Below are 72,089 nucleotides of genomic sequence, written 5' to 3'. Positions count from 1 at the left end.
ACTGCTCGTCTGGAAAGGTTTCCAAAATATCCTCAACCTCAACTGAGTTTTTAGCTCCCTCAAGTCGTGATAGATGGTCAACAACTTGTTTTTTTGTGCCCTAACGGTCACAAATTTCGAGGTCGAACTCTTGCAGTAACAACACCCAACGAATCAGGCGCGGTTTAGACTCCTTCTTCTCAATCAAGTACCTGAGAGCTGCATGATCAGTGTATACAATTACCTTAGAGCCAACCAGGTATGATCTGAATTTGTCGAAAGCAAACACCACAGCCAACATCTCATTCTCAGTCACAATGTAGTTCATTTGGGCTCCACTCAGCGGTCTACTAGCATAGTAGATTGGATGAATTAGCTTGTCTTTCCTCTATCCTAGCACTGCCCCCACTGTGTAGTCACTAGTATCACACATGGGTTCGAATGGTTGCTCTCAGTCGGGGGCAACAATGATGGGTGCTGTGACCAACCTCATTTTCAGCTCCTCGAATGCTACCCTACAATTATCAGAAAACAAGAAGGGGTGATCTTTTTCTAACAACTTACAGAGAGGGTTGGAAATTTTTGAAAAGTCTCTTATAAACCTCTGATAAAAACCGACATGCCCGAGGAAGCTCCTGACTGCCTTGACTGAAGTTGGAGGTGCCAGCTTTGCTATCACGTCAACTTTAGCATGATCCACCTAGATTCATTTACTCGATACCCGGTGCCCCAAGACTATGCCCTCTTGTACCATGAAATGGAACTTCTCCCAATTAAGAACCAGGTTAGTCTCGATACACTGTTTCAGCATACGAGTCAGATTTATAAGGCACTCATGAAATGAGTTTCCCACCACTGAGAAATCATCCATGAATACCTCCATTATGTCCTCTACCAAGTCAGTGAATATGGCCATCATGCACCTTTGAAATGTGGTGGGTGCATTGCATAGGCCAAATGGTATCCTCCGAAATGCATAAATGTCGTATGGGCAGGTGAAAGAGGTCTTCTCTCTATCCCCTGGTGACCTCCCTGCCAATCTGTCTAGCATCTGATCAATGAAGGGAAGTGGGAAGTGGTCTTTCCGGGTGGCTAGATTTAACTTTCTGTAGTCCATGCAAATTCTCCAGCCCGTGATGGTTCTTGTAGAGATCAGCTCATTGTTATCATTTTTGACCACCGTCATGCCACCCTTCTTAGGCACACATTGCACCGGGCTAACCCAGCTGCTGTCAGAGATTGGGAAAATAATTCCTGCATCTAACCACTTGATCACTTCTTTCTTCACCACTTCCTTCATGTTGGAGTTCAACCTTCTTTGGAATTCCCTGGAAGGTTTATGTCCCTCTTCCAGTAGAATTTTATGCATACAATAGGCGAGGATGATCCCCTTAATGTCTGCCATGGTCCACCCAATAGCAGTCTTACACTCCTTGAGTACCTGCAAGAGTTGTTGTGCCTGCACATCTAACAAACTAGATGAGATAATAACAGGTAATGTGGAGTTAGGTCCAAGGAACTCATACCTGAGATGGGCGGGCAGTGGCTTCAATTCCAGCTTTGGTGGTTCTTTAATGGATGGCTGGCTAGAGGAGTTTCTCTATTTTCTAAGTGCAGGGGCTCAAATTCAAGAGTTCTATCCCAAAACCCTCTGCCCTCTAAAGCCAACACCCATTCTGCCAGTTCTTCTCCATTCACCTCATCTAAATTCACCAAACATGCAGCAAGAGGGTCCTCAATAGTCAGCATCTCATCATCAGCTTCTACGATTACATCCACGGCATCAATAAGAGAGCAATTGGTGAATTCACTTGGTCGCCTCATAGATTTCTGCATATTGAATGTTATCTCTTTATCGTTCAATCTCATTTTGAGTTCCCTGGTCTCACAATCAATGAGAGCTCTCCCAGTGGCCAAGAACGGCCTTCCCAAAATTATGGGAATCTCTTCATCCACCATGCAATGTAGAATCACAAAATCTGTAGGGAATATAAATTTCCCTACTTGAATCAACACGTCATCCAGGATACCAGAGGGTCTTTTTACGGTCCTGTCAGCCAGCTATAACAACATTGAAGTGGGTCTAGCTCTTCCAATCCCCAACTTCTTGTAGATCGCCAGAGGCATAAGATTTATACTAGCCCCCAAATCATAAAGTGCTATGGCGAAAGCAATGTTACCAATAGTGCTGGGAATTGTGAAACTCTCTGGGTCAGACAGCTTCTCAGCAATTGGTCTAGTCACCATTGCACTACAGGTCTGTGTAAGAGTCACCGTGGCCAAGTCTTGGAAATCGAATTTGCGGGACATCAAGTCCTTCATCATTTTTGCATAACCAGGCATCTCCTTCAAAGCATCAATTAATGGAATATTTACCTGGATTTGTTTCAGCATCTCCAAGAATTTCTTGTATTGTTCCTCTTTTTGGTTCTTAGCCAGCCTCTGTGGGAATGGTGCGGGGGGTCTCTTCTTCCCAATGATTTGGGTATTTTCTTTGTCAGCTATCACCTCAACTATTGGTTCCTAGGCTGTCTCGGCTTCTCTCTCAGCCTCAATCTGTGTGTTATGTTCTTTCTGGGCAGGTTGTATTGTCACCTCAGTCAGTTTCGTTGACTCATCCAGCTCAATGGGCACTGGTACAAGTGTCTCAGCCTGTCTGCTTTCCCGAGCCCTCTCTTGCTCCAAGTCTAAGTCTCTGCCATTACATAGACTCACTGCCATCAGCTGCTTCGGGCCTTGATCTTTTGGATTTATTTGAGTGTCTGCGGGTAATGTCCCATGAGGACGATTATTCAAAGACATCGAAATCTGACCCATCTGTAATTCAATATTCTTAATGGCTGAATCATGTGCATTTACTCTTTCACTGATTTTTACATTTGACCCAATAACATGCTGCATCATTGCCTCGACTCTAGCAAACCCATCTTCCTACCATCCATCATGTTGCTGCTGAGGAGGATGATACCCCTGCTGTTGCTGAGGATGATGATACCCCTACTGCTGATTTTGATTATTATATCCATGTGGTCTTGGATAAGGTGCCATATTGTTGTAAGGTCTCATACCTCCCATGTTTCCATTGTTGAGCTGTGGCTGGACTGGTTTGTACGGCTGATTTTGTTGGCCCCAATTTTGACCACCCTATCTCTGGCCTCCATAATTAGCCACATAATTCATGTCCTCAGGGTAGTGATGATGATCGCTTTCTGCATTCCACTGGTTACCAATTAGCCCATTGGTAGTATTTACAATGTGTACCTGCTGCTTCTGCCCTGACTCTTCCACCTTTTTGGTGAGTATACTCATCTGTGTCACTAACGTGGCTATGTTTTCAGCAAGAGTATTAGATGGATCTAAGGGCACTGAGTGAACCACTAGAGTGATAGGTGCATTCCTGGTCGTCCAGCCCGAATTCTGTGCCATCTTGTCAAGCAGACTCTGGCCTTCTCTCCATGTTTTACTCAAAAATGCTCCACCAGCTGAAGCATCAACATTACCCTTCACGCTATCTGACAATCCCATGTAAAACCGTTGTCCTAACATCAGATCTGGAGTAAAGTGGTGCAGACATATAACCAGCATCCCTTTGAATTGTTCCCATGTTTCATGTAGTGTCTCCATTGGTCTCTGTTTGAAACTCAAAATTTCATCAATTTGTTGAGCAGTCTTATTGGGTGGGTGGAACTTGTTTACGAATTGTTTGACTAACTCCTCCCAAGTTATTATGGAATTAATGGGGAGTGAGTTTAGCCAGGTCTAGGCAGCTCCTGTCACTAAGAATGGAAACAACAACAGCTTGATTACTTCCTGAGTTACATTGGGCTGCCTTTGAGGTTTACAGATTAACAGGAAATTCTTCAAGTGATGTTGAGGATCTTCGACTTGTGACCCCGAAAATAGTCCCTTATTTTGCAATAAGTGCAGCATGTTGTTCGTGATTTGAAACGATTCATCCTGTATCTGCGGGACTAAAATCGTTGTGGTCAATTCTCTATTATGGGTTGTGCCCAGTCATATAGCTCAACCTCTGGAACAAGAGGTGCCACTGGTGCTACCGGCGCAACTAGGTCTACTATGTGACCCCCCATGTTTGGTTCGAATTGTTCAGTTATTTATTGTTGTTTGTTTTTCCGATTGGCCCGATTCAAGGCTTTGAAAACTTTCTCGGGATATGATAATGCTTCAAATACTTCACCAGTTCTCGATGAGTTTCTAGGCATGCACCTGTACAACCAAGTCAACAAACGTTAAAATTTCAATGTATAGATTGGGTATAGAGAAAACTGACTACATTAAGAATTTTTGTATTTCTTTCAATTGCAATTGATAAACACCGTTCGATCCCCGGCAACTACGCCAAAATTTGATCACGCCCAACTATGCTTTATAAAAAGGACACGTGGACGTTGCAATAATAATCTGAGTATTTTGCCTTGAGTCGAACCCACAAAGAATTAACCTATCAATTACTCTCGTTAGACTTACAAAATTCTATGTAATCAATTTCTCAAACGTTGTGAATAACAATTGAGGATGTTTCTACTAACTAAGACTGACTGAAAATAAGCAACTGAAGACTAACTATGATTAAGTTGTAAACAATTAAGAGAAGAATCTTAGGTTATGATTTCCCCTATTGATGGAATCCCTTCCGGTTATGTTTCACATAGATTTGCCTAATCGTCTCTATCAATCATGAGCACTCTTATTACAGTAAATCTCTCCTGAGTAATCATGGCAATTTACTAGACGCACTCTTCCGAGTTATGCTAGTTGGCTTTGTTTATTACAGCTCACTTTAGATTGCACCCAAGGCTTCGTTATCCCTAATCCTGCCTTTAAACCCTCGGTTATTGATTCCTCATATACTTTGGGAGTGGTGTTGTTCAACAATTACCTAAATATGCACTCTCTCTCGAGTTATGCACACTAAATAGGCACAGATAATTGAGGATCCTATCAATTAACTATAATAAGAACATAGTTGAGCAAATAAAGATTAAACTGGGCAAACTATATCAACATAACAAGAAGTTCATCCTTCAATAGGTACCATCAAAACCTTAGACTAAATATTTAGCTACTCATACTAGTGTTCATCATAACAGTAGTCAAATTCATCACGAAAAAATAAAACACAAAAGGAAGAAAGGAAGAACTCGATGTTGAATTATCCTCCTTGCCTTGTGCCTCTCCTTTCCTTGAACTAAGCTATGAAAACCTTGATAATGTTCCCTTGGGCGAGTTGGACCTTCTATATGTTAAGTGGATTTACCCCCGAACTTTACCCCTGAAGTTTATTTTTTTGGAACTGGATAGCGCGGTCGCGCTAGTGGACGTGTTAATGACCGCGCATATGGCCTACCATTCTGCCTCAAATTCCTGGGCTAGAGCGGTCCACTAGTGGGTGCTAGTCTGAGTCTTCATTTCAGCTCTTCTTTCTCTCATCTTCCCACATACTCAGCTCCTAGGGGCTTCTCTTACTTCAATTTAGCTCCAATTATAGTTTTAAGTCCTCATGCATGCCACTCACTCCTCATGCATGCCACTCACTCCTTCAATTTATCATTATTTAACTATCTTATAACAATGAAATATAGTCAAGCTGGGGCGTAAACAGTCACCAAATTATATGAATCTAGCCTATTATCACATGTGGGCTTGCGTAAATAGCAGAAAACATCCATTTATGTTGTTCAGGGGTTACCTGGATCAAGTAGTGGACCTCTTATTATGTCATGGCAATTGTATCAACTGTGAGTGTATCCTAGGACCAAAATAGAGTTATACCTCCTACATGTCGTACAACAGGCACTTCTGCCATATGGGTTAATTGGAAATCATCCATAATGTGGTGGTGATCAGTGATATGTGCTTCTACTAGCACGACCAAGGATGGAAGATGATAATCAAGCATGGAGTGGAAGTTACGACTAAAATCAGGAGATTGTGCTCCCCTACAATTCCAAACGATGAAGTTCATCATAGAATTATTGGGTGGTGGTGGTTGTGGAACCTCCATGTTGGACTGGTTCGCTATTGGAGGTAGGAGTGAGGGAGTTATAACTAGGGCATACTTCTACACATCTGGGTTTATAGTTGGCCTTATTCTTATGGAGCAGTGATGCAGGTTTGGAGGACAGTTGAGAATGAACCTTTTTGCGTACTCCTCTTTGAGGATTAAGACTTTGATCCCGCTGAGCCAAACAGGGTTGGGCCTTGTTTCCCTGAAGTTGATCATTACTTGAGTTATCTCCAGGTGGCAGATTTCGTTTTTGCGTTGTGATTGGGAGAGTTTGGAGGAGAGATCTCTGGGGACTATGTGATCAGATCGTGTGGCCCCATTGGAGATGGTGGAATAAAAGGTAGTGGTGGGAGCACATATGTTTGGATCCATGGTATGGGAGGAACTACTGGAGTGGGAGGGTAAAAGGGAAGGTTGATTATGTATGGAAATTGAGGAGGGGTTTCCCATTGTGGGATTGGTGGAGCTATAGGTTGGTAGGGAGCTAAGCTAGTTTATGGCATCATAGACCAGTGGTACTAGCCAAAACGCCAAACTCATCCCTTCCATTCCAATCTGAGCAAGGTCTGATGGATTTTTGAGGAGTATGGTGATTTCTTGGTCGTTCACAATCAGTGTGAATATGAGTTCATGATCTTGGAGGGCTAGTTCTAGATAGGAGTTGGGATTGTTTGGTGCATGTGGAGTTTGGGCTGTGAAGAAGCGTGAGTTGGGGATCATTGGTAGAGGACGAGGTGGTGGAAGACGATGATATGATGGAGGAGTGATTTGGTGAGAGGTTGTTGGTGTGAGTGATGGTCTCAGGCGGGGATTGTGATTTTGTGTAGTTTGGAGTGGTAATTGTGGCATTTTGTACTAGAGAGGGAGTGATAGGTAACGTGCGGGAATGATTTGTGGGAGTTGATGCTGGAGGTGAACTCTGAGGCACTAGATTGGTGGTAATAAATAGTGAGTTTATGAGTGGGCTTTGGGAATTGTTTGGGTGAGAGAGGTCGATATTTGGAATGAAATTTGCATGGGCTTCGGTTTGAGTCGATTGGGGCAAGGCTGTTGAGTGTAAGGTGGATTTTGTAGGGTCATGATTGTTATTGGATTTAGGGAAGTATGCTTGGATTTGGGTCTCTATACTAGACCCTTGAAGTGTCATTGCTGGGGGAGATTTGTTATTAGGTTGAACTAAGAGGGAGTGATTAGTGGCAGTTTGGTGTACGCATTGCATGTGGAGTTCATAAGATGTGGCAGAGGTGTCAGAAGTGAGAGATTGTGCATGGCTTGGGTTACTATGTGGTGTAGGGCTTGGGCTGCTAAGAGGCTTTGGAGAAGTAATAGTGGGCTAGCCCAACAGGTTAGACTCTTCGAGCTGGGCATTAAGGGATCCATTTTTATGAAGGATATCAAACATGTTATTAAGGGGAATAGTATTAGGGGCGGAGAAGTCTTTTCCACTTACACTAGTTGTCTGCAACGAGGGTGGTTTAGGGTTAGAAGACGTACCTGGGGCGTGTGGTAGCTGCTTCCTGCGTGGTGGCTGAGTTCCTGCAAAACTGGATGGTGCACCCTCACTATATTGTCGGTACATGGGCATTTTGGATGAGTATTTTGGTGGGAAAATGACTAATTTCCATTCTTGTTCTGAATTAGGTGGAGAAGGAGTGGTAGTTGGGTTAAGTTGGGGACCGAATAATGGAGGATTAGTGGAAGATGTGCCTGGGATTAGAGGTTTTATTTGGTAGGTGCATTATTTTTTGTTGTGTCCTAAACGACCACAGTTTACGCAGAGCAAGTTAAGGCCCTCGTACAAGATGGTTTGCTTATGGGTTCCAATATAAATGTAGAATTTTAGTGGCTTGTCAAGCAGCACTTCTATGCAGAGGCTTGCATAACGCTCTCTAGTAGTGTCTGAGGTACATGCATCAATCTTAAGGAGCTTACCCACTTTGCTTCCCAATTTCTGAAGAATTTCAATATCATAGAATTCAGTGGGAAGTTCGAGCAATCGAATCCATATGGCAGAGTATGTAAGTTGTGCCTTAGATGCAAGAAATTTCGATTCCCATCTTCTCACAGACAAGAAATGATTTAGAATAAACCATGGCCCATCATGTAGTGCATTTATCATATTTTCTTCCTTTTGGAATTTGAGTAGAAACAAATCAGAGCCTAGGTCTATTAAAGGAACCTCCTCAGTTGGTTTCCATTGCGCAAAGATTTTCTGTTTAAGCAATTGATGTCCCACTTTTAGCCGAAATACCTTAACTATGACCGAGTATTTCCAAGGAGAATAAAGTCTTGTTTTATCACTTAAAGATAATGGAACAAAGTTGTCCAAGTCATAAGTAGTGTTATTCTCATCACTGAGGTCAAGGTCAGTGGTGGCATAATGAGATTGGTGTAGAGAAGGGGGAACGGGTGATGTAGAAAGAAGTTTATGTAAAAAAGAATTTGGTTGGGAATTGGTGTGGGAATCGTCGATTTGCATAGTACTAAGATCGGGTGGTTCATTGATTGGTAAATTGGCTGGGGAGGATTTATTTTCCATGTGATTGTTCATTGCAGAGGTCAATAGTGAGAGGCTGAGTTATTGTAGGTAGAGAGAGGAGAGAGCATTTTTTAGAGAGAAGAAATTTTATTCGTTTTTACTCTATTAACAGAGATTTCACTACCTTTAATGTTCTTTATCATTGTTGTTTTATTTTAATTGAGACTCTATAGAATTTGATTGAGATGTCGGAGGTGGATGGGTGGCCCAAGGGGGAGGCTAGTAAAGCCTTGATTTAAGTCCTTAAAATTTTGATTATGATTTTATTTTATTTTAGACAATATTAAAGTGCAAAAAAAAAAAATACTAAAAGTTTGTAAAAAGAAAGAAAGAAAGAAAGAATGTCTACTCTTTAACAGTAATTTTCTTTAGAATTTTAAATACAACTACTTAAATTTTTATATTAGTAAATATAATTTCTTATAATAATACCAAAGGTAATATATTAAAATACATACCTAACGTCTTATTTATTTAAATTATCGCTTATTAATATAAATAAGAAAATTAATATGTGAAGTTAAAGACTTTATGAGTTAAGTATATTATGGTATAAATAACAAGTATGAAAAAATGGCAATACCAACTTTTTTGCACGTGTGTGTATATATATTTGAATTCTAATATAAAAAAGTGAAAGGCTTTTTATAAAAAAAAATATCCTGTTTTATGCTACTAATTTTATTAAGCCGCAACATCACCACCATGCATCGGCAAGTGCTCAGCTCACCGTAGTATGAACCAAATTAACTAAAAGAATAGTCATTAATTAGAAAGTAAAATGCAAATAAAAGCCGATTAATTAATGAATGAATTAGTGTTCACTCACAGCCTGAACAAGATAATGCTCAGCTTGCACCCTGTAACCAAAAAGTGCACTGAGCAACCTCCCTTAAAGATACTCGCGCATTGAACGTTAATATCTGATTTTCCTCAATTCTACAAATTAAAGTTTAGCTAAACTTAACTTAATCACAATTACTAGCTAGCCTAGCTTGAAACATGAATGCCGAAAACTCAAATTGTTGGAAGTAAGTAAAGTTGAAAGTTTATCGGACACTCGCCAAGAGAGATTGCTTCTAGTTTCATCATGCCTTCAGTGCACAATCGGTCCAAGTCTAGTAGCCTTTCCGCTTCAGTCGGAGCGTAGCGGCTCAGGCACCAGGCCATTCATAATCCATTCGGAAACTTCTACCTCTTCATCCTCTGTGGAGCTCACTGTTTTCAACAATGAGTGGGAATCATAACACTATGATGAAAGTGCATTAGACAAATAAAAGAGGAGGATCTAATTACTTTTAACATTGATAACTTGTTACATTGCCATAAAAATATATATTGCAAAAAGAATAATAAATCTTAACTACAAAATCAACTACAACAAAAAAAACTCCTAGAATTCCAAACAAACAAATGAGACTGCCTTTTTATGTAAATTCATGAGCCGAAGTTTAATGACAACACCAATATTAATCAAGATTGCCTTGAGAATAAATAGAATGCTTCTGAGCCAAGCTGGGTATATCTATAGAAATGAATGAACAACGATGTGTCTACCACCTACATATAACTATAGAAATGAAGAAAATACATATGAGAATGATTGAGTTTAGGGGTTGTGAATTTGTAGGGATAAAAGGATAATTGGTGACAGAAATTTGATTAGCATTGTTTAATGCACAAAAGATAACGACTTGGAAGGTGAAAGCTGAAAAGTTTATGCCTATAATTGTTTATTATATGGATTAGTAATTACAAGATACTTAATCTTTACTTTGGTGATGATCTTCTATTAGACAAAGACATCGACTTTATCAGACATTATTAGAGATTTGGGCTTTAATAGGCAAAGAAAGTGGCTATTTACGTTAGCGTTTCTTTGGGAAATTAGTGAAAAATGGGGAAAACAATTTTTTTTATTTTCATTAGAACTTTAGGATATTATATCAACAACAACAACAACAACAACAACGACCCAGTATAATCCCACAAGTGGGGTCTGGGGAGGGTAATATGTACGCAGACCTTACCCCTACCCCGAAGGGTAGAGAAGCTGTTTCCAGGAGACCCTCGGCTCAAAAAAAGCAACAGGAGCCGATATATTAGTACCATAAAAATGCATAATACAATAACAACAATATAAGAGATATGAAATACAGAATACGAAATACGAAATAAATGGCTGGTATAGTAAAACTAGCAGGTAAAGCCCTGCATCAATAGACGACCAATGACATTCTTAGTCTAACTCCTAACTAGCTACTCTCACTCTATTGTGTTGTAGAAATATTCACAACTTTCCTATAACCTACAACCTTAATGCTCGACCTCCGTAATTCTCTGTCAAGGGTCATGTCCTCAGTAATCCTAAGTCGCGCCATGTCCTGTCTGATCACCTCTCCCCAATACTTCTTAGGTCGCCCTCTACCTCTTCGCGTGCCCACTACAGCCAGTCGCTCACACCTCCTCATCAAGTGTTAGTGATCAAGATAATTAAAACATTCGTACTTGCTATTATTCATAGGGTTTCGACCCAAATAGAAATAAGCATAAAGTCTTGTTTTCACTCTAGGAATATCATGTAAATCATGGAGAGAGATCAAAAGCATACTCTATATTGAACCATTATTACAACAACAACAACCAGTATAATCTCATTTAGTGGGGTCTGGGGAGGGTAGTGTGTACGCAGACCTTACCCCTACCCTAGGGTAGAGAGACTGTTTCCAAAATAGAAACCCCCGGCATCCTTCCCTCCAAGAACTTTCAATTATGTCTTGAGTAGTCAACATCTTTTCTCCGCTTCTGCACTTTGGATTCACTTTTTTTTATTCTTGATTGAGACTTCTTTTTGAGACAAGAGGGGTTGCTCTGATGGTAAGCAACTCCCACTTCCAACCGAGAGGTTGTGAGTTCGAGTCTCCCCAAGAGCAAGGTGGGAAGTTCTTGGAGGGAAGGATGTCGGGGGTCTATTTGGAAACAGTCTCTCTACCTCAGGGTAGGGGTAAGGTCTGCGTACACACTACCCTATCCAGACCCCACTAAGTGGGATTATACTTGGTTGTTGTTGTTGTATTGCGAAAATGAATTCATATTGATGGAGTTGTTTATTCCTTTAGTAAGTATTACAACGGTACTTATGAAATTTGCATTGTAGTGTTTAGTGTTAGAACCAAAGAACTCAGAATTTTAAAGTGAATATAGTACATAAGTTTTCTTTACTAGATAAATTTTGAGTAATGCTATTTTTATGTTGAATGCAACTGTTACCTGGATTCAGCTTGGTTTTGCTTCTTTCAAGCATAATTAATTTTCTATAATTAAAATTACTGCTAATCAAACATACAATGATACAAACTTAAAACTTATTTCTCAATTTCCAAAGCAATTACATGTAGAAGGCCTCTATATATGTATGTAAATATGCACTCACTCAAACAACCCATTAACAACTAATCTTCAACTCATTAGATCTTTTAATGATCACCTAATCAGATTTACAGAACCAAATTTTGTTATTATTTCAAATTCTTCTACTTCGAATACCGTTTGAATCATGTGTTATTCGATTCTCATGTACTATTTCCTTGCAGAATGGATCTTGACGTATTATTCCTATATCTCCTTATCAAATCCAGCTGCATTAAATTACTCGTTAATGATTGATCAAATTTGATAGTTTTGCCCTCGGGAACAAAAAGTTTTGGCCCAGAATGGATAATATCAACTACTTGACGTCCATTTAACGCATCCATTATGGCTATTTCATATTTGTACAAATAGAATAGTCTATTTATACAAAATGGTAAAGGAGCTTCTATGATCATCGAGCATAGAAATAGAAATGAAGCGTTAATTCTTACCACTTGATCGTGTTGCTCCTGGCAATAAATATGCATGAACCATTTTACGAAGTACGTGTCCGGATAAATTTTCTAGCCCAAATTTAAATTTAATCTACTCCTAATGCGGCTAAATATTTAGAATTATCCGTTCTTGTTTTATTATTTATTTTAAAGATTATATCATCTATGAGAGTATTGTTTTAAATTACTACCAGATAAAAGGACTTTTATATATAATTATTTATAATAAATCTAATTTGGTAACTTAATTTTTTGACCCAAAAAAAAAATTCAAAACGTTTTACTCATTTGGTAACTAAATGAGTATTAACTAAACAAAATTAAGTGTAAAAATATACTGATGAGATAAATCAATACACCTAGCTTTCGGTAGTCCAACTTTCGCTTCCTTTTTCGTCGAGCAGAATCGCCGGAGATGAGCATTTCGACCGGAAAAGTCGCCGGAGAGGATTTATTCGCCGAGGCAACTGCAGCTGCCGATGAGCTTTACAGCTTTCGCGACAACTATTTCCCCTTAAGTCCGGAGGAGAGAGTCTCCAAATTGCAAATCCAATCTGATCTCGCACTTCAAATCCTCGATACTATCCCTATAGGTAACTAACTAACTGGATAATTGTATTGTTTGAGCTACTTTTTGGCGAATTATTAGCAAATGCGTTGAACTTATTGTGATTTGTGGTTAAATTTGTGCAGAAAAGAGGAAATTGCCACTTCAACGTGCAACTTATGAGTATTTAAGAGGCAAAGTACTTGATGTAGTTCCTGTATATAAGAAAGAAGCAGAGGATCATTTGTCCAAAGCAGTAAGTAAATAAGATAAATTTAGAATGTTAATTTGATGCCCTAATATGCTCTGCCATTTAGGCTCCTAGGTTTTTGGTTTTGCGGTAACAGTGCGACTTGTGATGCGGTGTGGGTTAGACGTGCGCACGTCACATGTTCGAACCCTGCCACATACAAAAGCCTGATATGGGTAGAGGGGTGAATTCATTATTTACCGAGTTTCAAACCATGTGCCATTGGCCTTGGGGATTTTTTGGCTATTAAAAACTTGAAATATATAGTATATACTTTGCCAGATAGCTTGTAGCATTCTTATTTGAGGTGTTTTTGATTTGTTGCCTTTTAGGTTAAGTTGAATCCGTCTCTTGTTGATGCTTGGCTGTGCCTAGGTAACTGCATTTGGAAGAAAGGAGATTTAAATGCAGCAAAAAATTGCTTTACATTTGCCCTTAGCAAGGTCATTTATGCTGCTATTGCTTTGGTTATAATGATTTCAATAGTAAAGTCTTTTATAAAAGGTCTACAGTTTTTGATAGATATCTTCAATTTGTTATGTTTTCAGGGTCTAAATAAGAATATTCTATGTCAACTATCAATGCTCGAAAGAAAACTGGCTCAAGGTGAATATTGATATATGCTATGTTCTTTTTTTGTGCTTAATGAGCATCATACGTACATATATATGCTAATACTGAATAGTAGATAGGAGGAAATGTAACCATATTAAGGCTTTCTTTTACTGAGTGATCCAATCTAATGAAGTCGAGTACAACCATGAAAAACATTAAACTGAATGACCTACATTGCATTATTTAGCCTTGAATAAATGGTAGACTAGAATTCTCCCTTTCCAAAGATGGTGACAAGTCTTTGTACTAGGAAAATTAAACTCTTAAGTAGAAACTCAAGCTAGTATTGTCAGACTAGTGTAATTCGCCGGGAAACCCACAAATATCACTCACCTGATGACTATAGAAATGAGGCATCCAAGATAATGACGATGTCCTCCAAGCCTTAAATTTGAGTCCTCTATTTGCACTTTTTGAGGTTGTTTTATGGAGGCAAATGGAAACTTGTAAAATTAGTTCGTTGACAGAGTCAAATTGAGAGTAGGTGATGTCAGAAATATCAGTTTGTGGTTTTATAAGTGGCTGGATAATGGAAAACCTAAACAGAATTTTCCAGTTTATTCAATATACTGGTCAGTAAAGACATTACTTTGCAGAATGCTATAATGGAGCTGGTTGAAATGTTGAATCTAGAAAAACTTTGATGACTGGGAGATCTTATTTTCAATATAGCTTATTATATAAAACCCTGTGCGTTCTTCCTTGTATCCTTGATGTTCTTGAATGGCTGTTACAGTATAGTGAAATCAAGTGCCTCTTCATTTAATTGAGGGATGTCTGAAAGAATGATCACAAACAAGGTTTCCCCTTTTATTACAGTGTAATCATTTTCTCTAATTTCAAATGTTATTTGATTATTTAAAACTCACCAAACAATTGTTTCCCTGTTGTGAAAGGGAAGGAAACTATATGGAAACTATGCCTGTTTTTAACTATTAGTTCACTCCTTTATTTTCCCCTTTAGACAAGTAGCTGTACTGATGATTTACAGCCATTGGAAACTTATGTTGTCCTTTCCAATGCATCTTATTCAAGACAAAAATGCTTACTGATGTGTTCGTGGCAACATGGATTGGTCAGATACACTGTGTACAAACTATTGCGTTCTAGTACAAGTAACAGTCTACTTCGTGATTCCTACCTTTTAGAGTATTATCTTAATTTTGAAGAATGTATATTTAAGTTTTCTTTTCTATATTTAAATTATTCGCTTATGAAGAAAAGTTCACATCTCTCCTGACATTCTTTTTCCTGAGAGGCTTATCCTACTCTGCTCATCTGATTTTATGTTTACTTTGCAGATGCTGAAAATCCAGAAGAAGTTGTTGATGAAAGTATTAAACATGCCAGGGAAGCGATCACTTTGGATGTCAAGGATGGATATTCTTGGTGTAAGACTGCAGATGGATTCTAGTTAAAGGAGACACTTCCTCAATTACTTAGCTCTGACATCCCTTGATATGTTGTTTTGAACATTCTTTACTTAATCACTATTTGCTTCGTTATTATCCTTTTACCTAGTGCTGGTCAATGAAATTGAGTCGATGTTTGTCTTTATCTAAAGCATGCTTTAATTTAGAAGTAAAAGATAATTTCTGTAAGCACTCAATGATCAAGGCATAGCAACTAAATAAATTTAGTATCTGTACTATTTGCTTCTTTATTATCCTTTTACCTAGTGGTTGTCAATGAAATTGAGTCAATGTTTGTCTTTATCTAAAGCATGCTTTAATTTAGAAGTAAAAGATAATTTCTGTAAGCACTCAATGATCAAGACATGGCAACTAAATAAATTTAATACTTGTAATTCAGTGCATGCTAAGCTTCACTTTTCACCTACGGTTACTTCAGTATCCTGTGCTGCTAAAGTTCTGCTATACTCATATTCATCTATCTCCTGATAGATGAACCATAACCCACACTTTATGCATCGAAATTCAAATTTCTTCAATGAGTTTTCGTCTTCCTTTTCTTTTTTGACTTGTATTGCTTCCATCTTTTTTGACAGATAACCTAGGAAATGCATTTCTCACTTCTTTTTTTGTGACTGGAGCATGGGATCACAATAAGCTTATACAGTCATTAAAAGCATACCAGAATGCTGTAAGTATGCATTTTTCAATTTGACTTCTGTATAAAGCTTCTCTTAAAATGCGTCTCTTGGAGTCGGCACCTTCCCTCTTATCATCTTTCTCATGACCTTCAGATTTATCAGCAGTGTGTTGATTCTTCCAAGCCTGTTATGTTCCATGTTTTCTTTATAAACTTGAAACCTCTTCTAATTCTGGGACCCTTTTCAGGAAAGAGATGAAAAAATGAAGTCAAACCCTGATCTGTATTACAACTGTGCCACTGTAAGGCTTATAACCAATCCTCCCTTACTGATTTATTCTGTGATATAATAACTTAGTATGAGAGCTTTTGGAGGAGTTCAGTTAGACTTCATAAAGTTGCAAAATAGTCTTTTGTCTCTAGTTTCTTTTTGGTGTACGTATGAGTTGCCTTTTTCTATTAGATGAATTAGTTTCCTTCGTTGAGAACCATATCTTGGTGTAGATTCTCCCTTTTTGGCATACAGCTTGTATACGGGGTTCTCCCCTTCTTTTAATGAAATTATTACCTTATCAAAAAAACTTAGTATGAGATTCTTTGAGAACATCTCAGAAACATTATAGCAAAAATGGCCTTTCTTGACTCACTTGTTTTCTGTTAGAAGTTTGGTTGTGGTTGCCACTGATTGCCTCATGTTTATAATTATATTGTTATTATCATTACTATAATTGGTTCACCAAGAAAAGGAAAACTAAAGAATAAGAAAATTAGATGGGGAAACTGTCCCTTGTCGAGATTGTACAAGTTGAGAAACCTGTATCACTTGGTCAGCTTCAGTCTGCAGAAAATAAGGGATATAATTTCATATATCTCTTTTCTAGATTTTTCTTCATTTTTAATTCTGCTTCTTCCACCTATCAGAAGTACCCCCTTGATTCATTCTAATGGCTGCATCAATGCCTCTCTATGACCATGGTTCTATTTGCATTTGAGATTAATGAGTAGAATGTATACTGAACTGGTTAGGAGAAAAGGAGAAAAATAGAAAGAAAAGAAAGGGTATATATTGATCTCTCAAAATCCAAGGAATGAAATGCCGATTTGGGAGAAGTGTGTGGGAAACTTTACAATAAAGACAGAAGTTGGTTGATGCTGGGAACTTCATGAGCAAAGAGAATTGTCGATTTACAGGACACACTAGAGCTTTGGATTGAAGAATAGTAAAAGTTATCTCATGAGCAAAAACGAATGTGTTTTTTACCTCATTAATCCCTTCTTTTTTTTTCCTTCTTGAAAATCCATCACCTTTTTCACTGTAGGAATCATGTCGGCATTTTAAGGTGAGAATATTTTTGAAAATCTCTTTAAATGATTTTCTCAATGTATGCAGATATCAATGGGTGCGTAATTGATGTAGTTTCAAGATAATCCATCAGAGAGCATAAGTCTGCAGCTTCAAATGCTCACTTTGGTAATAATAATAAATAAATAAAATTGTCAAACGTTGAACTAGTCTGTTTTCCTACTGAATTGGTAGCTATCAACTCTCTCTTCGTGTTTTTTCTTCTTCTCTTTGTGGTTAGAAAATGATTTGTTAAGATCTACCACCTATACAAAGCTTTTCCTGTGCGTATTCTCATCCTATCTTCTTCTTCTTTTGGCTTGAGCATTGTATGCAAGATATGGAGCCTATCTAAAGAAATTTACCTTTTTTCTTTCTTATATCTAAAGTCTGCATACATAATGATGTATTAAATGATGTTTTCATTTTCCTCTCCATATTTTTTACAATAAATGCTTGGATGGATCTGATTTGATTCTTAAAGGTGAACAAATATCTGGAGAATTACGAGAGGGCCCTTACTGGATTTGAAGCTGCTGCATTAATGGATCCTGGTCTTAATGCTATGGAGGATGCAAGAATGATGGTTCTGCTCCTTGATAAATTAGACTATTTGCTTCGGGTAAGATTATTTTGGTTCTAGATTACTTAAAGCATTTGCAAGTGATCTTTTGTTCTTATTTTGGCTAGCATTTAGGAAATCAGGGCTGGCAGAATTAGAGTGGAGTCTTAACGAAATTCTTCATTATTTTGATTCAGAAATGCATGGTTCCAGGCATAAAATGTGTCAGAGTCGTAGTTCCTCATCTGATTTTTCTTGTCTGACCTGTGACGTGTGGAGTTTGATATAGAAGGGAATTTGATAAATTTATGCATTTAGACATATCATATGTTCTCGATATGGAACACATGGGTGAGGCTTTTTGCAGCTTATGACACCTGACTTGCTTATTACGAAAACGTCCCTTTTCTGAGGCAATAAAATGTTTGATATGGCAGTCTTTAGATGCTTCTGACTTCCACTCGACGTCTAACAAAAGATTCTGGCTAATGGTAGCAAGGGGAGACACATATGTCATTTGAAATTTGTATGACAAGAAGGCTCCAAAAGGTTGCCCTTCTTTTAAAACATTACTGTGGATTCGTTAAATGCTTGGGAGAACTGGGAAACTAGTTGATGCTAGGAAACAGATTATAGGCAGCTGAGGTTATGCAGGAGCAAGAGTTGTTTGAAAGGGAAGTTGGCAGTGGGTATCTTAATCTAGTGTCAGTGTTGGGTTCACTATGCTACAGAGGTCAATATAGAAACCTTAATAGGGTTGCACCAAATTCAGTGAAAATTTTCTCCAGTTCAAATTATTTTGTCTCTTTAAGTTAGATGATTAGGTGAAAGCAGTTCAGGAAAAGGGGAAACTTACTAACAAATAACAGTTAGAGAAGGCATAAGGCTTGATGATATGCTAGTGTCGAGACGAGGTTTAAGCATTCAGGGTACTACAAGTTGCTAAGTAAAATCAACCGAGAATTGGCCTTATCTTTCTTACCGTTGACCTACTGATATCCAGTTTACCCATTAATGGGTTGAGTGAGTCTCCATTTTTACTGATTGTACTGGCAGGTATTCGTCCAAAATTAGTTGTTTCTTCTTCATCTCTTGCATGTTTTCGAGCTACTGTAGAGCCGTTAAGGTATTACTCTTACAAGAGGAAAAAACAAGTGTACAATTCTGAATCTATTTGTGTCAAACACTTCAATTGGGTGTATAGAACATCTATCATGCATGATGTTTGAAGAATGTCGAATGATTTGGTCCTCTCTCTCAGGGTCAGAGTAAGGCTAAGCGGCTTTCTTCCCTATCATCATCACTTGCTACAGTTGATTGTAAGGATTTTTATTCATCTTCTTAGTTAACAGAAGAGTTCGATAGTTGATCATCCTCATTATGGATGGAGGTCTTAACAGAGGAACTTCTTGCAGTGAGCCCTTCATACAAAAGAGCAACCATGGATCTCCTATCTGAAGGTCTTAATAAAGGATATGCAATCATTGGAAAAGTTCTGTTCTTCGCTAAGAATGAGAGTTTAGCTCCATTGTAAGTTACCTTGATTTCTACGTACCTAGAGTAGTTCATCATTTTATCTCTTTGCTCATTTTTTGTTCCCTTTGCAAATGATGGCATTTTAAACTGATATTTGAACTTGTACTTGTATTCCGCCAGGTACTACGTGCTATCTGATTCAAATCACACGTTTTATGTAATTTCGGTGTATGGTATTCGCAGTGATGCTGTAAGTCATCCTTCTAGAGTTGTTTAATGTCTTTTCATACAGCTCTTTGTTTGTGTTACTCAATTCATGAGATCGGGGATCTTGTTTCGTAATTGAAGAAACATAGGCAAGTTAAGCAACCAACATTTTTTGATATTCATGTCCCTTTTTTATTTTTATGAAGTAATAAATGTCATTAAAACAAAAGGCAAAAGATGGCCGTATACAAGAAGTATACCAAAAAATAGAATTCCTTACAAAAAGACATGGTTTTCTGAATGCCACCCAATCATCTATATATAAGGGAACCTCATGGGTACACCAAAAAACTATAAGCTAAAAGAGGTTGATTTTCATGTCCTTGTTTGTGCTTAACAGCAGCAGTAGCAATATGCCTGATATTTTATATAGTTTTTTCTCATTTCACTTTTCCTTCTTCGAAGAAGAATTAGTTGAAGTGTAGGTATCGTACTTCAGAAATACCTTGGCCTTTCTTAACATAGAAGAAGAAAATGTTATATAGCTGGATTAACCGTAAGCCTGAACAGTCTATTTCATTGACTGCCTCCATTAGTATTACTGTAACGTTGGAGCACCGCCATTTAAGTTTTTCATTTGCTGCTTCAGATATCTTCAAGAAAAATTTTTTTGCCCTAATAAGGCTTGTTCTTTGCATCAATGTAAAAAAGTGAATGTATCATTCATGATCTGATTTTGATCCACACTTCATTCTGACCCCAGATTCGATAAAGTGAAATACATTCATTAAGTGCTTCGTACTTCAAGATTGTGAATGTATCGCCTCCTCTATCCTGCATTGACTCGGAATAAACAGATTAAATTAATCAAAATATAACATGTAGAGCCCATAATGTGTTAATTTTTGAGAGGGAGAATTGGTGAATGTAGAACTAACCATGACTATTCTATTTTACCTGAACTTATGGAAGTAACTAGACACTTTTGGGTTGCTTTGATCCTTTTCCCAAGCTTCCCTTATATTATCAGTTAATTCAAGTATAATTTACTCCTATTGACAGATTAAAGAAGGAGATCAGGTCACCTTATTGGAGCCTTTCTACCGTTTTGTAGATTTTTCTTGGAGAGAAAAGGTAATTATTTATGTTATTATGCAGTAGTTGCAATTTAGTCTATGTATTTTGGAAATGTCAGAAGTTCTTCTCTATCTTGGTCCTGGCCATCATTTCGTTGCGGCCAATATTCTGGCTTTGTCGATTGACAGTTTAATGGTTCGATCTGGTTTTATTCATAATCGCATCTGCAAGCCATATCCTGTGGGTTTTAGCTGTATCTTCCCTAGCAGAGTGGTGTCTTTTTATAAAAGGAACTTTCTCAATGGAACTAAAAAGGAAGAGCTTGAGCTCTTTTTCTCCGAAATTTACTTTTAGCCACCTGTGGCGGCTATGTGCATGTATTCCAACAGGTATATATTTTGGTAATGGTTATACTTATACTAGAGAGGAAATGCTTGAAACTCGACCTCCCCTTACTCCACACGGCTGGTTTGATATACAATGCACGTGCCAAAATCAGGTGTCTGTTCCACTTTAAAACCTGTATGGTGTTTTCTGTTTCTTTCTTTCTGTGAACACCTTCGGACACCCCTTTATAATCATTAAAAGATGGTACTAGCTTGCGAAAATCATTGTATTTATCATGAATTTCACTTTATCTGCAGAATAAGCAAACTCATTTTGTAGGCTTGACCATGGCCCAGGTAAAATTGCCATGTTTGTTATATGGTGATAAAATGCCATATCTGTTTTTTCTAGTAGGTTTGGTACTCTTGTTTACTGTTCATGTTGAATTCAAAATCTCCTACCTACCCACTCAACTCTAGCCAGGCATCCACACTATTCCAAACCCAGTTCAATACACACCTGACCCGCTTGCTCCCTGTTCACACCCTCTGCTGCTATGGCTAGATCGTGGAAATTTGTAGCATAGGATACAGTTAAAAGCAAAAAATTCTGAGCCAGCAGTGGATAACATTCTAATCACCTCTTCCAATTGCCAGAAGTAGATAGAAAAAATGAAAGCAAGAAAGGATTACTGAGTTCGTTGTCTTTCTTTGAGCTAGTACAGTGATCCTTCTCCAATTAGGGTATAATATTGCCAACATTTCCACCAATAACAAGTGAGAGAACCCATTGGAACGTCATTCTGTCTTTATGAATATCTTTATAGAAGCTGTCTTTAAATATAGGGAATGTGAACCATGTAATTAGCAATTTTTGAAGTTGAACAACAATGAACTAGTTTCTTACGGATTCTGGAAAGAAGATTGCCACTTTTGGCATGTGAGTGGTATTGCACAAGATGGTTTAGGCTGGAATAATGTTATGGCGCATGTACTAACCAGTTGTCTTTTAGTGTTTTCACAGTAGTTTGTTCAAATTCTCATCCTCAACAAGTTATTAATTTTGAATACAGCTATACCAATTCAAATCAGTACGAGTGGATTTTGTGGAACAAGTTCTTGTAAATGGAAAATGTTTGTCTCCTCATCATGCAGTTCGTACATCAATCTATGCGCAACTCAAGGCATGAAGAATCGATAAACTTTTCTTGTAAATTTTGGCGGTTTTTTGCTGTGAATTGATTTTCATGTAAATACTGGTCTAGGCAAATTAGCTGATTAAGTTTCTTGAGTGCTTGTTAATTTTTTGGTCTTCCATATCTCTTTCTTCTTCTTCTCAAGACTTACACATTTTCTTGTGTGTTGAAAATTTATGTGCGAGAAGCTCTTTTGCCTTCTTATTTTTGTCTAATGTCAGCTAACGACTTCGTTTCCTTCAGCAGGATTTTGGGATGATATGTTTTCTAAGTAGATTATTGACTTCTTAAGCAAATGCATCATCTAATAGCATCAACAGCCATCTGGTTTGCATGTTTAGTGCATATTTACTGATTAGCTCATCCTTAGCTTGAAACGGACTTGATCTGATGATGTAAGTTGATTGACTGTACAAAGTTGAAAAGGGTTCCCGTGTGTTAGTATAACTTATCTTTGCGAAAAAGAATTTGAAAAAGAGAAAACTATCTTTTGAACACTAATTAATTGGAAAAATGATATTGTATAGTTGTAAAAATAATAGCCGAAAAAATGTATAAATTTTGTATATTTTTGTGTATATATATATTATGTATGTTATATATAAAAATTATAAAAGTTTTATATACTTTTCGGCTTCCAGATGTAAATAATTTTTGGTGCTGGCTAAAAGTGATAATACACCTAATTCATTAGAAGTTTTATGGTGTGCCTTACGTTGTGTGAGGCCTTTTTTATCGTAAAAATTGCACGGGCGCCCTATTTGGTCGCCCCCATTTAACCTATACCCATTTTTTAAAAAACTTTTAACTTGTACTCACTTTTTAAATAACTTCAGCCCCTTTCTTCTCCAACTTTTCTTCTTTCTTCTTTTTAAATGACACATCCAGAGAAATGGACCCTATCGATGTTATTCAGTTCGACTGAAATATTCTTTCAAGATAACATGATTTCATGGTGTTTTTCTGATCAGTAGCAGTTGCATGTTTAGATACTTTAATCAAGCAAGTTTCCTTTTTTCCTATAAATTTTACTGGTTTTGTATTAAAAGGAGATCTTTCTTCTTCCCTTGTTTTTATGCTATTACTGCTTGTGCTTGAAACAGACAGTGCAAATAGAAACTTCTTTTACCATGCACTAGTTTCATCTGTTCTTTTAATATATATGTGTGTGTTATGTCATGGTTATCTTTGTTTTAGACTTGGTTGCTAAGAATATTTCAGTCGAACTGAATATCAGGGCCTGAAGTTTAGCTCTAGAGCTGAAGTTCGCCAGTTACAAAAATAAAAACTTTGTCAGTTACAAAACAAAAACTTCAAGCTCTAGAGCTGAAGTTCGCCAGTTACAAAAACAAAAACTTCAGCTCTAGAGCTGAAGTTCGTCAGTTACAAAAACAAAAACTTCAGCTCTAGAGCTGAAGTTCGTCAGTTACAAAAATAAAAACTTCAAGCTCTAGAGCTGAAGTTGGCCAGTTAAAAAACAAAAACTTCAGCTTAGAGCTGAACTTTAGGCCCGGCTACTAGAATGCTAAAGTTTTCCGTGATTGTCTTTGCTAATTCAGCCCTGTATGCTGAAGTTATGCGAAAAAGCGGGTACGCTTGCAATTTTTTTTGCAAAGCGGGCACAAGTTAAAACGTGACACAAAAAACGGGTACAGATGCAAATGCCCCTTTTTTATCTCACAAATTTGTGGACCTATATTTTACACTTTTGGGTCCACAAAATTCTGGGTCCACATAATTGTGAGAAAAAAGAGTTTCACACAACTAGTGTCAATTGTGTGAGGTACGAAATAAAAAATTTCCTAATTCGTCAGTTGAACTCGAAGAAAGTAACTACTTTTCATATCCGTTTCGGAATCGTAAAAATACTATGCATGGCCATATAAAACATGAGTTATTGATTATGTTCATTTTTTCGTGGAAAACCCCGGTTGGCCTAAAAATTGGTGGAACTATCATATACTGCCCTGTGAACAATACTCACTGTGACTAGCATCATTGGTTGGCGTTTCAGAGTCATAGGAGTACTATGCACGGATTGTAACACCCCAAATTTTTAGTAATATTTGCATTTTTGATTGAGCATCTTTCTAGCGAGGAGATATTTTACTTCGCACTTCCTAAACGTGAAATTGACAATATATGAAAATTTCTTACTTTAGGTTGTGTTAATATTGACAAAGAAGTTTCATGGTGTTGCTATTGCTATGTGCAACACTTAATAGTATTTTGATTAATGGTTATTAAATACATTATATAATTAAGTTTTTGGGCTGCCACTCTTTTGTATTTATCTAAAGATATTTAGTAGTTGGGCAGCTATTTTTATTTCATATTCATCCAAAGTTCTTAAAGATAACTTTGATTGACTTGCTCTTCCATAAACTCCTCTCTATATTTCATTCTTTCAAGACAAAGAAAACCCTTACCCTCTCTCCTTCTTATCACCTAAAAACTTCATGAAAACAATCATAAATTTTCACTAAATCAACCAGCAAATTCGTTTTTGGTGAAGTTCAAGTTGCTCCTCTCTTTTGTGATAAGTTTTGGTATCAAAGCCTAGGTTTGTGATTTTAGGATTTTTATTCTGATCGTACCTAATATTTGTTGTTATTTTCTTTCTTGAAAATGGCTTGGAGATTATAAATTTTGCATACTTGTTTAATGTAATATTGTAATTAGTAAATTAGATTTGTTTCGTCTTGTAAAAAAAGGTACAAAGGAGAAGACTAGTTTAATTTATTTATTTTTATTTTATTTTTTTACTCGCTAGTTTGAAATTTATATATAATATGAACATGCAGTGAGGTTGAACAAAAAAATATAATTTTGTTAGGAAGTTGCTTTAATGTGTTGATTATTCAAGAAGGGTTATATCACCTTATGTTAACATTTTGATATTGTATTTCATTCAAAAAATAATTATGAAGTGTATTTTCAAAAATAAAAACATTGCACTTTGAACCTTTTCGCATGGGCATATTTTCGCTGCTAAATTATTCTAAATATTTTTTTTGAATTAATATCTTCTTAATGTTGTAAGTAGTAAATTAGATTTGTTTCGTAAGTAGCACCCTCCCAAAGGAGTTGCTACACGGATCCTACCGATGCTCAAAAAGTTGACGGACTCAGATTGACATGAAATTTGATGGGCCCATCGAAAATGCCTAGTGACTAATATCGACATGCTTCACCATGACTAACATCATTTTTTAGCATTTTGGGCCATAAAACATGAATTAGTGATTATGTTTTTTTTTGTGTGTTTCTATACATGATAATTTTTCTAGAATTTAGTTGACGGACGTCGATTGACCTTAAAATTGGTGGATCCATCTAATACGATCTTATGAGCAATACTCACCATATCTAATATTATATTTTGGTATTTTTGGATCATAAAATAATAATTAATAATTATGATAATTTTATCATGTGTGTATATAATTATACATGATAATTTTTTTGAATTTGATTGACGAACTCCGATTGGAGTAAAAATTAGTAGATCCATCAGATACAATCTTGTTAGCAATATTCGCCATGGCTGACGTCGTTTTTGGTATTTCGGGATCTTAAAACAAGACTTAATGATTAAGTCTATTTTTCGTGTGTTTATATACATAATGATTTTTCTGAATTTGGTTGACGAACTCCGATTGGTCTAAATATTGGTGGATCTATTAGATACAATCTTATGAATAATATTCACCATGACTAATATTGTTGTATGACATTTCGCGGTCATAAAACAGGAATTAATAATTATGTCAATCTTTTTTTGTGTGTACACACATGATGATTTTTCTAAATTTGGTTGAGGAACTCCAATTGACTTAGAAATTTATGGAACCATCGAATATTGCCTTGTGAGCAATATTCGCTATGACTAGCATCATTTTTTTGGCATTTCGGGATCATAAGAATATTATGCTCGGGTGTATGACATCTACTCATGCTATGCATGGCCATTTGGTTCCTACTGTGCTAAAAAATTTGACGAATTCTGATTGACCTAAAATTTGGTGGGTCCGTCGGAAACGACCTAATGATTAATATTCGTCATTTTTTGTCATGACTAATATCATTTTTTGGTGCTTCGGGGTCATGAAACAGGAATTAATGATTATGTATATTTTTCGTGTGGTTATATACGTGATAGTTTTTTGAAATATGATTGACCGACTTCGATTAGCCTAAAAATTGGTAGATCCATCGAATACGATCATGTGAGCAATACTCATCGTGACTTATATTATTTTTTAGCATTTCGGGGTCACAAAAGAGTAATTAATGATTATGTCCATTTTTTGTATATTTATATACATGATAAGTTTTTCTAAATTTGATTGACGGAGTTCGATTGGCCTAAAGATTGATGGATTCGCCGGATATGGTCTTGCGCGCAATACTCACCATAACTAATATTATTTTTTAGCGTTTCAGGGTCATAAAATAGGAATTAATTATAATGTCCATTTTTTCATGTGTGTATATGCATGATGATTAATCTGAATTTTGTTTACGAACTCCGATTTACCTAAAAATTAATGAAACCAATGGATACTGCTTTGTGAGCAATATTTACCATGAACAATGTCTGTGTTGCATTTCGGGGTCATAAGAATACTATGTTTGTTCATATGGAACCTACTTATACTATGCACGGCCATTTGGATTCAGTCGGTGCTCAAAAAGTTGACGTAACTCGATTGACCTGAAATTTGGTGGATACATCAAAAATGACCTAGTGAATAACACTCCTCATGCTTCGTCGGGACTAATATTATTTTTTGGTATTTCGGGGTCATAAAATAGAAATTAATGATTATATCTATTTTTTCGTGTGTTTATATATATGATGATTCTTTTGAATTTGGTTGATGGATTCCGGATTGACATAAAGATTGTTGATCTATTAGATACGGTCCTGTGAGCAATACTCACCATGACTGATATATTTTTTTGGCATTTCGAGGTTATAAACTATGAATTAATAATTATATTCATTTTTGGTATGGTTATACACATGATAATTTCCCTGAATTTGATTGGCAGACTGCGATTGGCATAAAAAACTATCGGACTCGCGTAAAAATTGTAAGCAATATTCACCATGACTAGCATTTTTTAAGTGTTTCGGGATCATCAAAATTCTATGCGCGGCCACATGAAACCTATATGTGCTATGCATAACTACTTGATTCATACTGTACTCAAAAAGTTGACGGGCTTCGATTAACTTGAAATTTGGTGGATCCATAAGGAACGGCTAGTGACTAATACTCGTCATGCTTCGCCACGACGAACATCATTTTTTGATGTTTTGGGGTCATCAAACAGGAATTAATGATTATGTCTATTTTTTACGTGTGTTTATATACATGATAGTTCTCTGAATTTGGTTGATGAATTCCGATTGGCCTAATAATTGCTAGATCCATCATATACGGTCTTGTGAGAAATACTCGCTGTGACTACTATGATTTTTTTGGTGTTTCGGGGTCATAAAATAGGAATTAATTATTATGGCAATTTTTTCTCGTGTGTTTATGCATGATGATTTTTCTAAATTTTATTGATAGACTCCAGTTGGCCTAAATATTGATGGAATCAACAGATACTATCTTGTAGGCAATACTCACCATGACTAGCATCTTTTTTTTTTTTGCGTTTCGGTGTCACGAGAATACTATATATGGTCAGATAGAACCTATTCGTGCTATGTACGACCACTTGAATCCTATGGTGCTCAAAAAGTTGACGGCATCCGATTGATCTGAAATTTGGTGGGTCTATCGGAAACGGCCTGGTAAATAATACTCGTCATGCTTCGCCATGACTAACATTGTTTTTTGGCATTTCAAGGTCACGAGACAATAATTAATGATTATGTCATTTTTTCGTGTGTTTATATGCGTGATGATTTTCCTGATTTTGGTTGACGGACTCTGATTGGCCTAAAAATTGATGGATCCATCGGATATGGACTTGTGAGCACCACTCACCATGAATAATATCGTTTTTTTATTTCGAGGTCATAAAACAAGAATTAATGATTATGCCCATTTTTTGTGTGCGTACTAGTGTGAGATCTAGTGATCTAATTGCATATATTTCAAATGGAGAAAGTAGCTTGTGGCACTTGAAGACATGAACATTACTTTAAGAGTTGATTAAATTCATTATATCTCTCCCCAATTACTTTTTCTCTCTTTTTTGGTTTTACTGCTTAGTTAATGACTGTAAATCTGTATGCTGACTGAACCTTTAATACTTTTTCTTTTAATCAAAAACCTGAACCTTTAATACTTGTCTGCACGAATAGATCAGAAGAGGCGTTCCTGCTAAGGAAATTTTAATTAGAAAGCTATTGTTTTAACATCACATTTTAAAGACAGCCAAGCAGTAAAGTATTCTGAAACTTATACAGTTAAACTATGGTGCCACCAAAAAACTAAAATCAGAGAATTGTTGAAAATCCATATAGGTGGAGTAAATTTATAGTAGGTTTTCACTATAGTATAGTGTTCTTTCTAGTTAAGTAGTATATGCTTATGTTCTTAAACAATGGAAGGGAGGTCAATAAACACCTAAACATCACGCTTTATTGTTTACTAAGCACTAGAATTTTAAATTACTGATCCAAAATACATTTGAGGAGAGTTGCACTGAATAAAGCATGATCATGCAAAGAGACCAAACCTATACAAACAAGTAAACCTAGATGTATTAACTTGCATAAGTTGTAATGTGAGCCAATGGAGAGCTAGCATCAATGGAGAAGACTACCTGATCGAATCCCCTTTAGAAAAAAAGGGCAGCCCGGTGCACTAAGCTCGCGCTATGCACGGGGTCCGGGGAAGGGCCGGACCACAAGGGTATCGAATCCCCTTTAGAGAATGACTCAAAAACTTACTGAGACCAAAATTGTCAAGGATGCACATGAAGACAAATAGGAAAACTATCATTGGCGGTAATAGCCACTCTGATGGTGAGGAGGATGATATGGAGAAGGGACGGTATAAGGAGGTCGAGGCATAGAACCCGGTTGCTGAGGAGGTGCAGGCTGCTGTGGAGGTGCATTATAATAGGGACCCCGCCATCCAGGATACGCAGGTTGGCCATACTCGTGGTTCGGTGGTGGTTGTTGTTGATGTTGAGGCGGTGGATATGGGGGACCGGAAGCTTGCAAATGGTAAGGCGGTGTAGGCTGCTGAGGAGGACCATAAGGTGGCGGATTTTGAGTATAACCAGGCATCGTGGGCTGCTGCGGGTTACCAGCCATTGCGGGCTGCTGAGGGGGGTGGTAAGTAGGAGTCTGGGGTCGAACAGCGTTGGGCATATTCGCAGGGTCTGTTGGCGGTTGGGGATTGGATCTTGGCACCTGATGGGACTGAGGAACAGAAGTATAATTATAGCCATTTGAACCTTTATTGTCCTGGAAACTGAGACCTGAAATTTGTCTCTGAACCTCATCCATCATTTCTCGACACTGTATGTTTCTTGTCATCACAAAATCACTGCACTGTTGCTTTACATTTGTGATCGCATCCTGTTTAACCCATGAAAAATTGAATGTCAGTTCCTCATCCTCCATTGTAGGAGCAAATAGATATCATATTTGAAATGAGATTAGCTCGGGGACAATAGAGAAATAAGATATTGAGCAAGACCTGCCTAAGTCGGCAGTCACAGTGAGTATTCAAACCAACTAAAACGAAAATCAATTATGTAAAAGAAATTCTAAGCTAAACGCACATTCCCTTTCCATCCTGATTCTAGACCAACTTAGTGCTTTCGTTCGGTTTTTGTGCTTTAGAATCCCAGTATAATCCTTATCCTTCTTCATTTGTTTCTAGCATATAATACTCCTATATATTTGGAAAGTAGTTATATTCCTAACAAGTTCGATTGCTACCTATGTTCCCTACACACGTACTAGGGTAAGAATTAGTTTCTATAAATTGAGTGATGAAATTAGTTAGGAAGCACAAAAGACCAGGACTATGTATAATAAAAAATCGATAACAAAAACTTGTACAATCAAATGGCATTCATATATAAATCAAGGCACATGTGTAAATTATTATTTAGTTGTTAAATTTGAATTCTTGAAAGTTTTAGAATCGGCTAAGCTGTTAACCGAAAGATAAGATAATGCAGAAAACAACAAGAATATCATATCTTCTTTTTGGGTCTTACTGTAGTAGTTTCTCTTTACCTTAGATGATTAAGCAGGTATATTTAGGAGTATAAAGAAAAGTTACAAGCAAATAGAACATGAACCAAAGTGAAAAAAGTACATTACGCTTGGTGGTTAATGGTTATAATTAGCTCTCATAATGTAACTATAGTTTAAAGTGGGAATAATACTTACAAAAAGAAAAACATAAATTCATTGAAAATAGTTTGAATAGGTGCTACCAATAATATTTAAAAGGTAGAGAGGAACATTAAATATCGCAAAAAGAAGGCCCATTTGTTTAAAAGAAGAGAGTGTTACAAATTCCTCGCTAGCATTTTAAAAGTGAAGAATAACTTCTTTGTTTTTTTGATAGGTTAAAAAAGTCAAGAACAACTTTATGGAGTGATTATATTACCATGTGGAAAGCCACAACATAAACTGAGATGAAAAGAAGTGACACAACTAAGAAGTGAAACAAAAAGTAAGATAGCTTAAATATAGTTGGTAGCACACAAAAAATGAGGTCTCAATGAAACGAAACCACAGAAGAATTCACTCAATAAGTTCCTTTTTCGACTTTCTTACAACTTTCAAATAATTATCATATGCAGATATACACACTGGAGAATTATAAATTCTCATGTCGTATTTGATAAATTAGATCAGACCATATATTTAAAATTAACATGTAATAGAAAATGAAACTTAACCCTAAAAAGAGAGAAAACAACTCAACGACAGGTTAATTCAGAGAATATGTTTTTTCAATAATAGAATACGATATAACAAACACTTCTATTTTCATTTGGAAATAATATGCAAATGGTCAATTTTTCTTTTTTAATTAATACAAGCTAGTAAACTGATAATTAGGTGCAACTAAACTTCATGCCCTATCCTACTTCAGATACCATTTAAAAGAGGTTACCCATTGAATGGTCTTTAGCGGTATTGGAATACCATCAAAGATTTGAGCACATTCATTAGGCTTACAAGCTTAAGATTTAATTGGAAAGAGGAATTTAACCATGAATAAAATCCATCGAAGTAGGCTAGTCAACCCCCCCCCCCCAAGTTCTCTAACAGATGCGAAATCTCATACCTGAAGTGTAACATAGAACTTCAATCCCTCATTGATATTCTCCTTTATTTCTCGGTATTTTGAAATGGCAGCTTCAATTTGCTTATAGATTCGCTCGCGGGATGCTGTAACATTTAGACATACACATTGAGCTAATAAAAATTTACTAATACTGTTGGAATTAGAAATCACCATTGGAACACTAATAGCAACAACATTTGAGAGTAAAACAAATCAGATATCTACAATTATATTTGGGTTAAAGATGGTCATTGTTCCTTTGTTGAAGGTGGCTGCACAGGGAAGCAGAAAGCTTCTACAATTCCTGACTCATTGACAATATTATACATGCATTTTGACTTAATTCCATAGCTGCTTAGGGTGTCCCTGATTTCTAAAATGTGTAGGGTGCACAAGGAATTCCACGCTCATTACTTTTGGGTCATTATGTTTCTGCGCTTCTCATATTGCTAAATAAGAAAATACTAAATTGGTCTTTCCTAATTGACATTTTATTTGCGTTAGTGAAAAAGTCTCTTGTTAGTATCTTTCAATGTTGTATCACCACATGACATTTCAAGCAAAAACCTCACAATTCCTAGCAGAAACCCTGAATTTTTTTATTTTTTTTAAAAAATATTTTGTCCCCGTAATCCTTTTCCACAAACTTTTTCTCTAAATCGAAGTCACCTCCTTTGAAAACCATCCACATTGATCAGTCATGCTCATATTGAGTTACCCTCTTTTTTTCCCTTCATCTTGTAATGACATATTTCCTGAGCTGAACTTTTAAAGTGGTAAAGGTTCACTCATAACTGAAAAAACAGACACCCTGGAGCAACAACCCAGAGCCTCGCGCATCCCGTCCAGCAAATGCAGATCATAAAAGTGGAAACATATCTTAATATGGGTGAGCCAGCAGTTCACCATGTTCCTGGGGGAACCAACTTGCAAAAACAAGAGACTGCAACCTACTAAATATCTTTTCCAGTTAGTAAAGTGAACAAGTGCACATACAAAACTTGTTTCCCAGTGCCACAAGGAACAGTAAAAATCAAAGCTTCACAATGCTTCAGACAATATCCCTGAAAGATAGAGCAGATTAAAACGTACCTTTATAATCCTCAAGATTGAAAATGGAAGCAAAATCCTCATTTTGAGTCTGCAAATGAAAAATATTGTTAGAGAGGATTCAAAGAAATACATTGAAATAATAAAGTCATTGTAAGTTGTTCTGCTCAGAGAATGGGATTTTTTATCATTCGGCTTTAATTTTCCACAAAGATCCTCAAATGTTTAAGCATTTTTTATTGTTCCCATACTACTCCAAAATATCAAGCCAGATAAATAAAATATTTAAACACGGAAAAGGAAGAAAATGCAAAAGGCTAGAATGTGCAATGCATGCATCATCAATTTAGCAGATCAATATCCCTAGAATAGTCATGATATTTAAAGCTTAATGCAGATGCTTCAGCATCAGAAAGAAAAGAGTAGTAAAAAGAAATTTCCCAGATATAGAAACTTTATATCGGACCTGAATTTGCAGCAACAGTTGTTCTTGCGCCTCAAGGTTCTGTGCAATTTCTTCACAAATATGATCATATTTTGCAATCTCCTTTCTGAATAGATCCTCATGGGAACCAGTGGATGTCATCAGCTTAGGAAGTATATCATCCTGTGCAATACCCCACAATATAAATGGTAAAGCTGGATCTCGCCGATCCTGGATCAGTGAGCAAAGAAGCAGAACAAATACCAAGAAACAAGCACCTTTCCGATGGAAACAGAAATGTTTGACCAAGACAAAGTGCAATTCATTTTCAGTGACCTGTTGCAGATGGATGACGATTGAAGAGCAACCACTGAATCGAATGATGTAGTGTTAACCTTATGTGTTAGCTTCTTTAAGAGTAATGCTATTTTAAATGTACTAAGGAGGAATCTGTTTGACTTCCTAAGCTCCAAAAGGAAATGGAAGCTCTGAGAATCTGGTAGACTTAACAAGAAGTAGCTAAAATATATAACCAAAACTAGGGTCATGATACACTATAATGCCCCCAGAAGGACCTAGCACATAAAATTAGCTGCACCAAAAGAAATTCACTAACATACAATGAATAGGCCATCATTACCAGGACAACCAAATGCAATGTTCCTCTTTATTTTTTGGGTTGTTAAGCAAATGAGGATTTATTTACTAGTCCACAATACTTTAAGCAAACATATTATTTTGCTCACTTTGGTGCAAGCTTATGTGCTTTTACCATGATAAGTACTGTCAAGTAGCAGACAAAATAAGACCTCTTACATGTGAACTAGCAATAACCTTTGTTTCCCTTCTTTCGAGGAATTCAAAAGATCATACTTGTTCAACAATCCTATGAGCAAAAACAGTACATACATAATGACTATATATTAACTAAAAGTTTCGGACTTAAAAATATGCCCACCTCTTTAAAATAAGAAGTCAAAAGTTACAGTAAGGTACAAGTGGCTATGTTATCATACCTTTCTCTTCATCTCTTTCAGCATATCTTCGAGCCCTGCCCGCTGAGCACCAAGACCTTCTAATTGTCTCTGCAAATATAAGCACCACTAACTTGAATGAGTTTGTGGAGGTAGTTATTTCTTTATTTTTATTTTTTGAGAAATATTTCTGTGGAAAATATTATTTTTTTGATGACCGAGAAATCCGTCTGGGGCCGATCCTTTGGACCAACCGCAGCCTTCGAAACTCGGTGGATAATGGGCCCGCCCCTCTACCCTTCTCCACTTAATTATCAGGCTTTGCTTTGCATGGTGTGGGAGCTTGAACCTGTGACCTAAGACACAACACAAATCTGTGGAAACTATTATTGTGGCTGCAACTTAAAGATTGTTCATCCAGTAAACAAAATATTCCACAAAATGGATCCAACAAAAGTCACTGTCTTTTTATACAATAATAATATCCGGGGCCATCTTGTACGCACCTCAACTATTCCACCAGCTACCTCCCACCAGCACAAGTACCAGGTAACGTTGTCTACCAGGGCTTAGGCAGACAGGAAGAAATTGAACTATTTTTGCATCTGTCATTATTTTCCAAACTACTTTTGCAACATGCAAGGCTTACATGCTTCACAACACCCCAAACTTGCCCATTGATTTGTTCGACCCGAGAGGACTTTAAACAAGATTATCAGGATACAATTGCTCAAATTTATTGAACTTCATTAATGAGGCTTGTTGTTAAGCTTTCTTTTCTACTGTTGTTACTTACGATGTTCATGTTCTCTTTTTGTATTCACTAATAGAGTATTCTTTTAATACACCACTAGCAGCATAAATTTTTACATGGAGTATCTGAAGAAAAAAAGTACTTCATTCTGTATTACAAGTAATTAGACAATTTTCAAACTGAAAGCAGCTATACCTTTATAAGAAAACATATAGGTGCTGTATACTTTCTTTTAAATAAATAGGTTATATTAACCCGTATCTTTCTTTAATAAGCATCCGTAGTGAGGTATTTTCAAGAGAATATTCTATAGCAACTCTAGAAACACGGTTGCAACATAACCCATAATAAAGGATACAGGAAGAACGGTAACACAATGTAGTCTGGCTAACTCGTCTTACCAAGCTCTGCTTCAGAGCTCCCGCAATGGCATCTTCATTGGCATCCAACGACATGATTGGTCTTGCCAAGGTTGGAAGAGCTGATTCAATCTATCATAGAGAAAAATACACAGGTTAGCCTATGCTTCTGCTAGCCACTCCAGGAGATATATAATTATGTAAGTAATGACTTTAACTATAACATGGCCTATACATACAACAAACTAAGGAGCAAGCACTTCAAAGTTGTGTAGTCAAAATCAGATATCTACGAATTCAAATCTAGTCATTTTAACCAGTTAAAATAAGAATGGCAGCATATATTAAATACATACTAAGAAAATCACCAAGCTCTCCCAATGGCACAAGCTATCGACAGATTTTATCTTTGAAAGCTCATGAACTCAATTTCCACAATTTGACAACTATCCTAAGAACACCCACTAATAATATGTCTATTTACAGAACCAACAGCATGGAACGTCAGATATCTTTTCTACATGTCTTGATGAGTAAAGTTCATTTGACAGAGCTAAATATGCATCACATGACTAGTTATCTAAAATAAGGTTTCACAAAGAATCTAAATGCTAAATAAATACATACTGGATGGCGATCAAGGATTGACATGAGTGCTGAATGATCCCTCACAGATCGTTCAATCCTGGCATCACTCTCTGCAGCTTGCTTCAAGTTAGCTGCAAACCTGTTCAATCTGTCCTGTAGGTTCTTTGTTAGAGTACTAGATTGAGGCCTTGTCCATCGTGTTCCAAATTGACTTCTAAATTGAGAATCTTCTGTTGCTTCTTTTTGCAAAAGCTCCTCAGTTTGGACCAGTAATTCCTGGTTCACCCTCTTCAGATCTTTGAGCTGCTGCAGCTCAGCTTCTAAACCAGCTGGACCACCACAAACTTGAACTGCCTCTACATCTTCTTTTAAGGCCATGGGCAGAGTCAAGTTTCCCTCCAAAGCAAGAATAGAATCAGGCAAGTCCATTTCCCTGAGCCTAACTCGAGCTAGCTCACTTCCCCGTTGCAATCTCTCAGCTTGAGACCTAATGACGTCATCAACCATTTCGGTGTACCTAGAAAGAGCTTTAGCGCTGTTATCAGGAACAAGACTGGCAAACATCTTCTCCTTGCTTGCATCCAGGACATCATTCATTGGCATAGGTTTGACCAATGAAAATGCTGGAAGAGGAGCCAGAGAACTGGCTTGAGGAACTCTCATGAGGTATACTCTATCATTCTCCTTCACAGCTCTCGCCAAGTTTTGATTTAAATTAGCCTCGAGCTTATTAATTGCATCCAAGAGCTGCTGCGCTGCTCCCTTTGGTGATGTTTTTTTGGCCTCAGACAATGCACTAATCCCACTCTTCAACCTCGCAATTTCCTCTGCAATTTCTTCTTTATCGTGGAGCTCCATACCGTACCTATAGCAGGCCTCAGCATAAAACAAGGCTGCCTTGAGCTGAACATGAGCCAGCCAACCCTTATCAAAGTGGTAGTTCAGAGGTGCAACATTTAATGCTGCCAAAGCTTCCTCGTAATAAATCCCTGCCTGTAATCATATGTGCAGTGCTCATTTTAAAATTACATGTTGCATGTATTAGTGCAAAGAGAAAATTCACCAACTTACACCAAAACAGCAGACAAATCAGAAAATGTCATTGCCAACATAATATCCAGAATGGCTATTTTTAATATATTATCAAATATCAAGAATGCATTTCGTTGAATCGTCTGCAAGTCGAGTGTTTGTTATTTCCATACAATCAAATAAAATGTTGACTAAACCACAGAAAGTATGAAGTGGCAAAGGCTGAAATAAATAAGGTATTATAACCAATAGAGAACCTGTCTTGAAATCTTTGCACAGACTCCAGGGGTGCTTCCCTTGGCAATAGTATTCTCAAAAACGCACTCCTGAGCCTGAGCTAGCATGAGTCTTTCCAACATCCCAGCACATTCCACTGACATGTCAACCGTGGTGGAGCTACCCATTGATGCCTTCATTGCCACATTGTCTCTCAGGAACGCAAAAGCCCCAGCTGCAGCAATAAAGGAATGTGATGCCTGCCTTCGCCCCTCCACAGCTGATCGATCCAAACTCAAACCCATCTGACTGTGCACTGCTCCCAAATTGAACAAAACTGCAGCTTTCTCTGCGGCAAACCAAAAAATAAAAAGCTAGATTACTAATATAGCAAGATGATACTAAGCATAAATTGACTTCTGTCAATTCATAAGATCGCCATATTATATTGAGAAGGTACATGTTTGAATTTTAATGATCATTTAGATATTGAAATGAGACTAATTATTAAATACCTTTGCTCTGTTTGGTTTTGGACTTTCTACTTATATAATCACTGCTGTCTACTAAACTAGATGTCCAAATAGAACGATAAGTTACCAGTGTTGCTAAAGGCTCACTTCAAGTGAGTTTAAGCCCTGAAACTCAGTAAGTCCAGGTTGTGCGCTTCGCCTCACTTAATTGGCGCTTTAGTGTAGGCGTCAAGGTGCTAAGGCATGTGCACTTCCATTGGTGGTGATTGGTTCTGTCTTAAAGTGCACAACATCATATATATAGCTTAAGTTTCATTCTTTTGTCCAAATAATTATTGTTAGTGTTTGCAGTTACATAATTTTTTGCTATTTTTGTTTTTCTCCATTGAGGCTTTGTGCTTAAAGCCCCAACAAACTTTAGCGCTTTTTTCGCTTTTCACTTTTGACTATGCTGTAATAGTTACTCTTCGAAAATATCAACTTTAGCAACTAACCAAATTATTTCAATGAAACTGATAGAGTCCATTAACTAATAACAGCATTTCTAAATAATCCGATCCAGTTTCCAGAATCCAAACCAAAAGGACCAACCTCCAAATAATCTCTTTACTATCTGCAACAGGCGATTAAAATTTTAATCTTTTTAAAGTTCAAAATCTTTTCAAAGTTTTAATATCTCTGGAGCAAGTTCCAACGTTATCCCAAATCCAAATTCCAAGATGCTTAATTCATTTGGAAAGGAAAGTAAGACCAATATATGTAGCAGCTTAAGATAAAGTACGACGCAATTCTAAGTTCTACTTCTGCATTATAAGTTGTACAATAAAAAAGAAGCAAAGGAGAAGGGAAGAAAAGAGAAAGTATGAACAATGTAGAAGCTCAAAGCAAGTGTGAAGCAATTCTAAATTGTAATTCACGCATCACCTATTGTAAGCATAATTTGAATTTTGAAGTCAAATGTACTTCAATATACCTAGATGAATATTCTGTTGCACAGCTTTCTGCTTGTTCTTGAACGTATCGTACCAAGTAAAAAACACGGAATTGATGTGATCTTTATCAGGTGAGATCGGAAAACGAGATTCAACAGCACAGAGGGCTTTATAGTAATTTTGCAGAATGTCACGGCGAGCAGGGAGCGAAGCGGCCGGAACGCGTTCGATTTCGGAGCGGTATTGCTTGAGAGTTTGGAGATCATCTTCGAGGTTTTGAGCTTCCCGTTCGGAGTAGTTGAAAGCGATGTAGTTTCGTAACGGACGGTAGAGATCGAGTGATACGGTTTTCTTCTCGAAGATTGCTAACATGACGTTTGTCGCCGCCGTTGACGACGGTGACGCCATGGTTTCCGGTGACCTTTGTGTAGCAGTGATGATTTCAATAGATAGAGAGTTTGTTTTTAGAGCTTATGCAATGAATTCAAGCGCGTATTTTGGTGCTATTTTTTCCCAAATTTTCCTTTTGTTTCCTTATTGTAAATTTTGACAATTTCTATAAATGTTGTTTACTTTCCATTTTCTCTTTTTCTCCACCTATAAATGTTGTTTGTTTGGTTAACATGAAAGGTGATATAAAATAAAGACTATAAAGTATTGGAGAAACTGATATACTATTTGAATTCAAATTGATATACATAATGAACCGAAAAGTAAGTTGCTTTATAAGCTGTTACTATATCAGATATGGATAATATTCTACTGAGAGCAATGTTTATCCATAACGGAGTACTGAAAGGATAAGCTTATTATACCCGATATAGATAATCTTCTACCGGGATAATGTTTATCCATAACTGGGTACTGAAAGGATAAGCTTATTATACCCTGCATGGATAATCTTCTACCGGAGATAATATTTATCCATAATTGGGTACTGAAAGGATAAGCTTATTATACCCGGTATGGATAATCTTCTATCGGGATAATATTTATCCATAACTGGGTACTGAAAGGATAAGCTTATTATACCCGGTATGAATAATCTTCTACCGGGGTAATGTTTATCCATAACCGGGTATCGAAGTGATAAGCTTCTTCAGGAAGCTTATTTCCAATAGAGTACTTAAATAAATAAACATATTTACGGTGGAGTCTCATATGGATAAGCTTCTTCAGGAAGCTTGTTTATAACGGAGTACTAAATGAACATCCATAATATAATATATTTATAATACTCCCCCTTGGATGTTCATTAAAAGATAATGTGCCTCATTAAAACCTTACTATGAAAAAACACGTGGGAAAAAATCCTAGTGAAGGAAAAAGAGTATACATATTTAGTAATACGCATTGTTGACTGCCTCATTAAAAACCTTATAAGGAAAACCCTGTGGGAAAAACCTTGGTAAGGGAAAAAGAGTACAGCGCGCATTTTACTCCCCCTGAAGAAAACCTTATTTCAAATATTTGAGTCTCCGCATTCCATTCTTGTATACCATATTCTCAAAAATTGATGTTGGTAAAGACAATCTGCTGGATTGTCACTTGAACTAATTTGATGCACATCAATGTCACAATTTTCCTGAAGATCATGTATGTAGAATAATTCTGGTGAAATGTTCTTTGTTCTATCTCCTTTTATAAATCCTCCCTTTAATAGTGTTATACATGAAACATTGTCTCTGTATAATATTATGAGTCTTTTATCACATTCCAACCCACATGTTTCTCGAATGAATCACTGATCTCAATCATATGCACTCCCTGCTTGCCGGTTTGAAATCGAGCTTTATGGGTATCGGATAAATAACCTGCATCGGCATTATCAATACGATCTGCACCACTTTTGTTAGCATTAGCAAGATAAATAAGTGCATCATCTATACCGAGATAGAGTATTTCAGGACCAAGGAGCTCCTCATCCTCATCTAGAGGTTGGAACAGATCCTTATTCACTTCAAGTGATTGAATATTCATTGGTGTACTTAATGAGTACACTTTGTCCATGTAAAAGTATTTTTAAGACCCTCTTGGAGCTCTTCCGGAGTTCCAATAAGATTTATGTCACCAACATAAACAGCAAGTGTAACAAATTTTGATGACATTTTCTTTATAAAAATACATGGACAAATAACATAATTTATGTAACTTTCTTTCAGCAAATATTTACTGAGGCGATTATACCACACGCGCACAGATTGCTTTAAACCGTACAAAGATCTTTATAATTTGATTGAGTACATTTCTCAAGACTTTGAATTATATGCTTCACACATTTTCAATCCTTCAAGTATCTTCATATAGATTTAGTCAAATAAGTCATATAGGTTAAGACTTGTATCTAAATGGTATGACATCTTCAAGTGTCTGGACTGCTAGTCCGATCCTCACAATCGTTTACAATATTGTGCATTATATTGTATTAAATATATCGTCGACGATCATTTTGTGTCAGTTCCGAAGCGACATAACTTGTGGAGATCTCATCACTTTCTTTATTTTCAGGTACCTGAACTTTTTCGGGAGTTTCATGAAATGTTATGTCGTGGGCTCTTCTAGAGCTTATTTCCTCCTCATTTTGATCATTAGCTCCTACTATTTTTCAATGATTGTTACCTTTGGAACCGATTGGTTTACCACGCTTCATGCGTACAGTAAACTCTATCCTTCAGGGACTTTAATTTTAATAGAAGCATTTGTAGCTGAAATATGATATTTAATTTTGGATCAGCAAATGCTTCTGGCATTCGACTTGAATTATCTTCTAAGTGAGGATCATGATAATTCGATTCATATAGCATATTTTTCAACTGTTTATTTCATCCCCCAAATGTTAGAAAAACTAACATATATCCCCAATCATCTTTGGGAAACATATCTTTGTGTATTATGGTAGAGAAATTAATCATATACCACGCAACAAAAGATAGTAAAAATATTTTGTTTCTGATCTTAAACCAATTGTGAAGGGAGGACTTATCATATATTGTTGATCTGATGCATACAAGTGCTGCTATATGCAATTTAGAAAATCTTAGACCAACACATGAAGTTTTGTTCTCATAAGCAATGGTTTAGCCATTAATAGGATGTATTCAATGCTAAACCAGCTTGGATATAAACCAACATTATCAAGATGAACTGTCTTGATTTCATAATCTGAAAATTATGCTCTTAATCGAGAAAAGCAATTCCAGATGCCAAACTGCAGGTTGACAATAATTACACATGTAACCATCTCATATATGCACCTATAAGTGGTTCACATGATAGGTGAACGGGTCCATATTCACCTTTTATATATTTCAGAATCATGGGCCTTAGTCTCAACTTTAGCTGGTATAATCAATTCATTATGAGAACAAGCAACACATGAGAATTCCTGAAGAATCTTCTAGTTCTTTAGTATATGCTTATCTAAATTCTCAAATAACTCATTTAAAAATGGCAAATGAAAACTTCAAGTTTATCATGTCATGTGCTATCTCTTAGTAAACTTCTGGTTTACTAGGCATAAACTTTTGCTTTAGTAAACTTCTGGTTTACCGTGATACATGATATAGTACAAATTAAAGAATAAGGCGGGTAACTTCTCACATACATATTATTTTATCCCCTATGATTGTGGAAACATGAAGATTATCAATCTTCCAATCATTTGTAGTCTCAATATGATAGCCATTTGTATTAGTAAACTTCAGGTTTACTACAACATATGTTTTGACCATAATCATATAATATGAATGACATATTTGTATATAAGCTCTTCGAGAGCCTTCATTTATTATCCACAATCTAATATTTATCTGACACTACTGGTGTCATGTATTCTTTAGGCAAACACTTAGCTCTTCAGGAGTTGTTGATACATTTTGTACTGTCAAATATTGCTCAGACACTGCTGGTGTCATGAGAGAAAATCACAATCAAATAAACAATGTAAAACAATTGTTTAAGCACACGAAAACTCCTCTTCATAATATTTTTCCACTTCAGGAGGCAATTTCAATTGTGTTACTTCTTCAGGAGCAAATTTAAAATACGAAATATTGAGTATATATTCTCTCAATTATATTAACTCTTCTGGAGGTGAATTATAATGTATTCACATCAAGAGCGCGTTCATATTTATCCGACTTATTAGTATTGTCACATTCACTTCAGGGAATGAATTAATATTATCAAAAGTTCTCATCCTTCAGGAAATCGAACATAATTATCTGAATGCGCATTAATCCATCAAATTGTGACGCCTCAACCTCTTTTAAAATATTTACTACTTCAGAAGCAAATCGAGGCGTGCATTTAATATAGAGAATATTTATGTAGCTTATTTTCAATTGTAACCATAGAAAGCCTAAATTATCACTTTCGGTGATCATAGGCATATACCACTTCTGGTAGTTAACAAAATATAATTACAATGAGATATACGAAATATAACCATTTCTTGTGGTTGTATATTTCTTGCAAACTCTGCTAGAGTTTAAGTTGATCTACTAATGTTATCCATATTCTTCAAAATGACATAAACAAGATATATTATAGTAAACATCATTATCAAATCATAATTTTTCTTTATGTACAACAATTACATAACAATACTATATATTACATATAACAAAAATTAAAATATTTACATTTCTACAGATTCACCACCGATTACATGACTTGTTTCTCCTTCTGGGAGTGCAAAGTAATCAGTTACATCCAAATGCATGAAGTCTAAATTATCTTCAGAAATAAAATTTGTTTCAACATTTTTCTCTGTCTTCTTTAGAGAGGCTTGATAAAGCTCAACCAGGTGCTTTGGCGTACGACAGGTACGTGACCAGTGCCCTTTTTCTCCATATCTATAGCATGCATTTTCTGCATTTGGTGCTTGCACCGCTTCATGCTTTTGTTCCTTCCTTTTCCACTGTTGGTGGTGATGAGTGTTCTTTGGTGTATTATTATTACCATGATTAGAGTTTCTTTCCCGACCACGACCATGGCCATGACCACGATTGGGGCCACGACCTTTTCCACGTTTAGCCTGGTGGAAGTTCGTCTCATTCACTTCAGGGAATGGACAAGAACCAGTAGGTCGGCTTTCATGATTTTTCATTAATAGCCCATTATGTTGCTCGGCTATAAGAAGATGTGAGATAAGTTCAGAATACTTTTTAAATCCCATCTCTCGATATTGCTGCTGCAAGAGCATATTCGAGGCATGAAAAGTGGTAAAAGTTTTCTCCAACATATCATGATCAGTAATATTATCACCACATAACTTCAATTGGGAAATAATTCTGAACATAACAGAATTATACTCACTGATAGATTTAGAATCTTGTAGCCTTAGATGAGTCCAATCATATCGTGCATGTGGAAGAACGACCATCTTCAGGTGGTCATATCTATCTTTCAAATTATTCCACAGTATGACTGGATCTTTAACAGCAAGATATTCCATTTTCAGGCCCTCATCAAGGTGATAACGTAGGAATATCATTGTTTTGGCACGGTCTTGGCTTGATGCCTGATTTTTGTCTTTGATGGTGTCTGCCAGACCCATCGCATCAAGATGAATTTCAGCATCAAGCACCTAAGATATGTAGCTTTTGCCCGATATATCCAGGGTGTCGCACCTCCTTTTTACCGCGCCCGTGGGGCGCGTGGGGAGTTTTTTCCAATTGAAGGACAGTCGAAACGGGATTTATTTAATTACTTCAGAGTCGCCACCTGAGAATTTTAAGGCGTCCCAAGTCACCGGTTTTAATCCCTGAATCGAGGAGAATATGACTCTGTTATTTATTCTGCGAACCAGAAATCCTGAGTAAGGAATTCTGTTAATCCGGAAGAAGGTGTTAGGCATTTTCGAATTCAGTGGTTCTAGCACGGTCGCTCAACTGTTTTTATTATTGGCTTAATTATCTTGAGTTTACTAAATACGTTTTTATTGCATGATTTTACTACCGCTTTTACTTATTGTTTATGACGAATTACGCGTACGTATATTCGTATTATATATCTTTTATAATTACAGAGGATCGTGCCACGCATACGTGTACACAATAAAATTGTCTATGTTATAGTTTTATATTAAAAAATATATGTTCGAAATTTAAAATAAAATCAGGAACATCATCACTCTTGTATTTAGACAATGAACTACACATCTCGGGTTATATGAAATTATTTTAACATCCTTGAAAAAATCCTTTTCTTAAATATTCGCTCAAAATTGCGCGTACGCATAATCCGAATTTGCTTTTAAAAATATAGTCAGGGCAGCGAACGCATCCCTAATTGCGCAAAATTAGGGATAGGGGTATTTTTGGTGAAGGGATCAATGTCAGGAAGATTTGGGACTTAACCATTTCTGGTCAGATTCGAGGGGAACCAAATACGACACAAGGGTGAGGGAAGCCTAGGGGTCATTTGGTGTCAGTTTAGAACAAATCTGGGTAAGTCCTTGTTTGGTTCGAACCTTCAAAAGAAGATTCGAAGAGTTCTGAGGGGATTCGAACCAAACAAACAACAGATCCATACCTAGGGTGGTTAAGGGAAGCTATGGTGTCGATTTGGGGTTGTTTGGTTTAGATCTGAGCTTGGCTCGAATCTTCAAATGAAGATTCGAGAACCTTCAGGAAGATTCGAGCCAAGTGGCTAGCATATCTGGATAGAGGATGTTCAGGGGGTTCTGGGGTGTTATTTTGGTGACCGGCGGCGTTGTTGCCGCCGGGTTTCAGGCGATGGGATCCTAGGGCGGCTAGGGTTAGGGGTGGGTTTCGGAAGATGATGATGAACAGTGGAGAGGGGGGTGTTAAGTTAGGGGGCCGGGGTAGGGGTTTGGGCTTATATAGGGGTGGGGTGGATTGATCTCATCCGTTGGATCAATTAAGATGCACGGATGAGATCAATCCACTTATCCAAACGACATCGTTTGATTTAAGTTGGGGAAAGGGGTCAACCCGGGGTTGAAACGGATCGGGTTTGGGTGAGTTTTTAAGACCGTGGGATCAAGATGGATGAACGGTTCAGATCTAGTTGCCCTAAACGTCGTCGTTTCATTTATGCAGGGGCTGAACTGGACCGTTTGATTGCAATGAATCAACGGCGCAGATTAACAATCCAGAAGCGATGTCGTTTGAGTCCTGTATGGGACTGGTTGACATGGACCGGGTCCTATGAGTATTTGGGCCTGATTTTTGTTTAAAAATTCTTGGCCCAGGTCCATTTCTATCATTTCCCATTCTTTTATTTTCTAATTAAATTCCTAATTAAAATTATAAAAATAAAATTACCCTTACAAAGATAAATTACCTATTAATACATAGACAACACATTAATCACACATTGAAATATTAAAACTAGAACAAACACATATTTTTGTGATTTTATTTTTTGAATCAATTATTAAATGCATAATCAAATCCTAGATATGCATGCAACATATATTTTTATTTTTATTTTCATTTTGTTATGGCAAAGTAAACATTTACGGATATAAGACAAATATTTAACAAACATCACGCAAATTCAAAAATTGCACAGTAAAAGAAATTTAATTTATTTTTTGATTTATTTTGGAGTAGTTTTTCGTAAGGCAAAAATCACGTGCTCACAGCTGCCCCTCTTTGTGCGGAAACTCGAAGAGTTTTCGTGCAAAGATAAAGTGAGCGGATACGAGCGATTTTTGCCCGTTCAAATACTCCGTGGGAAGCATTTTTTGAAAGATTTTGACCGAACCTCTGCTTCAAAGGTTTCCTACATATCCTTGGCTATAAAGGAATCAGGTCAATGTAGTTCGGGAAGTTTTGGGTAGCTGGGACTACCGTGGGACTGTGATGTTACTGCTGTTTTGTGCTGCTTTTACTGCTTGCTGACCTCCTTATTACACCTTGTTTCAAAGGTAACACAAAAAGCTAAACTAGACTATGGTACATGAATTATAAAAATCTTATCTAGATCATGCCCTTGCGTTTCTTGTTGTCTTGATATCTTGGTGACTCTTGGGCATTTGGCTTATTCCGTTTTCCTTTTCATCGTGTCCCGTATTTTCTTCATCTGTTTGGGACTCTTGTTGTTTCTTGCTGGGGATTTTGTTGGACTCCTCTACTTTATTGATTCTAAGTGTACTCCTTTCTCATATGAGCGGGCTTTTGACTTCAATACTTCAATTGTATTTCCTTGTTCTCCAGGTGGGTGCCTGACTGCGGATTCATCCTCATTCTCCAGGTGGACGCCTGACTTCTTAAATTCTTTATCCTCATTCTCCAGGTGGACGCCTGACTTCTTCAATTCTTATCCTCATTCTCCAGGTGGACGCCTGATTTCTTCAATTCTTATCCTCGTTCTCCAGGTGGACGCCTGATTTCTTTAATTCTCATCCTCATTCTCCAGGTGGATGCCTGATTTCTTCAATTCTTCATCCTCATTCTCCAGGTGGACGCCTGACTTCTCTAATTATTCATCCTTATTCTCCAGGTGGACGCCTGATTCCTTCTTTTCTCATCCTCATTCTCCAGGTGGACGCCTGACTTCTTTAATTCTTATTCTCATTCTCCAAGTGGACGTCTGACTTCTTCTTTTCTTATCCTCATTCTCCAGGTGGATGCCTGACTTCTTTAATTCTTATCCTCATTCTCCAGGTGGACGCTTGACTACTTTAATTCTTATCCTCATTCTCCAGGTGGACGCCTGATTCCTTCAATTCCTCATCCTCATTCTCCAGGTAGACGCTTGACTACTTTAATTCTTATCCTCATTCTCCAGGTGGACGCCTGATTCCTTCAATTCCTCATCCTCATTCTCCAGGTAGGCGCCTGATTTCTTCAATTCTTCATCCTCATTCTCCAGGTGGACGCCTGACTTCTTTAATTCTTATCCTCATTCTCCAGGTGGACGCCTGACTTCTTCAATTCTTATCCTCATTCTCCAGGTGGACGCCTGACTTCTTCAATTCTCATCCTCATTATCCAGGTGGACGCCTGACTTCTTTAATTCTCATCCTCATTCTCCAGGTGGACGCCTGACTTCTTTAATTCTTCATCCTCATTCTCCAGGTGGACGCCTGACTTCTTCAATTCTTATCCTCATTCTCCAGGTGGACGCCTGACTTCTTCAATTCTTATCCTCATTCTCCAGGTGGACGCCTGACTTCTTCAATTCTCATCCTCATTATCCAGGTGGACGCCTGACTTCTTCAATTCTCATCCTCATTATCCAGGTGGACGCCTGACTTCTTCAATTCTTATCCTCATTCTCCAGGTGGATGTCTGACTTCTTCTTTTCTTATCCTCATTCTCCAGGTGGACGCCTGACTTCTTCAATTCCTATCCTCATTCTCCAGGTGGACGTCTGACTTCTTCAATTCTTATCCTCATTCTCCAGGTGGACGCCTGACTTCTTCAATTCTCATCCTCATTATCCAGGTGGACGCCTGACTTCTTCAATTCTCATCCTCATTATCCAGGTGGACGCCTGACTTCTTCAATTCTTATCCTCATTCTCCAGGTGGATGCCTGACTTCTTCTTTTCTTATCTTCATTCTCCAGGTGGACGCCTGACTTCTTTAATTCTTACCCTCATTCTCCAGGTGGACGCCTGATTTCTTCAATTCCTCATCCTCATTCTCCAGGTGGACGCCTGATTTCTTCAATTCTTATCCTCATTCTCCAGGTGGACGCCTGATTTCTTCAATTCTTATCCTCATTATCCAGGTGGACGCCTGACTTCTTTAATTCTCATCCTCATTCTCCAGGTGGACGCCTGATTTCTTTAATTCTCATCCTCATTCTCCAGGTGGACGCCTGACTTCTTCTTTTTAACTTCTTTATCAGGTATTTCCTGACACAAATATTGTCTTTGCCCCTGTTTTAAATCAAAGAAAACTTCGTTAGTTTAAAGCAGGGTGGTTAACTGGGGTATTCTTGTTGATGGTGAGGCTTCTCTTCGTCTCTTTTTTATTGCCTTGGAATGGTTGAAAAAGACTGTTTTGTCCTTGTAATTGATCCTTGATTATAGGATTCCCCTCTGTATGTTTTCCTTCAAACCCTTTTAACCGTAATCATATGTCTTTCCTGACATTGTTGATCCACTTTTGATTTCACTTTTCTTCCTCCCATATCTTATTGTTTTTATCTCCCGCCCTTCATGGCCTTATTTTGTATCATGTAACCTTGAATCTTGGTAGTATACCTTGACATTCCTTCTTATTTGTTTGGAATAAAACTTATCTCAAAGCTTTAGAAAAATAAGATTTCCCAACCGAGGAAACCAGTAGAAAAGGGTGGGGTGGATTGATCTCATCCGTTGGATCAATTAAGATGCACGGATGAGATCAATCCACTTATCCAAACGACATCGTTTGATTTAAGTTGGGGAAAGGGGTCAACCCGGGGTTGAAACGGATCGGGTTTGGGTGAGTTTTTAAGACCGTTGGGATCAAGATGGATGAACGGTTCAGATCTAGTTGCCCTAAACGTCGTCGTTTCATTTATGCAGGGGCTGAACTGGACCGTTTGATTGCAATGAATCAACGGCCCAGATTAAAAATCCAGAAGCGACGTCGTTTGAGTCCTGTATGGGACTGGTTGACATGGACCGGGTCCTTTGAGTATTTGGGCCTGATTTTTGTTTAAAAATTCTTGGCCCAGGTCCGTTTCTATCATTTCCCATTCTTTCATTTTCTAATTAAATTCCTAATTATTAAATTCCTAATTAAAATTATAAAAATAAAATTACCCTTACAAAGATAAATTACCTATTAATACATAGACAACACATTAATCACACATTGAAATATTAAAACTAGAACAGACACATATTTTTGTGATTTTATTTTTTGAATCAATTATTAAATGCATAATCAAATCCTAGATATGCATGCAACATATATTTTTATTTTTATTTTCATTTTGTTATGGCAAAGTAAACATTTACGGATATAAGACAAATATTTAACAAACATCACGCAAATTCAAAAATTGCACAGTAAAAGAAATTTAATTTATTTTTTGATTTATTTTGGAGTAGTTTTTCGTAAGGCAAAAATCACGTGCTCACACAGGGCTACAAATTCAAGTTTAGAAAGAGATGACATTATTTAGGAAAAGAAACTTCTTACCTCAGATACTTTCAAAATATTTGCTCGAGATGGCAGAGTCTCGTGCTGATAACGTGTTATAAAATAAATACTATAAAGTAAAGACAAGTATAGAGAGAAACTGATATATTATTCGAATTCAAACTGATGTTCATAATGAACTGAAATCTCTTCTATTTATAGAAGAAAGGAAGCTGCTGTGTAAGCTGTTACTATACCAGATATGGATAATCTTCTACTGAGAGCAATGTTTATCCATAACGGAGTACTGAAAGGATAAGCTTATTATACCCGATATGGATAATCTTCTACCGAGGGTAATGTTTATCCATAACTGGGTACTGAAAGGATAAGCTTATTATACCCTGTATGGATAATCTTCTACCGGGGGTAGTGTTTATCCATAACTGGGTACTGAAAGGATAAGCTTATTATACCCGGTATGAATAATCTTCTACCGGGGTAATGTTTATCCATAACCAGGTATCGAAGTGATAAGCTTTTTCAGGAAGCTTATTTCCAATAGAGTACTTAAATAGATAAACATATTTACGGTGGAATCCCATATGGATAAGTTTCTTCAGGAAGCTTATTTACAACGAAGTACTAAATGAACATCCATAATATAATATATTTATAACAAAAGGAAGATATTTTACCTTTTATATTTTAGGGGGCAAATGAAGAAATAAACACTAACGAAACCAAAATTCCTTTTATATAATGATCTAAAAATATAGTTTATGAAAGCATTTTAGAAACTTATTAGAATTCTGAGCTTATGAATTTTACTAGGCGTTTGGACATAAAATTATAATTTAAAAAAAAATAGTATTTGAAGTTAAATTGAAAAATAATATTATGTGAAAATTGAAATTATATTTGTACATGCATTTCACTTGGAAAAAAAATCGTACTTTTGTGAGAGAAAAAAATTCTGAAAATTTTGAATAAGAAAATCTCATTTTCGAAAAATCTCAAAAACTTGCAAACTTTTATGAATAAATACATTTTTTTTTAAATCTGGAAAAAAGGAAAAAAGGTCTATGGACAGAGGATTAGATTCTAAAGATATAGTTTAGTGGGTGATTTTGACCAAAATTATTGAATTTTATTGATTCTGTAACTCGAACTTTAATTATATCGTAAAGTATTTTCTATTTTGACTAGGAATAAAAGATCACAAAAATACCACGAGGTCTCTTGATAATCAGAAAAATATCAATGAGTTAATAATAGATTAATGGAGATAGACCTTTAACTTCTAAATGTGTAAAAAATAATAACATAAATAGTAATCATTTTTTGCTAAATTTTTCCTAAGTTAATTCCAGAGCTTTTTTACGTTGGAATACCTTCTTATTCAATTGTGTTACTCCAGAAAAATGATAAACTAGCTCTCATATAGCTATAAGATTCCATATATGTATAAGATTATTTTCGTCTATAATTAATTATTTTACTGCCTTGAATATATTTACTTATATAGGATCGGAATCATTCCATAAATCAATAACAACAAAAATATATTTCCCGTTGTCAAGTTCCTAATTCCTACTACTATTATTGAAAAATGAACAACAACAATAATAACATCCCGGTATAATCCCACAAGTGGTGTCTGGGAAGTATAATATGTACGCAGACCTTATCTCTACCCCAAGGAGTAGAGAGGTTGTTTTTAGGAGAGCCTCGGCTCAAGAGAGCAACAAGAGACCATATATTAGTACTATTATTGAAAAATAAAATTAAAAATAATTTCAAAAAAAAAAAAGTTTGAACCCATTTCCTAGCAACCCGGTTTTACACCGCGTTGGAGTTCAACAACAACAACAACAACAACAACAACAACAACAACAACCCAGTATAATCTCACTTAGTAGGGTCTGGGGAGGGTAGTGTGCACGCAGACCTTACCTCTACCCTGAGTTAGAGAGGTTGTTTCCAAATAGAGAGGCTGTTTCCAAATAGATCCCCGACATCCTTCCCTCCAAGAACTTCACACCTTGCTCTTGGGGAGACTCGAACTCACAACCTCTTGGTTGGAATTGAAGGTTGCTTACCATCAGAGCAACCCCTCTTGTCACAACACGCAAATAATTTCAAATAATTTTTTGTTTTTCCTATTTTTCTATAAATAACCCCAATTCCTCTAGCTTTAGAACTCTCTAGAAAATTGAGCACCTCCTTTCTCTCAACGAGTTCTAGCCCCATCTTCTTTTTTCAAATCTCCCAAATTCTTCTCTTTTCCGATTGCTCTGGTATGTCATCTAAAAGCTTTAGCTACTTAAAAATTCATGCTTTTTTGTTTACTTTTTGATGAATTTTATTTGGTGCCTTTACTAGCATTCTAGGGTTTTAATCTGGTGCTTCAAATTATGTTGAAAATCTCGTTATATATAGTCTGAGGAGTTTGATTTATCTTCTAATCGATTAATACTGAGGTGGTGAATTTTATTTGATGCCCTTATAGGCATTCTAGGGTTTAATTGTGTTGCTTCAATTTATGTTGAAAATCTTGTTATTTAGAGTCTGATAGGTTAGAAGATGTATCATCAAATCGAATAATACTGAGCTGGGTCTGGATCTTATTTTCTGCAAAATTTGGATCCTGTTATATGAGTTATTGAAGTGGCTTTTGGGTTTTTCAAGAGAACATGCTTTAAATTATGCGGAAAAAAGAAGAAGAAGAAGAAGGAATAAACACTTTTTTTGTGTTTGTTTTGGGTTGGAAAGAAACTGGTTCGGGAAATGGGGTTTGTGTTTAAAATTGCTTGGTCTTTGTTCCGCCTAGTTGATGTCCTTTAAAAAATTGAATCTTTAAGGTTCTAAGTACTCACATTCAGCCTATTACTCTTTCATTATTGAGTTTCTGCTTTTGTTATAAAAGATTCAACTTGAGAGCTGATTATTTTCTAGAGATTGTCTGGGTTGATATGTATTCTCTCTTGAATCTAGAAAGCTGGTTTGCAGTTTTAATTTAGACATGACAATTGGCTAGCTGTGAAAATTGTATAACCTCTTTTTTTGGGGTTGAATGCAGATTCTTTGGGAAGTTGGTTGGAGGGGTATTTTGAGCTTGAGAATTGGACTTTTGGTCAACGATTTTATTGTATAAGGTAAGAAACCTGTTCCAGTTTGCAATTCTTTTCCTTTTTCAGTTTTGCGTCAATGCACCTATCAATTCTAGCTTCATTTGAACAGCTTGGAGAGGTTTGTTTAGTAAAAAGGAATATTTGTCCAGTTGATAAAGGAAAAAATCTAAAAGTATTTGGAACCTGTTTATGATCAAAAGTATACAATGAGATCTTTGTTATTTTGGCCTAGATTTCTGGTCCAATGCAGTGTATTTTGATCTTGTTTTGAAAGAGATCCAAAGCAGTGTTGTTTGAGCTCTCACCTGTTTGTTTCAGTTATGGTCTGTGTGTTTTTCATTCAGTTAATCCATCATAGGTATTTGTTATGCTTGTTTCTCAAGTTTAACATCGGATTGACACACTCTCTTATGCAAAGTAGTTTGACAGAGAAGCAAATAGGTGTCAGCCAATGACAGTGATGAATATTGAATCATATGTTGGGTTACACTGTTATAGGGCTTCGCTTGGTGGTTGGCAGCTTTTGATGTTTGTAATTGTTTTCCATATCGGTGATGCACAATACTGGATCTGGCTTATGCCAGTTTATTCTCAAATAATATGCTAATGAAAGGACATATCTAATTCTAAATATGAGATTTGAGCCTGTGATATATCCAGTCTGATATAATATTGCAGTGACAAATTATTTTTTGCATATCATTAGTGAATGTGGAATTATGTTCTGATACTGTATTGCAATTAAATTTTATTTGCAACCTGAAGTCTCTCTCTCTCTCTCTCTCTCTCTCTCTTTGTGCATCATTTTCCTAATTGTTCGCATTCCTTGTTAGTCTCTTGGTAGGTTTTCTTTGGTTAATAGCATCATATATGCATGCTTTCACTATAGGCATTTGCCTTTAAATTGTTTATTTTTGTTAAGTTTGAATTACATTTTACTTCCTTCATGTGAAATATGCTCTCGTTCAAAGGTGGTAATAATGGTGGAAGAACTAACATTGTTTCCTTTCTCTTCTTTGAGATGCACTTCTGGTCATCATCATACCAAAATGCAGAAATTTGTTTGTCTTTTACCTCTGAATGGATGCCAAGAAGTTCATGCAATTGGTCGAGGAGAAAAAGAAGAGAGCTCTTGAGAAGAATGAAGCCCGCTTGAAATGGGAGCAAAAACTTGAAGCTGCAGCAAGAGCAATATCTGATGCTGAAGCTAGAGAGAAAGCCAAGGCAGCTAAGCGTAAAAGGAAATCGGACTTGGAGTCTGATAGTGCCAGTGACACTGATAGTGGATATGAAGGAAAAAAATCCACCAAAAAGCACAAGAAGCATAGGAAGCACCATAGCTCTGAGTTGGGTGATTCGGATAGGAAGGAAAAGAAATCTAAGCGAAAGCCTAAGAGAAGATCCTCCAATTCGAGTGATGATAGCAGTGAGGAATATGATGGTGATTCAGAAGAAGAGAGAAGAAGAAAGAAGCGGGGTCACAAGAAGCGCAGGCATCATGATCGACACTCAGATTATAGTTCCTCAGATGATGAAGATGTGAGAAGAAGACGCCATTCAAAGCATCACAAACGTCACGGGCGATCACACTCAGAAGGTTCAGAGTCTTCAAGTGATGGTGATCATGTTGCAGTTAGGAAACGAAGCCACACAAAGCATCATAAACGTCACGGGAGTTTGGACTCAGATGCTTCTGTCTCTTCTAGCGATGAAGAAAAACTGAACCGCAGTAATCACGGAAAACATAGGAAATGTGATTACAGGTCCCGTAGTCATGATTCAAGGTCCTCAGATTCTGATGCTTTTAGGCGTGATAGAAGTAGATCCTTAGGTAAATCTTCTGATGAGAATGAGGAACTAGATAGAAAAGAAAAGCACAGGAAGAATCATCATCGACATGGCCATCACCGTCATCACCGTTCCAACCATAACCATCACCACTCAGATGAAGTGTCCAAGGACAAGCATCAACCCCACGGCGAGAAAGAGAAAAATGATGAGCCAGTGGAACGTGGTTCTGAGGTGCACAAGGAAAGTGATGTCAGTGGTCCTCATGTTATTCAGAATGCTTAGATGTTATGACTGCTTGCACCCAATTCATGTTGTTTTTCATTTAACTTCATTCTGTGGAGACCCTAAACTGCCATTGCGAATTACAGTTGTGTTTCGATTGGAGGCCTAAAGCCCAAATTTCATTAATACTGTTGAATCTTTCTACAGACCAGCACATTTATGCTACTAGTGATTCTGCTATTGATTAACAGAGTAACATCTTGTGGCGAGATATTCCCTTTTGATTGTCAGTTGCATGTAATTATCAATTTTGCTGTGATTATGCTAGGGTGCTTACTGTAGCTTTAATCAGTATGCTAATCAAATCACATCACAGGATATGGCAGGTGGAATGAGGCAGTGTTGCTTGTGGTTGGTAAGTTACAATCTAAGATATCGTTATGTCATGAGCGGAGCGGCTTGCTATGCTATTAGTAGTGCCTCTCTTTAGTACTATTGAGCAGAAGTAAATTATTCTCTTTTTATTTATTTTATGCAAATTAGCTCTGAACCGAGTCACTGTTGGGATTGGTATTATTGAGATAATCTATCAGGACAACTTTGAGAAATATATTTTTAGCCTGTACCAAAATAATAGCCGATTAAATATATAGTATACATATAGTATTCATATTTTATACACTTTTGGCTAGCAAATACAATTAGTTTCGGCCAATTTTATATTTGCTGTGATTTTCTCATTCAGCCCAATCCCATTAAATATCGACAGTTCTATAAATTTGTGAACTCTCATGATTTCATAAAATCATATTGCACCAGAAATGGTCAAAAATTTCTTGTCAATAACTCAATACAGCAACTTGATGCCTTGTGTCTTGTATATGACAAAAAGAAGGCGATTGGTTACAGGTCCAGAGGCGCTAATTACCAGCCTGCCTGCTCAATAAAACAGAAAGGTGATATTGTAAATTCGGAAAAGGTCTAAAAATGCCACTCAACTAACATAAATGGCCTATCTATGTCATCCGTTAAAGGTCACCCTATTCATGCCACTAACGTTATACTTTTGGCTTATTTATGCCACTAAACGTTATACTTTTGTCCTATTTATGCCAATGTCTACTAACAGTTCCATTTTCTGATTTTTTTCGTAATAAGAATTAATTTTTCGACCCCGGCTTTGCCGCGTGTCTTTATATTACTGGTTCTTCTTTACTTGACCCTACATTTCTTTTAACCCTGATTATGTATAATTAACCATGCCCAACCCGATAAAATCCAACCATCTTTTAACCTAACTCCTAATTCGTTGTCACGACCCAAATCCAACTAGTCGTGATGGCACCTAACCCAATCCGCTAGGTAAGCCAATTAACAACTATCTAATTTAATGAGATAACAAATAAATGATAAAATAATTAAATTGAAATTATGAGCTTCTAAGATTTAGATTTTTACAAATTGAATTGAAATAAACACAACATCGGTTTCAAATAAATACAAATCACTGATGTTCAGGTCCAGAGGCGCTAATTACTAGCCTCCCTGCTCAATAAAACAGAAAGGTGATATTGTAACTTTGACTGGACTTGAAAATTTTGTTCCTCTGTTTAAATAGTTTTGTTTTATCTGGTGGAGATCCTGACTTTGGCCTATAGTTAATATACATTCTCTATTGCTGCAGTTCTTGAACAAGGATGAGTATTTGAAAGGTATTGATGTTTATGAGTCAATAATCAAAATGTATGCATCTTATATTGAGAGAGATGAGGCTTCAAGGGAAGAATTGTGAGCAAGTTCCATTGAAGAAACCTTGAGCTTCTTCTGTCTTGGAAGACAGGGACGTCCCTCCAACATCTTTCTACTGTAGGAATAAATAACATGGATATTTCACAATCTAAGATGATCAATGTGTAAAAGTCTTTCATGCACAAGCAACAACAACAACAACAACGACCCAGTATAATCTCACAGGTGGGGTCTGTGGAGGGTAATATGTACGCAGACCTTACCCCTACCTCGAAGGGTAGAGAGGCTATTTCCAGGAGACCCTCGGCTCAAAAAAGCAACAGGAGCCGATATATTAGTACCATAAAAAATGCATAATACAATAACAACAATATAAGAGATATGAAAGAGTGGAATTTTGTGTGGCTATTTATTGTCATTTTGTGTGGAATTCAAATGCACAAGGAAGAGTACAGACCAGGAACCTTTCAACTTCCTTATAGATTCCACTAGTGATGATTGAACCCCCTTCGTAGAGATCCTGCCTCCGCCACTGATGACGCCTTGTTGAATCTAAGACCCCTGCATTAAGACTAGTTCACACAAGAGAGATTTTCCTGAAATTTGAGGTCTCTGATTAAGGGTAGATGAATCCATTCATCCACCACACCTCTTACTAGTGGTGACTCCTAGATTACTACTCCCTCCGTTTCAAAGATAGTGTCTTAGTTTGACCTGACACAAATTTTAATAAAAAAGTGAATTTTTTTTGAGATATGTGATCTTAAATAAGCCATAAAATTTGTGTGGTTGTAAAATTTGGGTGGCTATAAATGTTTCTTATTAAGGAAATATTGAAAGGTATCGATTTTTTTGAAATAGACTAATAAAGAAATAGTGCCAATTTTTTTAAAATTACGGGAGTAATTACTAGGTAATAGTCATTATTTTTGCAAGAGGTCTTGGCAAGAACAGATGCATCACTTCAGGGGACTCATGAGGAAACTAATATCATCCTCTGCTTCTGCAGAAAAGCTGAAGAAAGAGCAGTATTTGAAGAATGGAAGTGCAGTGCTCGAGGAGTTTATTGCTTTATGCGATGGAAAATGCCAAATTCCCCTACGTTACTCCAGTGCCATAGAGATCGAAAGGGCAACAAAACACTCCCAAAATACCACGGAGATCTTCAACAGCCATATAGTTATGGCCTCACTGGACAAACGTCTTGTTTTAATGAGGTTCGTCTCACCTAATTATTTTGAAAATCTCAATAATATATGTCGATATATAGCAATTACTTCTCAGATGAGTCATCTCAAGAGTGTGCTAAAACTTGTTGGTTGCTGCCTAGAGCTTCCGGAACCAGTTCTTGTGTATGAATATGTTGATGCTATATCTCTTAGAGATTTACTTTTCAAGAAGTGTAATGCTAAAAAAATCAGTTTCTTGGGAACGTAGATTGCGTATTGCCAATGAGGTTTCTTCAGCAATTGTTTATCTCCATAACGAATTTACTATGGCAACTGTGAAAGCCTCTTAGTCAGTCGAACTCTCGGGAATCTCCTAAAAATTTAGTGAGAAATGTCAATTGCGAGCTCTAGCAGATGTCCCTCGGTGTATCGACATCCCGGTTTTCCACTCGATAGATCCCGCAAATATGCTGCTAATTCGTGGGTGCCTATTCTTCGATCCAAACTGGTGATTCACCGCATTCCCTTCTCTAGTCAGGAATGGAGTCAGGGATGCCCTCTCCGCAGTTCTCGATTCTGATTGAACTAGGGAGGATCGGTATTGCTGGGGGAGATTGTTCTTCCTCAGCTGGCTTGTTAACCATGGTCTCACACTATTGGTGGAAAGGTATGAAGAGGGATGTCGCTGAGTATGTGGCTAAATGCTTAGTGTGCCAGCTGGTTAAGGCTGAGCACCAGAGACCAGCAGGACCCTTACAGCCAGTTCAGATACCACAGTGGAAGTGGGACGAGATAGCCATGGACTTTGTCTCTAGATTGCCGAAGACTGCGAGGCAACATGACGCCATTTGGGTGATTATTGATCGGCTGACCAAGTCAGCTCACTTCCTGCCGATCAGTATGACTTATCCAGGAGAATTGGAAGTAGAAAATGTTGTCCGCAGATAATTCTAGTATGTAGATCCTGAATATGTTGTCTCGGGAATTGTTACTCAAAAGATTGACGTCTACAGCTTCGGAGTTCTTCTCTTCCAGATATTAACTAGAAAGAAAGTAAGTATGGTTGATGGCAAGATGAAAGATTACGAACAATAGCCCAACAAATGCATCGAATCCAATATTGAAGAGTGTAATGTAATGGATATAGCGGATCCTGCCATTTTGGCCGAAGAGCGTGGAACAGATATTCAACAACAATTGGATGACTACTTAGATCTTGTTAAGAGATGCACACTCTCGAAGGGTGAAGATAGACCATACATGATTCATGTTGCAAAGGAGTTACGTCGAATTGAGAAGTGTTTTCGTGCCCTCAATCAAAATCTGTATTAGATGTGTGTTTTACAATGTTGTCAACAACTCCATTTGTTGAGCTGTGTTTCCTTCTCATATTGGCAATGCTTAGGCAAACTTCAATCAGACAAGACAATAAAATAAGTTTCATAGTAATTATCACACTCATAATTGCATAACTTAAGGAAGTGATTGAAGTTGTGCCTTTCAAGTATTAGTCACAAATTCACAATTACAATTACATGAGTGAAGTGCAATTGAGTTTTAGAGTACTATTTTCTAATTCAAACCTTGAGTGAGGGCACGAAAACACTTCTCAATTCGACGTAATTCCTTTGCAACATCAATCATGTATGGTCTATCGTCACCCTTCGAGAGTGTGCATCTCTTAACAAGATCTAAGTAGTCATCCAATTGTTGTTGAATATCTGTTCCACGCTCTTCGGCCAAAATGGCAGGATCCGCTATATCCATTACATTACACTCTTCAATATTGGACACATTGTCTAAGTCTCTCATCTCGCCATTAACAATAAGCGCTCTCTTTCCGGTCAATAGTTGAAAGAGAATAACTCCAAAACCGAAGACGTCAGTTTTTTGAGTGACAATACCCGAGCAGGCATATTCTGGATCTGAATAACCACATGTTCCGCGCACACCTTGAGCATCTACTTCCAACTCTCCTGGAGGCAATGCTATGGACAATGAAAAGTCAAATAGTTTGGCAACTCCACTGCTCTGATCTATTAACACCTTTTGTGAGTGCAGGTCTACATAAATAATGGGCGTAGTAAATTCACTATGGAGATAAAGAATTGCTGAAGCAATCGCATTGGCAATCCGCAATCTACTTTCCCAAGATAATGAATTTCTAGCATGATTATAATAATAACCCTTATGAAAAAGTAAATCATCAAGAGTTATAGCCTCAACATATTCATACACTAGAACAGGTTCTGCATATTCTAGGCAACAACCAATAAGTTTAAGCACGTTCTTAAGATGACTCATCTGAGAAGTAATTGCTATATCGTGACATATATCGTTGGACTTTGCAACGAAAGTAGTGTACGCGAAGCTAACCAAAACAATGCTTTTGTCTAGTAAGCCTTTTACCATATGTCTTTGGCAGGTGTATAATGATTTTTCTGAATGTTTGATTGCCCTCTCGATTTCTATGGCGCTGAAGTAACGAAGGGGAATTCGGCTTTTTCCATCGCATAAAGCAATAAGCTCCTCTAGCACTGCACTTCCATTCTTCAAATAGTACTGCTCTTTCTTCAGCCTTTTTTCAGAGGCAAAGGATGAAATTAGTTTGCTTATGAGTCCCCTAAAATGATGCATTTGTTCTTGCCAAATAAATTCCACAGAAAATGACTATAAATAGCATTAGACGGCTATCGATTTGACTCTCTTATGAATTACTTGGTAGTTTCGTTGCTTTTGTTTTGTGTCTTTTGAATTTCCAGACACTTTCATTCCCATTGTTCATCTGCTTCTTGTGGGGAATTTAACTTGATTATTCTTTGTTAAATTTGGTTGACTTGATATGACTTGGCTGTTTTACACCATTTTCAGCCACTAACTTTTTTCTTTCTGGCCCACGTTTCAAGTTATTAAATTGAGAAGGTGGGTTGCTTTGGGCACCCGCCACTACTATACACTATCCTCCCCATATCCCACTAGTGAGATTATACTGTATTTTGTTAGGGGTGGGCATTCAGTATTCGGTACGGTATTTAAAAATTTCGGTTCGGTATTTCGATATTCGGTTTATCAGTCATGTATACCAAATACCGTACCCAAATATTTCGGTACGATTCGGTATTCCTTATTTTGGTTCGGTACGGTTTCGATATGGTTTCAGTTTAATACATAATCACGTCATGTACTGCTAAGTGCTAAGAGCCTAAGCACTAAGCAAAAGGCACCAACACTAAATAATCTGTCATTCTGCCTAACAAAAGGCAGCAACACTAAATAATCAAATCTGCCTAACAAAAGGCGTGTAAGAAACATTTAAATCTGCCTAACATGTAGCAACACATACATGGAAGATGCACACCTGATTATCACATACACAACAAGTACTTGAAGGGCAAAAGAAGTAAATAAATATCACAGTAAGCTAAGATAGTAACAACCACTAATGAGTAGCAGTAGAATTAAACACCGAGCAACAAAAACAGAGAGATCATCCCTCAATTCAAATTTACACTAATAGTCTCGAATCAACTTAGTCTTAATTCTTAAATACGAATTTCAAGAAGACGCTTAAGACAATGCCTAATATGCTTCCTTAAACAATATGTGCCATCCTTTTTGGATGAACATTATAGACTCGATCACAATGCTTGCACTCTACTTTGTGAACTTCTCCATTATCTTCTATCACCTTAAAGTGTTCCCAAATATGAGGGCATACTTTAGGAGCACAGGCATGATTGCACTTGAACCTAAAAAAAAGAAGATAAATCATATGTCCATTCAGATATAGCGGGCCGTGAAAACAAACACTTACTTGTAAATTGGAAGGATCTTGTCCAAAAGGACAACAGGGGGAAAGATTTCTCAACTTCCTTAGCAGGTTTGGAAAGCAACAAGTATGAAACTGGACCAACAAGTACTGGAACAGTATCTACTCCAAGTTGCGTGAGTAACAAGATCAAGATCAATAAATCAATCATCTAATCTTTTATTACCATGCATAAGCATAAATAGATTTAACAAGATAATGTAAATGCTATAACTAAATTTGCTGAAAACATAAAAGAAATGAACAATAGTCTTTCTAGACCACAAATACGAACTTTTATCTACTCTTTTTAGAAAATTACATAAAGCAAAAAAGTGAAGTCAGTGACGATGAACGATCATATCAATTAAATATATTCCCCTTCCAATAGTTCAAGAATCAGACATGTATTGTGAAGTGAAAAGTATACATAAGAAAAGAATCGCATACCCCTCTTAGCCTCTTTGTACTCATCTATTGCCTTGTCAGAAGCATAAGAAAATTTAACATCAGGTCCCAACTCAGGGACAATGAACTGATGAAGTGGTTGGATCAAACAATGAAAAACCATAAATCAGCACACGAACAAGATAATCATATATCCGATGAAAAGAAAAGGTTGATGTGTCACTTAATAGTTGGTGTCAAACCACTTTGTCATCTCCATAGCAGGGACAAAGGCATTTCCTCGGGCCATAGACAAGTATGTTTCGAACCCGATCTCACATCGGTCCAGTTCTCACTTCTCTGAGTTCTCTCTCACAGTCAGCGTAGCCGATCTCTATTCTCTTAGGTTAGGTTTCTCCGTTTCTGTTTCTCCCTTCTAATTCCCTAATCCCTAATTCGCTTGTAGTGAAAGACTAAAGAGGTTTCTGTTGGGCCTTATTGGGTTGGGTTGGGCTGGCCGGCTGGGGCGCTAGGTACTAGAGCAGTGTAGAAAATTAGAATGGGAAAATTTTAAAAATAGTCAGACAACTGGTCATTCAAAAATAGCCCAGTTTCAAAAGTAATCGAAATTTAGCCACTTTTCATGTAAAGATAAATCTGAGCGAAAACACTATTCAAAACCCAGAAAATACGTCCGTATATTATACTGGAGTTCCAGCATAGGTATGGTTGAACTCCAGCATATTATACGGGAGTTCCAGATAACTATGCTGGAACTCCCGCATAATATGTTGGAGTTCCAGCATAAGTACACTAGAACTCCAGCATAATGTACTGGAGTTCCAGCAAGTATAAATGTCCAGTATAATATACTCGAGTTTGGAGCGCCGGTGCTCCAGTCTCCCGTATATTATACAGGAGTCAGCTACCGGTCCAGCATAATATGCTGGAGTTCGTACACTGATGTACCGAACTCCCGTATATTATGCGGGACCGGTCTCTGTTGCAACAAAATAATGGCTATTTTTCATTGACTTCGTAAATGGTGGCTATTTTTGAATGACCAGTCCGAAAACTAGCTATACCGTGCTATTTTAACGAATTAGATGTACAACATATTGGGTTGGGTTGGGTTGGGCAGTATAGGTCCAACATAAAATTCTTTACAAATTCGGTATTTCGGTATACCGAAATTTCAAGATCCTAGTAACCGAGGACCGTACCGTAATACCGAAATACCGAAAATGTTATACCGAATTAGACCGAAATACCGAAATCGAAATACCGAATTAATTCGGTTCGGATCGGAATTCGGTTTTTCGGATTTTATACCCACCCCTAGTTGTTGCTGTTGTTGTTTCAAGTTATTAAATTTCCAGGTCATGATATCAACTATACTCCTTGTTCTAAATTCAATATTTTACATGTAGCTTTTTTTTGTTGGTGTAATTAAAAAGCTAAAAAAATTTGAAATCTTTCATAAGCTACATAGCTTAAGTCCACCACGATTAAGAACTTCATTTTCTCGAGTATTTTTCCAAATTAATAATCTTCTTCCTTACTATTGGACTCAGATGCTTCTGTCTCTTCTAGCGATGAAGAAAAACTGGACCGCATTAATCACGGAAAACATAGGAAATGTGATTACAGGTCCCATAGTCATGATTCAAGGTCTTCAGATTCTGATGCTTTTAGGTGTGATAGAAGTAGATTCTTAAGTAAATCTACTGATGAGAATGAGGAACTAGATAGAAAAGAAAAGCACAGGAAGAATCATCATCGACCTGGCCATCACCGCCATTAGAAGGGGTAAATAGGCGGGTTGAGCTGAATTTGGGCGGATCAAGATGGGTTAGGTCAATAAATGGGTCATTGTCCAACCCAGTCCAAAGTATACTTGGGCTAAGATGGACTGGGTCAAGATGGGCTAAACAATGGGTTATAACCCAACCCGCCCAACTTGACTATGTTTTAGAACTATGCTCAAAGCAAAAAAAAAATATAAAGTTAAAAATACAAACAAACAATTTTTTTTTGAGAGGGGTATTTTATCCTTTACTCAATAAAATACCGTTTGTCCTTTTGTGTCATTCTGTTCCTAGTTCTTTTCTCGCTAGTTCTAATGACATGACATGTGTCACACCTCCTTTTTGCGCGCCCGCCCCGAAGGGTTAAATGCGCGGGTGGAGTTTTTCCAATTTAAGTGACAATATTCGAAATGAGATTATTTATTTAATTCAGAGTCGCCACTTGGGAAAGGTTTGGCTTTTGGTGTCCCAAGTCACCGGTTTATCTTGAATCCCAAATCGAGGAAATTTTCGACTTTTCCAAATGAAGTCTGCGAACCAGAAATTCTAAGTAAGGAATTCTGTTGACCCGAGGGAAGGTGTTAGGCACCCTCGAATCCCGTGATTCTAGCACGGTCGCTTAAATTGTTATAATGGCTAAATATCTGATTTAAATACATGTTGTGACTTATGTGCTTTTATTAAGTTTAAACCGCTTTTATCATTATCATTTATTTTTATAGAATTGCAACGTCGTGAAAATGCGTCTCGAACCACGTCACAATCAATGCACCCGTGATCATCGACACATTTGAACTTCATTGAGATTTGGATTTGGGTCACATCAATGTGCACCCGAATTTAAGAATATGATTTAATTAAGCCGCGCCTAAAGAGTCTAACGCGTTATTATTTTGTAGAAGGCCATGAAATTTATTAAATGGCCTATCCTGAATTCTAAATAATTATCATGGTTATTTATTGAGGGCCCCGCAATTTTGCATCTTTATTCGGCGAGGCTCATCTCTATTTTAGAGAGGACATCCTAAAGTGGCTACATTTCTAATGCATTTGTCTCTAAACTAGAAGAAAAGATACATGCTAATTTAACTATATACTTTTGCCTAATCCGGATCCTTACCAATACCTGATTAACTATTTACAAAGTAGAGAAAACACTACTTTTCAATGGAAAATTGCTTTGGTTTGACAGAGAAAAATCCGCTTATTCTGATGAAATACGACACTTAATCCGAACAAATATCTTTAGGTCAAAAATTAGATTAACTTGCTTAAACAGGGTAAATAGGATTCCTTATTGAAGAATACTGCCGATAAAAACTAATCCTGTAAAGGCCTAAAGAAATCGAAGACCGGGCATTTCAAAACCACATTATTTTAATAGCCATTTGCCCTTACTTATTCAATACATGCTGAAGGAGTGAATTTTAATTTTTAACAATCACATTAAATAATTTCACATTCCAAGAGTTCCATTCACATTCTGTATGCCAATAAACGAATCGAACACCACAGTTCAAATCAACAAGTACAAACTTAATAATGTATTCTCTATCATCTATAAACTACAATTTACATAAATTTAACAACATTTATGAAAAGGCAGTCAGTAAACGAGTGATTATAACTCCTTCAAATCTTTCTATTCATGCTTTTTCAATGTTACATTCAGCTACACCAATGTGAGACTTGAGATGTGTACCTGGAAACAAACCGAAAATGCCAAAGAGAAGAGGAAGAAGATAGGGAAATCAGCAACAGCGGGAAGCAGAATAGCAGTAGCAGCAGGACAGAAATGCAGCAACAATAGTGAGCAAAATAGCAGCAGCAAGAACAGGCTCGAGTGCAGAAATGCAACTATGGCCAATAGAAAGCAATAGCCAAATAACAGCAACACCCAGTGGAGTAGAATCAGAACTCCAGATAGACCAAACCAGTAGTAAACCAATGAAAACACTCGACTAAAGGACACAACTGGAATTTCATAAGGATCAGAATTTGATCTGAACCAGTTGAACAACTGAAAACCAATAATGATAGGAGGAAAAAGTTTCTGATTGTTGGTTGTATAGCTTCTATCCCTTAACCTCTCTCTATCTGTGTTTTTGTTTTTCCTTTTCAGCTCTTAAGGTTCACAATCCCCTCACTGTGTGTGTATATTTTCTTTTTCAGGTCTGATCCTCCCTATCCTTTGATTCTATCCCCTTTTTTATGTCTATCTCCTAATGCCCCCCTTCTCCTGCCCAATTCTGTCTCCTTTTATAAGCCTCAACACCATCCCTTTTAACAGCCTGTTTTCCAAATGTCACAGTACCCCTCCCATGTGTCTTTTACCTTTTCAGATCCCAATTAGTTATTTAAGTATATAACCTCCATAAACATTCCCTGACAGACTTACTTTTAAAAGGTTTAATACTTTTTTAAACTTAAAGCAAGGTATGGGCAGTAGAATATGTCTGACAGCATATGCTGTCAAATTGTTTAAAACTTAAAAGCCTTCTTAAGCAGAAAAACAGGCTGTGCACAAGGCACATGAGGTGCACCAATGCACATGCTGTGCACGAGTGCACATGCCTTCCAATTCAAAATTTAAACATAAACAATCCTTTTTACATTAGCTGATCAATTCAAACAATCTATAAGTAAGCAAAAACTGGTTCTTAATTGGCTCAAGGCAAATGTTCATCAGAAGCAAATCGATTTACTTTGTTCAGACAGTTGAAACTAATTGACGACACATGTCGACTCGACTATATTAGCATTAACATACACAATCGTAGCCAAAAATCAGACATTTAAACATGGTTCGAATTATACTGACTAAGCAGAAATACACTCGAGGAGTCATTAGCCAGTCCAAACTTGAAAATCCGCTACTTGCACAACATTTATATACATTATCAGAGCAAATGGAAAGACTTATTCAAACAAACAGAAGTTCAGGCAAATGGACGGGGCACAGTTGACAAAATTCAAAGACACAAAATCAAAGCATGAACGGACTTTAACACAATCAAATGGGCCAAAACAAATAAAGAAGAGAAAGAAAATCACCTTAAATCTTGAAAAAAATCAAAACCTCAAACTCGGACTTGGACAACTTTCTTAAGGCTGAACGGGCTTTAATCGAAGTGTTTCTCAAATGAGAGACACTTTGATTAAAGTCCATCAGACCTTAACCTCTTTGGTTTGAACCGGTTTGAACCAGTGACGAGGGACCTTGTGGTTTCAAAACTCAGATCTAATATTCGTGCTTCCCTGGTTAGATTCGGACCAAACCAAGTATGGTTTGGTCACGAGGAAGGTCCGGGGAGTGTCTGGTATGAAGCTGGGGTTGTTTGGTGTAGATCGAGTTTTGACTCGAATCTTCAAATGAAGATTCGAGGACCTGGGGGTGATTCGAACCAAACGGTTAACAGGTCTATGTTCAGGGTGGTGAGGGGGTTCTATGGTGTTCATGGCGAGGTCACCGGCGTTCATGCCGCCGGTTTTCATGGTGGGGGATACAAGGGCGGCTCTAGGGTTTGAAGGGGATGAGGTTGAAGACGAAGGCTGGGGTTCGGATAGGGGGGGCAGGGTAGGATTATGGCCTTATATAGTTAATGGGTGGATTGATCTCGACCGTTAGATCAATCTAGATCTACGGTCTGGATCTGATATCTTAAGTGGAACGGTGTCGTTTCAAGGGTAAAGGGTTGGGGTCGGTCCGGGTAAGATGGGTCGGGTTTATTGATGGGTTATGGGGAATTGATCTTGGCCGTTGATCACTCTGAGATCAACGGCCCAGATCAGGCACGACTCAAACGACGTCGTTTGGACGTCCTGGGCATCAGGTGGCCTGGACCGGGCAGGCCTGGGTCTTGGGCTGTTTGTTTGGGCCAATTTTGTTAAAATTGGCCCAAGTCCGGAAGGGAAGGGGTCTTTTCTTTATTTTTATTATTTATTTTTATTTTTATTTCCTTTTCTTATTTTAAAACAAAACTAAGCCAAAAAAAATCAAATTAAAATTAAATACACACTCAAATACAATTATTTGCACACACACTAAAATATTTCAAAACAGGTAAAGTCAAACCAAATAAAATCACGGACGAAAATGCCTATTCATGATTTTCTATTTAACGACCGGATTACGGTTTGAATTATGCAGGACTCATATATTTTTTTTTGAATTTTATTTCAATAAAGTAAATAAATAAAAATGGGCCAAAGTCACAAATAAATCAACAAGGTGCCGCACAGAAATCTGAAATTGTACAGCAGGGCCAATTATATATATTTTTTTATTTCTTTTTGGAGCGATTGTCGTGCGAAAACAAAAATCACGTGCTCACAGCTGCCCCTCTTTGTTCGGAAACACGAAGGGTTTTCGTGCAAAGATAAAGTGAGCGTGTATGAGCGATTTTTGCCTATAGACCACTCCGTATGAAGCATTTTTTTGAAAGATCTGACCGAATCTTGCTTCAAAGATTTCCTACATATCCTGGGCTAAACAGGAATCAGGTCAATGTAGTTCGGGAGGTTTTGGTAGCTGGGACTACCAAGGGATTGCAATGCTTGCTGCTACTGCTGCTGCTGTTGTCACTGCTACGTTACTGACTGCCTTATTACAACCAAATGGAAATTGGAAATTGAGCTAACTACTTGTGTGTATGTCAACTACTAGTTACAAGATTCCTATCTATGATTCTTTCACGACTTGATCTTGGGCCTTAGCTGATTCTGCTTGCAGACTCCGATCTGAATCTTGATGCTTGCGAGTTGTGGTGACCTGTTTAATCTCTGGGATACTGAGTGAGGCGCGACTGGCAGGGTTCAGGACCTTAATTAAATGCTGGAGTCAATCCGCCTTCCATTTAATCCGAATCTTGGGACACCTCTTTTTCTTCTTTGATTTTGAGTTGAGACTCATCTCGTGGGTCATTTCGATCCGTGTGGCTCGAGGTTAGACCTGCGGGAAAAAACAAACAAACAAACGAAATTTCTGCCCCAGTTTCACTAGGAAAATTTCGTTAATTATTCACCAGGAAGTTCATAAAATTGATGAAAGAGGATATGCATGCTCAGTTCAGGGCTAGAGCCCTAACACCGGCTAGCTGGGGAGAGGTTCGGTTTGGGGTTTAAAACCCTAACGCCGAACAAAGGAAGAATTCAGTTTAAGGTTTAAAACCCTAATGCTGATTGCATGGGAAAGCTCAGTTTAGAGTTTAAAACTCTAATGCTGGCTGAAAAGGAAAAAGTTCAGTTTAGGGTTTAAAACCCTAATGCTGACTAAAAGGAGAATTCAGTTTAGGGTTTAAAACCCTAATGCTGATTGCATGGAAAAGCTCAGTTTAGAGTTTAAAACTCTAATGCTGGCTGGAAGGAAAAGTTCAGTTTAGGGTTTAAAACCCTAATGCTGACTAAGAGGAGAATTCAGTTTAGGGTTTGAAACCCTAATGCTGATTGCATGGAAGAGCTCAGTTTAGAGTTTAAAACTCTAATGCTGGCTTGAAAGGAAAAAGTTCAGTTTAGGGTTTAAAACCCTAATGCTGACTAAAAGGAAAATTCAGTTTAGGGTTTAAAACCCTAATGCTGATTGCATGGAAGAGCTCAGTTTAGAGTTTTAAACTCTAATGCTGGCTGAAAGGAAAAAGTTCAGTTTAGGGTTTAAAACCCTAATGCTGACTAAAAGGAAAATTCAGTTTAGGGTTTAAAACCCTAATGCTGATTGCATGGAAAAGCTCAGTTTAGAGTTTAAAACTCTAATGCTGGCTGGAAGGAAAAGTTCAGTTTAGGGTTTAAAACCCTAATGCTGACTAAGAGGAGAATTCAGTTTAGGGTTTGAAACCCTAATGCTGATTGCATGGAAGAGCTCAGTTTAGAGTTTAAAACTCTAATGCTGGCTTGAAGGAAAAAGTTCAGTTTAGGGGTCAAAACCCTAATGCTGACTAGAAGGAAAATTCAGTTTAGGGTTTAAAACCCTAATGCTGATTGCATGAAAAAGCTCAGTTTAGAGTTTAAAACTCTAATGCCGGCTGAAAGGAAAAAGTTCAGTTTAGGGTTCAAAACCCTAAGGCTGACTAGAAGGAAAATTCAGTTTAGGGTTTAAAACCCTAATGTTGATTGCATGGAAAAGCTTAGTTTAGAGTTTAAAACTCTAATGCTGGCTGAAAGGAAAAAGTTCAGTTTAGGGTTCAAAACCCTAAGGCTGACTAGAAGGAAAATTCAGTTTAGGGTTTAAAACCCTAATGCTGGCTAAAAGGAAAATTCAGTTTAGGGTTTAAAACCCTAATGCTGATTTCATGGAAAAGCTCAGTTTAGAGTTTAAAACTCTAATGCTGGCTGAAAGGAAAAAGTTCAGTTTAGGGTTTAAAACCCTAATGCTGACTAAAAGGAAAATTCAGTTTAGGGTTTAAAACCCTAATGCTGATTGCATGGAAGAGCTCAGTTTAGAGTTTAAAACTCTAATGCTGGCTGAAAGGAAAAAGTTCAGTTTAGGGTTTAAAACCCTAATGCTGACTAAAAGGAAAATTCAGTTTAGGGTTTAAAACCCTAATGCTGATTGCATGGAAAAGCTCAGTTTAGAGTTTAAAACTCTAACGCTGGCTGAAAGGGAAAAGTTCAGTTTAGGGTTTAAAACCCTAACGCTGACTAAAAGGAAAATTCAGTTTAGGGTTTAAAACCCTAATACTGATTGCATGGAAAAGCTCAGTTTAGAGTTTAAAACTCTAATGCTGGCTGAAAGGAAAAAGTTCAGTTTAGGGTTTAAAACCCTAATGCTGACTAAAAGGAAAATTCAGTTTAGGGTTTAAAACCCTAATGCTGATTGCATGGAAAAACTCAGTTTAGAGTTTAAAACTCTAATGCTGGCTGAAAGGAAAAAGTTCAGTTTAGGGTTTAAAACCCTAATGCTGACTAAAAGGAAAATTCAGTTTAGGGTTTAAAACCCTAATGCTGATTGCATGGAAAACTCAGTTTAGAGTTTAAAACTCTAATGCTGGCTGAAAGGAAAAAGTTCAGTTTAGGGTTTAAAACCCTAATGCTGACTAAAAGAAAAATTCAGTTTAAGGTTTAAAACCCTAATGCTGATTGGCTGGGGACAAAGTTCGAGAATACTAAGCAACCTCTTTTTTTTGAATTTTCTTGTTTTAGTAGAAGATAAAAGGGAGTTTTGCGGGAACTTACCTTTTGAGTGAATTCCTTATTGCCAAAATGTTTCTTGTACCCGTGTACCTTCTTCTTTGGGCGACACCTGCTTCTTGCACGGTTGTCTTGGATTAAAATCTGTTTCAGCTTCTCAGACAAAGAACAATTGTTAGTTCGGAAATGACGGTCGGTTCGGTGACCTTGATCGTTCCCAATTGCTTTGTTGCGTCTCTATTTATGTTGCGAAGTCCCGCCATTGATTTGATTCGAATGGCGAAACCTTTAGACTGCTCAAGCTTGTATTTCCGGATTCTGCGATGACTTGCTTCGTAAGGCTCTTTTTTTTTTTGTGTCCCGTTTTGCTTGGAGATTCTCAACGGGGATTTTATTGGAGGTATTTTGTGGGAATTAGTACAAAAGGGAAGCTCTGTGGGGAATATTTACAAAGTGGATTCTTTGCGTGGATTTTTGTACAATGGGGCATGCTGGGGATTTATTTCAATGCGGGGTTTCTAGGATTTGTTGGGGTAAGCTTGTTGGGGAATATTTACAAAAGGACTCGCTGGGATGTGCTGGGGAGATCCATTTTTTTTATTTTTTTTATTTTTATTTTTTTATTGGGGAAACTCTGTGGGAGATTGTACAATAGAGACTCTATGGGGATTTGTACAGGGGGAGATTCTGTGGGGATTTGTCCGAAGGTGGACTTGCTGGGGAAGATTTCAAGATTTCTCTCTTTTTCCTTTACTCCGGAACACCATCAAACGTCATGATTTATCGTGCTTGGGTAATCATATCAACGAGATGAGGTGCTTTCCTTCATGAGACGGAATTCCGTGAAAACAAACCTGCCACCTGCCCTTTCCGGTGTATCCTGAACTTGGGGTTAAAACATAAAAGGGATTCGAAGAGAAACAAAGAAAGGAGAAAACAAATTTCAGGAAGGGAGTGTCCCTTTTGGGACGAGAAAGACTTATCTGAGGAAGATAACGCTGGCTTTAAATGACATGACATGCTCTTTGGACTGGACGCCTGACCTTCCGTGAACTTGCGTTTCCCTGAACCAGAACGGATCTGTGATTCCAAACCGGTGGAGCTTTGCCGAGACCTCCTTGGGGTGGAGTCATTCTTTTCGGTCAACAGCGCCCTTTGCGGGTTTTCGCTGGCTGACCTCTCTCATTTCTCTTCCTGTCATCGCTTGATAGCACTCTTTGTGAGTTTTTAACTAAACAAGCTCTCACTTTGGTTTCTCTACTCCCGTCGCCTCGCGGTGCCCGAAGGTTTTCACCGACGAGACTCTCTCATTTTATCTCTCTCAATTCAGAGTGTGTCGGTCTCCATTTGTGACGCTTATTGGCTTCCCACTATCTTTGGTAATTGATTTGAAAGCTTGTGCTTGGTAAAGAGGGGTAGATGATACTAACTTCTAAACTGCTCGACGTGCCCCGGTTTCAATTTCAGGGTGAATGGGATTTTATTGTTGGTGTGACTGAACCTCAGGGAGAGGCTGCCTACGTATCCTTTCGGAATCAAGTCAAACGTAGTTCAGGCCTCAATCAATGTTTTGTTTTGTTTTTATTTATTTTTTTATTATTTTTTGTTTTGTTTTGTTTTCTTCTTTTTTTTTTGTTTTGTAAGCGGCTCAAAAGTTGGTAGAGAGAATTGGGTAGTTTTTTTTTTTTT

General features: G+C 37.2%; 4 protein-coding genes, 1 long non-coding RNA gene and 1 pseudogene across 7 annotated transcripts; 3 read left to right on the top strand and 3 right to left on the bottom strand.

The window, feature by feature from the left end:
- The first annotated feature begins 12,736 nt into the window (after window positions 1–12,736).
- Window positions 12,737–22,304, top strand: LOC107771399 (uncharacterized). Of its 2 annotated transcripts, none has more exons than XM_075240843.1 (13): window positions 12,737–13,005; window positions 13,106–13,215; window positions 13,542–13,652; window positions 13,758–13,815; window positions 15,126–15,215; window positions 15,833–15,927; window positions 16,125–16,178; window positions 17,703–17,840; window positions 19,042–19,099; window positions 19,196–19,310; window positions 19,437–19,506; window positions 20,526–20,597; window positions 21,185–21,933. In XM_075240843.1, exons 1-13 carry the CDS (start codon window positions 12,828–12,830, stop codon window positions 21,344–21,346), a joined length of 1,311 nt encoding a protein of 436 aa, XP_075096944.1. In that variant the 5' UTR covers window positions 12,737–12,827; the 3' UTR covers window positions 21,347–21,933. The 2 variants fall into 2 exon arrangements, with proteins under 2 accessions (XP_075096944.1, XP_016446240.1); XM_016590754.2 differs by lacking the exon at window positions 21,185–21,933 and adding an exon at window positions 21,940–22,304 and having other exon boundaries at window positions 12,738–13,005.
- Window positions 22,305–28,650: 6,346 nt separating this feature from the next.
- Window positions 28,651–38,693, bottom strand: LOC107771400 (vacuolar-sorting protein BRO1). Its single transcript, XM_075239947.1, has 9 exons — window positions 38,196–38,693; window positions 36,791–37,098; window positions 35,541–36,494; window positions 34,956–35,045; window positions 33,843–33,911; window positions 32,869–33,009; window positions 32,445–32,493; window positions 31,353–31,456; window positions 28,651–29,617 (listed from the first exon to the last, which is right to left on the bottom strand). Exons 1-9 carry the CDS (start codon window positions 38,560–38,562, stop codon window positions 29,030–29,032), a joined length of 2,670 nt encoding a protein of 889 aa, XP_075096048.1. The 5' UTR covers window positions 38,563–38,693; the 3' UTR covers window positions 28,651–29,029.
- LOC142174177 (uncharacterized) lies at window positions 33,940–34,434 on the bottom strand. The gene is made up of 2 exons (XR_012703523.1): window positions 34,307–34,434; window positions 33,940–34,174 (listed from the first exon to the last, which is right to left on the bottom strand). It is a non-coding gene; the product is annotated as an uncharacterized LOC142174177 (long non-coding RNA).
- Window positions 38,694–51,379: 12,686 nt separating the features above from the next.
- LOC107780863 (uncharacterized) lies at window positions 51,380–54,628 on the top strand. Of its 2 annotated transcripts, none has more exons than XM_016601466.2 (3): window positions 51,380–51,510; window positions 52,293–52,368; window positions 53,400–54,628. In XM_016601466.2, the coding sequence occupies exon 3, from the start codon at window positions 53,425–53,427 to the stop codon at window positions 54,415–54,417; it is 993 nt and encodes a 330-aa protein (XP_016456952.1). In that variant the 5' UTR covers window positions 51,380–51,510; window positions 52,293–52,368; window positions 53,400–53,424; the 3' UTR covers window positions 54,418–54,628. The 2 variants fall into 2 exon arrangements, with proteins under 2 accessions (XP_016456952.1, XP_016456951.1); XM_016601465.2 differs by having other exon boundaries at window positions 53,366–54,628.
- Window positions 54,629–56,229: 1,601 nt separating this feature from the next.
- LOC142174904 (non-functional pseudokinase ZRK6-like) lies at window positions 56,230–58,388 on the top strand (annotated as a pseudogene).
- Window positions 58,389–58,556: 168 nt separating this feature from the next.
- Window positions 58,557–60,049, bottom strand: LOC107780862 (serine/threonine-protein kinase ZRK4-like). Its single transcript, XM_016601464.2, has one exon. It carries the CDS (start codon window positions 59,910–59,912, stop codon window positions 58,848–58,850), a length of 1,065 nt encoding a protein of 354 aa, XP_016456950.1. The 5' UTR covers window positions 59,913–60,049; the 3' UTR covers window positions 58,557–58,847.
- Between the last annotated feature and the right edge of the window lie 12,040 nt (window positions 60,050–72,089).

This window comes from Nicotiana tabacum, chromosome 20 (genome assembly GCF_000715075.1).
Source record: "Nicotiana tabacum cultivar K326 chromosome 20, ASM71507v2, whole genome shotgun sequence".
Classification (NCBI taxonomy): Eukaryota; Viridiplantae; Streptophyta; class Magnoliopsida; order Solanales; family Solanaceae; genus Nicotiana; species Nicotiana tabacum.
The sequence above is the reverse complement of the archived record's forward strand: the minus strand, read 5'-3'. Positions and strand labels throughout refer to the sequence as shown.

Coding starts and splice junctions, on each gene's coding strand:
- LOC107771399 (XM_075240843.1), top strand. CDS start 12,828: ATGAGCATTTCGACCGGAAAAGTCGCCGGAGAGGATTTATTCGCCGAG. Junction 13,006..13,105: donor CCTCGATACTATCCCTATAG/GTAACTAACTAA, acceptor AAATTTGTGCAG/AAAAGAGGAAATTGCCACTT. Junction 19,507..20,525: donor ATGGTATTCGCAGTGATGCT/GTAAGTCATCCT, acceptor TCCTATTGACAG/ATTAAAGAAGGAGATCAGGT.
- LOC107771400 (XM_075239947.1), bottom strand. CDS start 38,562: ATGGCGTCACCGTCGTCAACGGCGGCGACAAACGTCATGTTAGCAATC. Junction 37,099..38,195: donor GCAACAGAATATTCATCTAG/GTATATTGAAGT, acceptor GGTTTGCCGCAG/AGAAAGCTGCAGTTTTGTTC. Junction 31,457..32,444: donor CAATCTTGAGGATTATAAAG/GTACGTTTTAAT, acceptor TAAATGTTACAG/CATCCCGCGAGCGAATCTAT.
- LOC107780863 (XM_016601466.2), top strand. CDS start 53,425: ATGGATGCCAAGAAGTTCATGCAATTGGTCGAGGAGAAAAAGAAGAGA.
- LOC107780862 (XM_016601464.2), bottom strand. CDS start 59,912: ATGCATCATTTTAGGGGACTCATAAGCAAACTAATTTCATCCTTTGCC.